This window comes from Ambystoma mexicanum, chromosome 1p, assembly GCF_040938575.1.
Source record: "Ambystoma mexicanum isolate Mex_15411 chromosome 1p, UKY_AmexF1_1, whole genome shotgun sequence".
Taxonomy (NCBI): Eukaryota; Metazoa; Chordata; class Amphibia; order Caudata; family Ambystomatidae; genus Ambystoma; species Ambystoma mexicanum.
This window is the reverse complement of record NC_090921.1, coordinates 1,396,902,027-1,396,974,115: the sequence shown is the minus strand read 5'-3', so window position 1 is coordinate 1,396,974,115 and position 72,089 is coordinate 1,396,902,027.

Below are 72,089 nucleotides of genomic sequence, written 5' to 3'. Positions count from 1 at the left end.
AAATAGGGTTTATAGCTTATCAAAGCATATACTGAATGCTTGCAGCCTTTTGTTCTCTTTTGCTTTAACAATTGATGTTCCATGTTCCATGGTAAACAGGTACAAGTTTGCACAGGAAATTCAAGCTGACCCTGGGCACTGATAAAGACGCATTCCAGCAACAGCTAGTCTGAAATGAGGAAATGAGGGGGGGATGGGAAGACAGGTGTCTACCAGTACTTTTTCCCTAGACAACAAGTTAGCGAACCTTTAGGAAGAGTTTGCGTCATGCCTGATTAACAAGCACACCTAATAAAAGATGTGCACCTACTGGGGGTGGGGGGATTCGCCAGCGGATTTGCATTGTGAACGTGCAATGTGTACGGAGTCCTGTCCAGACCATAGAGGCCAGTCCACTGCTTGACCAGAGAGAGAGAGGGTTTGGCCGATCATGATCACAGCTCAAACGCAAAGGGTCCCTGGCTTTGGTAGCTGATATCTGAGGAACATAATATTGTTTTCTTTGTAACTTGTTACTTGCATTTCTTTTCTCCAATTGCTGACTAATCTGAAATTCATGTGAAATTTGCAGTGCTTTTCCGTCATGTTATCTAATCATTGCTAAATAAATGGCAAGTATAAAATGTTTGCTTTACTTTGCGGAGGGCGTTCATTGCTTCCGCAAAAGTTGAACCTGTAGAGAAGTGTGGGTGTTTATTTTGGGCTGGTTCGAAGAGCAAGCACACATGGGCATAGTACTCTGGCATGCACGAAAGTCCATTTCCATTCAGGCTGTCTATTCTAACGCACACAGTTCTCCAGTACGAATGCAGACCTAAAAGTTATCTAACTGGCAGCATTCATCCTTAGTGTCTTCAGCTCCATGCCGGGCAAAGAAACCTACTGAGGTCAGGCCATTGTCATTATATAAAATAACATGGTTGCTCGATATTACATAGTATGCTTACGATGGCTGGAGAGCAAAAAGGACACCAAGAAGATCAGGATTATGACAAATGGAGCAATGAGGAAAACGCTGAGAGACTCTCTGAGCATCAGAATGTTTACCCAGAGGCAGACAACAATTTAACTCTTGAGTTTAAAATGAGTACTGGGGAACTCAATGAAGGATGCAGTGGCAGAAGGGGGGAATCCCCTTGGAACAACCCCTAGAACGTCTGGAGTCCCTATTAGGAGAGTTTGAAGAAAATCAATTAAAGTCTCAGCCCCGATCAGTGTACTTTAACTAGACACCTCAGCACAGAGGATGGTTCAGAGGGGTTTTCAAACACCTGGAAGAGAAGATCTTCTTGTACCCACCTGCCCCCATGTCATTCATTTAAATACAAGGATTCCTTTCCAGTGGCTTAAAGCACCTTAGGTAAACTAAATTAAGTGTTTCTAAGGTGCAAGACAGTGCCCATCCTCCAAATAAAGAACCCTGGGAGAGAACCAACCTGGGATCTCAGATGCCAAGACTTCAGCCGAGAGAGGCTGAGACGTCCTCTTCAGAGGAAGCAGACACAGGGTGTATAAAGCAGCAGAGAGTATCTAAAAAGGAAATCATGTATGAGGGGGATGTGGTCAAAGAGGATTCAGAGGAGAATGTCGATCTACATAATATTCGACACCCTAGGTGATCAGGCTGGCAGGGCTACCTTAAACCTTCCCCGGAGTAGCACAATGTATGAAGCCAGGTTGGGAAACCTTTGGAGAAGGAGGTGATACAGACTGTCCCAGATCGGAATTGACCAGCAAGGTGGTGGAGACGCTCATGTTTGATCCCAATGTGATTACATTCATGACCAAAAATACAAAGAATAACAGAAAGGGCATAGGAGGTGCCTGGCGTGTATACCAGGATAAGGTGCTGAATCTGGCAGGTCCCCTCATCAATATCATGGACTTTGCCTAGAAGGCCAAGGACACCTGGGTGCCCGAAGAAACCACTCTGCAATCCAAGTGGACTCAAAGAGGAGTCTGCCTGCTCGACAACGCAAATTGCACATTGTCCTCAGAGAGAATGGGAAGTTTGCTCCTTAAAATGACAGCAAATTAGGCATTTTAAGATCTGACCAAGGAAGAGAAATCGGCCAGAAGCTAATGTTCGACGATACAGCAGAAAAAGCAATAGACAAATTAGTGGGCACATATGCAGTCACAGACAAAGCCCTCAGCTCGGTTAAGAACATCTTGGAGTCCCAGATTTTCAAGTGACAGGCCAAGGCAGGGGCCGCCTGGCCATTCAGTCTGTAGAAAAAAAGAGGTTTCAAAGTAATACAGCATATTATTGGAAAAACAGGCAGCCAAATACCTTTTTTCACTCCGAGGGAAGAAGTGTCATGAGCCTTAGAGGAAAGGCAATTATAGACAGTCAGACGTTGCCTCAGGGGAGAAAGTGCGAGGAGCCCTCCCCACCTTGAATTTAATTTAAGAGGCAAGACTGCATTTTTTGTAGACCATTTGACATGTTTTCAAGGGACACGTGTGCTGTAGTCGGTAACAGGGTTTCATCTAGAATTTTGGCAATTCCCTGCACAAGGCTGTTCACCATTCAGATTTTCGACGGAGGAGCCGCAACTCATAACAAGAGAGTTTGTAGAACTAGAATACAAAATGTGATAGAGCACAGCAAAACGAATGCAAGCAGATTCCTCAGAAACATCTTCCTAGTACACAGGAGCGTCAAGGCCCGGCCAGACACCAATTTGAGAGAGCTGAACAGGTGGCTGACATATCCACACCTCAAGATTAAAGGGGGACCTACTGTGAGATATTCATGGGAAAGTAGACTGGATGGTAAGACTGGATCTCCAGGTTGCCCATCTTACTATTCAGAGGATGTGCTTTTTGTTTTTGGAAGTTCTAGAAATGAGCAGGTCATCTCATTCTCAAAGTTTACCTTTGCACATCAATGAGGCTGGACAGTAGCATACAAGTGCCTGGTGCATGCTCCTGACACTAACATATGGCTGACACCCAGTACCCAAATGGGTGCTAAGAACATAATTCAGTGTGATTGGGCCTTAAAAGGGCATGTCACTGTGAAATGTGAAACAAATAAAAGTAAAGCTGCAACATGTTAGGGGATGTTTGTGGTCTTGTGCAGAAGGGATGTGACCAAGCAGTTCGGGCTAGACTGCCCTTTTTGGGGTGGGACCAAGCCTCATTTGCATATAGACTTTCCCCTTTTGTAATGGCTTTGCAGGCAAAGAACGATGGTCTGGAAGGTTGACCAGAGCAACGGCAGATGTTAAGATTAATTCTAAACATTCCACTCATCATGCCTTTTGTTTTACTATAAACACCCCGAGTGGGATGGGTATGCCCGTGCCTACTGGGCCTAGAGACCCAAGCTACTCCACACGGGTGAGGCACGAACAAAGCCGAAACGTGTTTGAGGATGTGTGTGGTCTTGTGCAGAAGGGATGTGACCAAGCAGTTCAGGCTGGACTGCCACTTTTGTGGTGGGACCAAGCCTGATTTGCATATGGTCTTTCCCGTTTTGTAAGGCTTGGTAGGCAAAGAATGATGGTCTGGAGGGTTGCCCAGAGCACTGCCAGAGGTTAAGATTAATTCTAAACATTCCAGCCATCACACCTTTTCTTTTGCTACAGTCAAGAAAAATAAACAGTTCGATCTTCCTTCAAGTGGTGGAGTCATAACTCTTGCCAAAGTGGAGACTTGCTTCTTTATCATGAAAAGGCCATACTGCCGGTGATCCCATGGAGGATTTTCAAGCCAATATCACGTACACAAGTTCAAAGAAAATTTGGAAAGGGATGGGATGTGTCGATTTTCGGATGCTACGCTACACAACCTCCCTTCTGCAACATCTGCTTGCTTCTGTAAAATATCAGTTCTCCCCAAAACCTCCACCATTTGTAAATGATGAGTGTCTCATGTATCTTCCAATTCCTTGTCCTTCTCTTCATTATTGTCAACTCCGTCTGAGACTCTCTGCAGATTGCGCACAATAAAGGACCTATCCACTGCAACTTTGTCATTGTTCCTTTCCAGGTTTTCCTTGGAGTTGTTTATGGCTTGGAGAATCTCTGCTTCTGTTTGCTCCTGTCATCTTTGCTTAGAATAAATCTCTGTTTCACAGAGCAGTTGGTTGATATGGATTGGAAGTGTTGTTATGATATTCATTAAGCACACTAACAGTGGCCTCTATAGATACATAAAAAGCAAGCACTAATAACAAATAACAAAATCATCAATGTACCATGCAGCACAAAAAATAACAATAGCAAAAGAAATATTACACTGCACAAAAGAGTAAAACATGTAAGTTACAAAGCAGCAGAGGAAAACAAAATACTCTTAAAAGCAACATTTCAAGTGTCTCCTGAACTTAAACAGTTCTACTTGTTTCTACAAAATGGCTGCCTCTATAACAGAGCTTTCTTAATGATGCACTTGCTCTATATCATGGAGCTGCTTGGCACCAATGCTCTTGCAACATGTTTCTTCAAAGCTCTGTCAGAGAGCAAAAGATATCTTTGGGCAGAATGAATAAGAGATTGCAAGTCTGTTAACATGGCATACCTTTACAGGTGTGACTAATTCCACTGGTCGTCTCTCACGGAAGGTAGCATGTATGTCACTGTCACCTCTCTCCTTGTGTTTCTCTTCAGTTGGATATTCTGGAGCAGGTAAATCAATAGTCTGGAAAATATAACAGGATAAACATTCATGTACAGTCAACCTTAATGCTTCTGTGTATGCATCTACAGTTGAATAATATCTTGGTTTTTGTACAGAATCCACAAATGATGGAGAAGTTGAACGTAACAGTACTAATCATTGTCCAAGAAATGGCCTCACATTCTTTCATTAACAGACTACAGTGACACTTTTTATTCAGCAATACATTCCAACGTCTTAAAAAAGGAGGACTGTGACCAGTGCCATTGACTTGACCTACTTCTGACCACAATACATGGCCCACAAATACGTATTTGTTTGTAGGGTAACTGTTAAAGGAAGGGGTTGAAAATAGAAATGCTAAATGATAAGGATCTGTGTTGTTCAGACGTGGCAGAATTATTCGCAGCGGAACTGCCCATAGTCAATTTTGCAGCAGATACAATTTCACCATGGCCAAACTCTGCAAATCTATGTCCCGCCACATCCCTCAACGCATCCCCCCGGTACCTTTACTCATCCACTGCCTCTTCTGACCCTGCACCGTCAGTTCTGTCCCTCTAACGTGGGTCGAATCTGATGCCGCAGGGTCCCCTTTTCTTTTTCTTTTTTCTTTTTTTTAGTCCCTCAACTCCAATCTTCAGGAAGCGCGGGACACCCCTGCAACTCCCCAAGGTGAAATATACCAAACATTGGGAGCGAGGGACTCCCCTGCCCCCCATGTTCAATATTGATTACCCAATTTGCTTGAATAAAATCGATCAAATGGTACTGGACGAATTCGGTCAGATGTACTATTCTATCAATAACATTTGATCAAATTGGGTAGTAACAATGATAATGAGCGTATCCAGACAATACTGTGAACCCTGGTTTAATAATCAGTGTCTTAACTGAATGAGGGAGTGCAAATGTATGTAAAATCATTCATGCATGATTGGTGAGTATGCTGAATTTGCAAGTTAAGTAATTTTACCAAAGTAACATGAGTACGATGTATGAATGTTGTACGTGCATGTGCTTTTGATACATCAGTAAGGCCTGGTAAAGTTAATGCACATAGGTTTTATCGGCGCTACATTTGAAAAACCTTTTTTTTTGGGGGTGTGAAACGTTATTGGCCCTCATTACAACACCTGCGCTAAACCATGGCGCTATTAGCACCATGGTTGGTGCCGGTGTTGTAACGGGTCCGCCATGTTTCAATGGGGAATTACCACCCCATTCCAAGGTTGGCGGGGCGGTAATTCCCCATTGAACCATGGCCCTTCCCCATTCCCATTTTCACCCCATAGGGCTCTATGGGAATGGGGAAGGCGCTAAGTACGGCACCGCAAATTGCGGTACCGTACTTAGCACCAAGGTCCCTTTGCGGGTCCCTACTTTAACGGCTGGTGTAGACCAGCCGTTAAGGTTGGGTCCCGCAAAGGGACCTCGTAATCAGGCGCTAATGGGTTAACGGCGCCGCAGCCTTTTACGGCGCCGTTCACCCATTAGCGCCAGGGTCGTAATGAGGCCCATTGTCTTTTGTCGATAATTGTAACAATCACATTATCAGCTGTGTAGGTGCTATACAATTACTTGCTTATATAATTAGGTTGTCTGACCAAACCGTAGAACTTACTAACACAATACCCGCAACTTTCCCACCCCATCCCTCCCTCTTCTCCCTATTAAACTGAGTTTGCTTTCCGCTCTAGAGCTGTGACTGTGTAAGATCCTCCTAAGGTGCTTGCGTATCTATATTTGCAAGGGTGCTACCACAGATGGGCTTATTGGTTCAGGGTGGGTGTCTTAAGGGTCAAACAAGGTCTGCGTCAGTGCATTCCAAGATGCAATATCCTCTTTGGTTCCTGGCCAACTAGTGTGCACCGCCCGTTTCCATACTGCTCTTTTGGCTAAAGCCCATTCATGTAGATCGCGCCGCCAGTCGTCTATTCTGGGGCCTATTAGGGATTTCCAGGACATGGCAAATCTGCGCTTAGCTAATATGTTGGCTAGATCTTTCATCTTATGTATGTAGTGGGAATTTTTGGGGCGTGTACATTTTCCCAATAAGCCTACGGCTGGGGATATGGTATCCAGAGTAATTCCACCCCTGCTCATTCTGGTCGTAATTACGTATCGTGGGGCATGTCCAGAATGTGTGTAGCATTCCTGCCTCTCTAGCATTGCATCTGGGGCAACCCTGATCAGATTAGCCCGGGAAGTTGGAAATGTTTTAACCCTGTCAGATACGCCCTGTGTGTTATAAATAATTGGATCAGCTGCCGTTTAGCATTCATAGATACACGCTTATGATAATAGAGTACCTTTGACCACTGAGAGTCCATAAAGGGTGCACCTAGGTCTGTTTCCCACTTGCCTCCCAAGAGACCCCCAGCCAAGAGCATTTCATATATTCTAGACACTGTGTGTCCACTCTCTGCCACTTCCCACATGCAGTCCGCCATTGAGTTTGTATCAACCATTTCACCGTAGTTGAGCCATCTGCATGCTATTGCACCGTGACAGCGTTGTACCGTATCAACTGACCTTGGTTTAGGCCCGTGCTATCTCTAAGCTCCTGGAAAGGTATGAAGGAGTTACTCTGTACTAGGTCTCCTATCATGGCTATACCACATGTTTACCAGTATGCACATCTATTAAGCCTTGTCTGTGGTTTGTCTGGGACTGCAGAGACCAGGGGAATGTAGGCTGAGAACGGGTCAGCTCTTTGAAGTAGTTTGAATGCCCTATGCCAGAACTGAATTCCCAGTGTCCCGAGATATGGGCATGGGCTAACTCGGGGCGGTTTCATCCACAGTAGTTCTCGCAAGTAAAAATGTGGTATTGATGGTTGGAGCAGTTGAGTGTCCAAAGGGGGTTAATCCACCAGCCAGCCCATCACAAACTGTTATTACCCGGCAAGGAAGTACAGTTCGAATCTCGGTACTCTTATACTGCCCTCTTCATGTTGTCTCTGGAGTGTGGTCAGAGCGATTCTGTTCCTCTTATTTTGCAGAGAAACTCCCTGCACAAGGTATCTAGTTCTTTAAAAAAGGATTTAGAAATGCTATAATGGATATTCACGAATAAATAAAAAATGTCCTGGGGAGGGCCACCATCTTTGGTAGTGCCGTTCTGCCCATCGACAAGAGCGGTAACCGTGTCCAGAACCTCATGGAGTTCTGTATACCCTCTAGGGTTTTCAATGTGTTGTTCTTGTGTTCTAGCATAGGTTTATATATGTACCCCTAGGTATTTAAATGTTTCTATATTCCATTGTAGTGTCAGGACCGGCAATCTATCTCTCTTTAGCCCGGCCAGTTTTGCCAACGGGAATAAGCATGATTTGTCAACACTAATCGCGATATCTGAAAGTGCTGTGAACCGTGCAAGGACATCTAGGGTGAATTGCAAATTGTGTTTTGGATTCTGTATATATAATAACGTATCATCTTCGTATATAGATATCAGATGGCATGTTGCATCTATGTTGATACCCGCTTCCTTGTATTCGTTCCTAAGATAGACCGCTATTGGTTCCATGGCCAGGATGTAAAGTAGTGGGGAGAGCGAGCAGCCCTGCCTTGTGCCCTTTTCTAGTTCCCAGGGCTCTGAGAAGTGCCTGTCTGTTTTAACCCTAGCAACCGGTTTAGTGTATACTAGTTGTATCCATCTTATATATGTCTGTCCTAGGCGAATTGTTTGAGCCCTTTGTAAATAAACAATACCATGCCATACCAATACCATATGGCCATTCCCATTTGATGGAGTCAAATGCTTTGATAACATCTACGGCAGCTATCGCACAGTGTGTGTCCTGGGATTTGGTGCTATCGAGAACATGATGTAGGCGACGTAGGTTCCATGTTATGTTCCTTCCTGACACGTAGCCTGTCCGATCAAAATGTATTAACTTCTGAATAACTATTTTGAGCTTGTTAGCTTGTAATGCCGTTAGTATTTTTCCATCCTGATTGAAATTGGACAGGGGTCTATATGACCCGCAGTCTGTTGACGGTTTATTTGGTTTTAAAAGGAGTATAATTATTGATTCTCTCAAGCTACGGGGCAGAACCCCTATGTCAAACGCCTCAGTGAGCATGGCAAGTAGAGCTGGGGCGAGATCTGCAGCAAATTCTTTGTAAAAATCACTTGGTAGGCCATCTGAGCCTGGAGTTTTGCCCATGGGTGGCAAGCATATTGTTTGTATTATTTATTCTAAGGTGTTTGTATTATTTATTCTAAGGTGATGGGAGCTTCTAAACTTTCCGATGCCGCACTATCTAGATTGGGAAGGCTAATTTGGTCAAGCGCTTCTTCTATGTCCTCATGAGGGACAATGGTATTGTCTAGGTATAGGGAGCGATAGAATTCGAAGAAAGTCTTATTATTTATTTATTTATTTATTTAGGATTTGTAGAGCGCACTACAGCCCATGGACATCGAGGCACTATAAAGATATTTACGAGTGCTTGCTTGAGGGTTACAGGAAGCAGCCCAAGGACAGATGCTTAATACAATCTGCTTGGTTACAGTCGGTTTGGTTACATGCTCAGAGGTTACATTGCATAATACTGTGGATAGGCAAATTGATGGTAACATATATATTGCATAGCGTAGTAGGACAGGCCCATTCAAGATATAGTAGCAGAGCGCATGGATGGTTATATATATATAAAGACAAACAGCCTAGTTTTTATGACCTTGCGGAAGGCTGCATGAGAGTCAATCGTCCTGATCTCTGATTGATATCTGCCTGTGAATTATTAATTATTGAATTATGAATGTTTCCAAAGCTACTATGGATAGAGCATATGGGATCACGCTTTACATAGTTTTTGTATAGCCAGGATAGATGCTACTGGGTTTGCCCCCTTCTGCATGTTGTTTCTCTATGTATTTGGTGTAGCTATGCCTGCCTAATCTTTCCTAACATCTCAAGCATTTCTGCTTCAGAGCAGTCTGTTTTGAAGAAATGTCCTGTTGATTCATGCCATTCTGTTCTGTTCTATGTCTTCCAGTTCTTTCTCGGCTGATGTTCCCTACAGATCTCTGCTCGTATACCTCCCGATTTAGCCATTGCTACTCACTTATGACTACCTTAAATGCCTCCCATAGTGTTTCTGTCTTGGGGACGCTGTCCTTATTTTGCGTGAAGTATTCTGTGATGTTCTCTCTAATGTGCTCTTTAAATATGACATCCTGTAGCGCTTCACTTCTGAGTTTTCATGTCGGGACTGGAGGCCTGGCAGGAGCATATTGCCATGTCAGATGGATCGGGGCATGGTCTGAAAGGACTCTACTTTTGTATTCTGCCTCTATAAACTCCCTGGCTGTTTCTTCTGCAGTAAAAAGATAGTCTAGCCTAGTTTGCAGAGCATGCGGGGCAGAGAAATGTGAACAGTGCATGGTATGTGGGTGGAGCTCTCTCCAGACATCTGACAAGCTGAATGAGTTCAGGAATCCCTCTGGCTGGGGGAGCTGGCTTCTTAAGTTTGTTATCTGACCTGTCCAGTTACAGGTTAAGTATGCAATTGAAATCACCCCCCCCCCAAATCAGGGTGCCATTTCTAAAGGGGCTAAGTTTGGGGTATAGCGACTGGAAAAAAGAGGCTGTATTGTAGTTAGGGGCATATGTGTTAATAATTCAGATTTCACTATTTTCTAATTACCAGTATATAAATGCCATTCTGCCTTTGTTGTCCACTTTAATTTGAACTATTCTGAGGGGTACTGCGGGTGCTATCCAGATCAAAACCCCTCTGGCATGGGCAGAATATGTGGAGCCTATTAATTGTCCTCCCCATTTCTTGCTAATCGTGTTTTGCCGATCCGCCGTGAGATGCGTTTCTTGCAGTAGGGCTATATTTATGTTGTATCTGCATAAGTATGTATGTATCCTGTTCCTTTTGATGTAGCTAATGAGGCCCCGAACATTTCAGGTCAACAATTTGAGATTGGCCGCCATAAATTATTTCGTTTAGCGATGGAGCTGGGCTTACCATGCCTTATATTAATTGCTCAGTTAACCTCTATCAGTGGCTGCTCGTCTGTGGTGCTGCTATATGCCTTGCTTCCAACCTCGGGAGACTCGTTATTTTGTTACCTGGCTCTTAGAGATTAATTTAGGTAAACTTTGGTTCCTCAACTCCCTCCCAACTTCCCCAACTTGAAACATATGCCCAGCTATAAAGTTCTTACTCAGGCGTGTCCACCTCACGCCCTTTCCTCCAGCACTGAGGCTGTGAGGCTGGTATGCAGTGGGTGGGCCGATGAACTAGTGCCCTAGAGAGAAAGAAAATAGGAAGGCGTGGTAACAGCTGCCGGGGGGCAGCCGTCCTCTGTCAGATGCAATATTCCGGAATGCAAGCTCGGTCCTGCCATACAAATAATCAGTGCATGACTTAATAGTTAGGTAATTAATTAAATGATGAGCTTGCCATAAAATATTTCACAAATTTCTGCTGGCTATCTTAAGTCTTGTCGGTCTTGTCTATTTGCACTCAGCGTCAGGGTCCCATTGGACTCTACTTTCTCGTACATCAATTAATGGGGTTGACCGTTGGGTCAATCCATGGGTGACCCCACTCTTTCCATGTCCATCCATGTGGGTACCTGATCTGGTAGTTAAAAAAACAATCATCTTTTCTTGTACCGGATCTTTAAGCTGGCCGGATAGGTAAGCATGTATTTCAAGCCTTCCTTAGGGAGACGCTCCTTAGCGGATGGAAAATGAGCTCTGCGCTTCTGCACTTGTATGGTGTAGTCCGAATAAATTGCCAGGTGCGTGGATGCCCTTTGTAGCGTGCCATCCGTTCTTGAGAAGGCCAGGATTTTCTCTCAGTCTTTGTAATTTAATATTTTTTCTATTATCGACCTTGGCAGGACTCCAGGGGGTGGTTTCTTGGTCAAGGCTCTATGTGCCCTCTCTACCGTGAAGCCTTGTGTTAAATTTCCAGGTCCTATTTCCTGCAAAAACATGTTCTCGATGTAGGATGTAGGGTTGGTGCCTTCTTCTCCTTCTGGTAGTCCCAAAATGCATATGTTGTTTCTCTGAGCTCGACCTTCGGCCTCTTCTGCTCTGTTTTCTAGCAATTGGACTTTCTGTTGTAGAATGTGTACATCCGAGTGAGTGACACGGATATCTGAGGCGTTCTTGCTTATCTGCATTTCTATTCTTGTGGTTCTTTCTGCTAAGGACCTGACGTCTATTATTACTGCGTCTATTTTGAACTCCAGGGAGGATTTCAACTCCACTATAGCAGCAAGGATCTGCATTTCAGCTCCTACAATACTTCCATCTTTACCTTGTGTCAGGGATCCTTATTTTCTATGGGTACTTGTGACAGGTTTTTAGTGTAGTTGTCCATGGTTGTTTGGCTGCTTCTCAATTTTGATGCCTTTGAAAGCATTTGGATCCAAGTACTCAGCACAGAAGTCAGCAGCTCTCTCTTTGGTTAAAGTTTTTGGTAGTTGCTGCCACTTATCGTGGAATGTCCATGCGTGCACTAGCGGGGTGTTGGGCTTAGAACCTCAGATTCCTGTAAAGGCAATGTTGTGGCAAGGTCCTATTTATCTTGCTCATGGGCTTGTGTGTGTGACTGCAGGCAGTGTATCTGCGTTTCAGTACAAGCAGTTTTTCAGAAGCATTTGGGCGTTATCAGACAGGTGGGTGCTTCTGGTTGGGGGTCCAGCTTCTGAGTCCCTACAGGCAATGTTAGTCCCTTCCCTGTTTCAGGGGGTGGCGGCTTGTTGGTTCCACCGCAATGGTGCTCCTATTCAATTGGGAGGGCCCATGCTGTGTTGTAGAACACACTGCTGGTTTACGGTTGGTGGCAGTAGTTCTACCCTCAAAAGAGGCTCAAAGTGTTATTTCCTGTGTGTGTACGGGGCTCAGGTTTTTATTGTGCCTCCCGCCGGTCGTGGTTTGCGCAGTTACCGCATGTAGCTGGTCTCTGGCTCTGTCCTCTTTACTGATGCCGGATTTCTGCTTTCGATTTCTCTGTGGGCGCACCAGTGCAAGGCTTTGCTGTCCTCAAGCGTTGCGGTGTGCAGCTGACTTGGAGGGTTACAGTCTGTTTATGCACTGCCAGGTGTACACGCGCTTTGTTGTTCCCAGGGGTGGGGGGGGGGCAGTACGTCCGATGCCCTTACCTGCCGTGTATGCAGGTGCTCTCACCTCTCCGGCGACCTCATTGTTGTTCTTTCTCGCTCCTCAAGCTTGTGCATCAGAGGGTTCATGTGGAGTGGTCCGGTCAGCGTGTGTTTTGCTTGTCACTCACATACGCGGATTTATGCAGCTCTGTCCCATTACAAAGTTGTGAGTGCCATCTTGATTTATCGCCAGACTGTGATTCCTTGGGTTGCTGGTACTTAATGTGTATCAGCCCGCAGAAGCCGTAGCCGCAGAAGCCGTAGACCAAATCCCAACACACTCACTTTGTTTCGCTGACGTTCTGGGTAGCTGGCTGGGGCTATTTATTGTTGTTTGAGGCAGATCTTTGATGGATTAGGCAGGAGCTGGGAGGGATGCCGTCCCACTCCATGGTAGAGAACAAATGGGGGCTCCAACCACACATCAATTTCTAGACATTACATTCCTATTTGTATTCCTGCTAGGTTCTGTTCGCTTAATTACGTATTCATGCTTCAAAAGTAAGCCAAGTATCCCTTAAAGGAATACTTTTTTTCTGTGGAATTAATCCATGCACATATCGTAGAGCGATAGTTTGACTCAGGTTGCTGCTTTATTGTATTAGCAGACCATTTTTTAAAATTTAGTTTTTTGCTTCATATACATTTGATGAAAAGTGCAAACAACATAAAGATAGGTACAGTACGGTATATGACATCCAACATCTAAATCATGGGTGAGTTAGTACTGTCCTTTTGCTGAATATTACATCATATTGAACCAAATAACAAAAATTAAGAATACAAATAAAAGTAGAACAATTAAACAGAATCACCAGTTGTCTAAAAGGGGATACAGTGAAAATGCAACTTATTTGTTAAGCACGTGTTTCCTCAAAATAGTTAAAAAACAGAAACACCCTTAAGGTCTGTGTCTGGGAGATATAAAAGCTGGTCTGCTGTTTTTGGACTAGCTTTGACGCTAGGGCTCACTAAAGGGACCAGCTGAAAAAGTGGATAAGATATTCCAACAGAAGACCAAACCGTTGGTCTACGCCAGCGGGGGGAAAGCCCCCTTATAGGTTTGTGTGGACTGATCGAGCAGGCTCTAAGCTCTAGCCACAGGTGTTTTCGGCTCCTTGCTGACAAGCCCTCATCTGGACCTCTGGGTTTGTCTCTCTGAAGGGGGAGGTTGGGAGGGAGCCCAACATCTTTCCACATTAGGGGCCATCCCTCCCGTTTCATATTGTCCTATTCCGTGGCTGCTGGGTACGCCTCCTTCTGCATTTGAAAAACCTTTACAACTACTAGTATAGCTAAGTGATACTCCTATTCAAAAGCAGAGGATGGAATCAATACAGCTTTGTGATCTGCTTGCCTGGTCCAATTAAGAAAATATAAAGTTCAATTCCCAATAGGATCTAATGCATTTACAGTAACTGAAGAGGCCAGTTCAACTTCTCCTGTATGGTGTGTTTAACTGTGGTGCTTAGGTCTTGTTAATGTTTTCTCATGCCTGAAGTGACCATTCTAGCCCTACTTTATCCTAGTTATCCCATCGCTTAAAGGGGGAATACCGTCTTTGAAGAGATTGCTGAGGAAACTATGAAGAGATCTCGAAGTTCTACTGAAGTGCATTCTTCAACGCTGAGAAGTATGAAATACTGGCATAAAAGGAAAAGTTACTTACGTGTAATCTGAGACCTCCATCGAGTGTGTTGTCATACTAAAAGTCTCTGCTCCTTTTCAGGATCACATATTTAGATAATAAAGAGAGCACTCGCTTTCTTAAACAATAATTCATTTCATAATAAAAAATGTAAATAATAAAATTTGGCCTGTCTGTTTTTTTGTTTTCCCAAATGTTTCTCAGTACAATGCAATTGTGAACCCCTAAAATGTATTCCAGCACAGCTACCCTGATAAAAAAGAGACAAGTAGATAGACTCCCACTGTATGTACGTCCCCCATAGGGGATGGGATCAGAGCCTTCTGGACTTCAAGAGTGCTTTCCCCTTTACATTTCAAAAGCTTTCATGTGTGTGTCTACGGGTCATAGGTCCGACGTGCAAGACTTGCTCTCGTGCACCAAACTCTCACTCCTCCTTTTTCTGGATGTCTGGTCTGTAGGCCTAAGCTAACGGATTTGAGTGGGCTGGATGATGGGGCGTATGAAAGAAAGGGAACTCTGGATTCAGAGAATATAATTGACTACAGTGAGTACCTTTTTCATGCTCCAACGTTGCGTCTCCTTTTCTCCAAACTGTATGAGCAATTACACAGCACATAAACATAAAGGGAAGAGAAAACTGACCTGCACTAAGAGAACAGATTTCTCAGGACGGCCTGACGAACAGATGCATCCGAGCGTAAAATAACAACTATGCACTAATACTTACAGAAAGCTGAAGGCGTAGTCCATGTGGCTGCTTTATTAATGATATCCCAAGACATCTTTTTTGTAAAGCTACTCACAGATGAGCTTGGAAGCTGCTGGTAGGAGGGATTTTTTGGATCGTACACGCTTTGATAATAGCTGCACCCATCCATTGATCAATTGATGCTTTAGATGCCTGATGGCCCAAGATGAACCTCCAAATCTCACAAAAACGGCTTCTGACTTTCAAAATGACCTGTTACGTGCAAGATAATATTTAAGATCCCTTCTGATATAAAGGCAGTGAAGGGATTCCTCTGCTCTTGAAGAAGAAGTAAATTAGGCGGGGGCACACCACCTGATTAATATGGAAAGAAGACACAATCTTAGCTTGAAAGGGTGGATGCATCCACACAACCACCTTATCTTTGTGCAATTAAGTGAAAGGTTCTGAGAAAGAAAAAGCCAGAAATTTGGTAATCCTTCTAGTGTAACGAGGGCTACAACAAGAGTAGTTTCCACAGAAGCCATTGGTTCAAACCAATGTTGAGATCCCACGCTGGGTGACTTTTTGTTTACTGGTGGAAACACCTTGACTAGCCCACCCAAGTGATGCTTAACTATCAGATTACAAGAGAAGGCCATATCATCTGTATTCCTGTTAGATCCAATAGCCTTTAAGTAAGTCCTGCAGGTGTCGACCTGCACTCCTCTCTCTTCAAGATGGAAGGAAAAAGATAGGACACCATCAATCTCTTACGTAAGATAACACCGGAGTGTCCCCACACACTGCCAGCATCAACTTTCTCCATTAAGCCTCATGAGGAGCCTGGCCGCGCTACGATGGCCGCCCCCGTCTCCCTAGTAACTGGGAAACACAACTGCAGCCGGAGCATCACTGCTGCAGCCTCGGGTCTCAATTGTTCCGCAGCTCCTTGCGGTCCCTCCCCTGCCACCTTAAAGGTGGAGGGAGGCAACCGCCAAGCAAAGCCGCAGGGCAAAGGCCCAGAAACAAGGGCACTGCTCTCATCCGCTCTGCTGCAAGAGCGAACGAGGAGCGGAACCCGATCATCACCAATGGAGAAGACACCAGAGTGTCCCCACACACTGGCGGCATTAACTTCCTCCATTATGTCTCACGAGGAGCCTGGCCACGCTAAGATGGCTGCCCCCGTCTCCCTAGTAACAGGGAAACACAACAAATGCAGCCGGAGCATCACCGCCGTGGCCTCGGGTCTCAATTGGTCCACGACGCCTTGCAGTCCCTCCCCCGCCACCTAAAAGGTGGAGGGAGGTGACAGCCAGGCAAAGCCACAGGGCAAAGGCCCAGGAACAAGGCCACTGCTCTCATCCGCTCTTTGTTGCTCGAGGATGCTCCTCCTTCATCTACCATAGCAAGGTAAGAGCTCATCTCTGCAGTGTCTTGCCATCATGTTCTCAGAATGAACGGGCCGTCTCTGCGCCCGCACCGTAGCCCCACCTACCCACTCTGTACCTCCCTCGCGGCGTTCCAGGAATGACCGCCTCGGCTCGAGGTTCGTCCTCCCATCCAGTGCTCCTCAAGTCCAGGTCACAATCCCATTTATTGCAGCCCTATCCTCGCCTTGCCATCACTGCGCCTCCTCATACCTCTGGACCCACCTCCACCGCAAGGCACCCGGTCCCTGCATCCAGAATTACCAGCAAAGATACCTCAGCCCTGAGCACTAGAACGTGCACGCTCCACTGCAGCCTGCAACCCCATGTCTACTAGGTTTATCTTGGCCGTTGCCCCCATGGTTGATGCTGCCTATACTGCTAATATTGTTGCCCCCATGGTTGATGCCGCCTATACTGCTAATATTGTTTCCCCCATGGTTGATGCTGCCTATACTGCTAATATTGTTGCCCCCATGGTTGATGCTGCCTATACTGCTAATATTGTTGTCCGCATGGTTGATGCTGCCTATACTGATGCCCCCATGGTTGATGCTGCCTATACTGCTAATATTGTTTCCCCCATGGTTGATGCTGCCTATACTGCCTATACTGATGCTCCCATGGTTGATGCTGCCTATACTGCTAATATTGTTGCCCCCATGGTTGATGCGGCCTATACTGCTAATATTACTGCCCCCATGGTTGGTGCTGCCTATACTGCTAATTTCGTTGCCCCCATGGTTGATGCTGCCCACACTGTTGCCCCCATGATTGATGCTGCCAAAACTGTCAATATTGCAGCACCCACGGCCGATGATGCCACCCCAAACCCATCAACTATGCTCATGTGTGCTCTCATCAATGCACGGTCACTCCCAGCCCGCGCTCTCGACACTGATGACCTTCTTTGTAACTCCAACATCGACCTACTATTCTCTAGTGAGACCTGGCTTCATGAAGCCTCAGGCCAAACCCTTGCCCTTGCACTGCCTGAAGGATACTGTGACCACAAAAGTGATGGGTGGAAGGTTTTGAATGAATCTGTACCACTGGCAATGCTCTGGGCAACCTTCCACACCACCATTTTTTAGCCCGTCTGCGCCATTGCAAAAGGGGTCCAGCCATATGCAAATCAGTCAGGTACTGCCACCAATGGTAGCAGCCCAGCCCGAACTTCAAGGCCAGGTCCCCTCTGCACGGAAACACAAGCAACCCCAGACATGTCTCGGCCTTGTCTGGCCTCCTCAGTGAGGTGCAGCTTGGTTCCCTATGGCGCAGCAAGCAAGGGACCCCCGTCTGGGCATACCCTCTCTCACATAGTGAGACAAACTGTGACCACAAAATTGATGGGTGGAAGGTTTTGAATGAATCTGTACCACTGGCAACGCTCTGGGCAACTTCCACCCCACCGTTTTTTAGCCCGTCTGCCTGAAGGATACACCATTTTCAGACAAGACCGAGGGGCACAGAAAGGAGTAGCACTGATCTCCAAGCAGTCAATCCCCACCAGAAGAATCCAAGGAGACCTATCCTATAACTGTGACTACATGCTCATCAAAATCAACCCATTACCCAACTGCACTATCACCATCCACGCCACATATTGCCCGCCTGGGCCGGTCACAGAATTCCAAGAAGCACTCCTCTACGCCCTTGGGGACAATTTAAAGAAATCTACCATGTCCCTCCTCCTGGGAGACATGAACCTCGGCCTCAATGACCGTGCTGATGGGAATGCAGCTTCCCTCAACAATGCCCTCTCCATACTGGGCTTCAAACAAGCAGTGACAGAACCCACCCATAACAAAGGATGCACTTTGGATTGGATCTCCCACCACAATTGTCTTCCCTCTATCTCAGCCATCATCCTCATTCCATGGTCAGATCACTCGGCCATCCATTTTGACCTCAACTTTGCCAAAACAGTCTCCACCACCCCTAGAGCACTGCCGTCGCCCTCACCAGAAGCTCCAAGCAACTCACAAAGGAAAGACTACTACCGCATCTCCAGGATCCTGAACTCAAGCCTCCGTTTACCAACAACCCGGACACACTCGCCGCCACCTACAAGTCTATCATCACCTAAGCCGTAGACATCATTGCTCCACACACCCAAAGAAAAGCTAAGACCACCAAACAAACCAACTCTTACTTCACCCTGGAACTCTTCAAGCTGCGCACAAAAAAAGGTCAGCCCTCTCAGCATGGAGATCCAATCCTAGCGACACCACTAAACGTGCCTTCAAAAACTTAGCCAAACACTAGAAAACCGCCATCATCACAGCTAAAGCCAACTCCTTCAATTCCAGGATAGCCAACGCTAAATCAGCATCCAGGGAAGTCTTTGCGATCTTCAGAGTACTGGAAACACCGGCCCCACCGCCCACCCCCCCCCATCTCCCAGATTCCCTTATCAAAGACAAAGAATGGTGTAAAAAATACAAGAAGCTATGCTCAACAAATTGAATACCCTGCAAGAAAAAATCATCAGCCACCAAAAGGCTTTAAAACAACAACTATCCAACCTACACCTGAACGCCACAGCTGAAATCCCAGCATTTTCATTCCAAGAAATGAAAGAACAGGATGTCCTAGCTATCCTAAACTCTATCAAGCCGTCAAACTGTAAGGGTGACTCCTGTCCGGCTCAGCTCATCAAGGATTGCGCCCTCACCCTGGCACCTTTCTTCACAGCATTCATCAACGCTTCCTTCCAATCCAACCAAGTGCCCTCCTGTCTCAAAGAAGCTGGGTGCGTCCATTGCTGAAAAAACCCACACTGGATCCTAAAACACCAGGAAACTACAGGCCCATTACCATGGTACCTTTCCTACTGAAGATTTTGGATAAAGCAGCATACCTTCAAGTCCAGAAATACTTAGAGACTCATCACCTACTAGGTCTACGACTGTCAGGCTTTTATCCCAACCATGGTCTACGACAGTCGGGCTTTCATCCCAACCATGGAACAGAGACTGCCCTACTGGACCTTAAGAACCAAACAGATGACCTCAGGGACGTAGGCAAACCTGCCCTCTTACTACTCCTTGACTTATCCGCGGCCTTCGACCTGGTTGACCATGACAACTTATGCCACCACCTTTCCACAGCCGGCAGCTTCTTACCCAATGCCACTGCTTGGATCTCGATCTCCTCCTTCCTCAGTGGTAGGACAATGAAGGTCTTCTCAGACCAAGCCTGCTCTCAACCCGACCTAATTAAATGTGGAGTTCCACAAGGATCCTGTATCTCGCCCACTCTGTACAACCTATTCACGAGGTCACTATTCAACTATCTGGACTCCATGGGCATCACATACACCAACTATGCTGATGATACTCAGGTCCTCATCCCTCTCTCAGGAGAATACGAGGCTGATCAGAAAACCCTCAACACCATCTACGCCACCACCCAGACCTGGATGGCTGAAAACTAGCTTTGTCTTAACAGTGAAAAGACAGAACTCCTACTCATCGGATCACTGGAAACAATCAGAAAAATTGGGTTAAAATATGACTCCTTCCTCATCGACAACACTCTCATTCCTGTATCTCAGTCAGTCAAAACCCTGGGAGTGTATCTAGATTCTAACCTCACCATGATTAGACAGATGAATGCAGTATCATCGGCAGCAGTCTATCACTCAAAACTCATCATGGCAGCCAGGCCATTCTTAACGCAACAAAATTGCCTCACCATTTGTAGATCAATTATCAGATCTTGCCTCGACTACTGTAACGCGCTCCTGCTAGGCACTTCAGCAAGGAACATCAGGAAACTGCAGACGCTGCAAAACAATGCTCTCAGAGCAGCCACAGGCATCTCCAGGAGAGACCACATCTCAGCCACAAGGAAATCAGTCCACTGGCTACCCGTTAAGGAACGTATCCTCTTTAAGTCCCTGGCACTAACCCACAAATGTCTACATGACGCAGCACCCCGCTACCTCTCTCCAAGACTTTCTGAACCTCCCTCTAACAGACCCACCAGATCAATCTACACTAACCGCTTAACCATTCCCAAAATCCAAGAGGTCTGTGCAGGTGGCTCAAGCTTCCCAGTCATTGCAGCCACAAACTGGAGCATGCTCCCCCCCACACTCAGAAGCATTGAGTCCCACGCAGCCTTCAGAAAAGCAATCAAAACAATGCTGTTTGTGTAAACTCTATGGTGCCATTCTACCAGCACTTCATCTGCACTGTGAATGTCTAATGTACCACTGTACAGTGCAATAATCCAAGTATCTCCTGTATGTTTTCCATGATTTAATTTCTACCTTGTAAGGCACATGCCACTTGTAACCTATGCATTGCCTCTCATTTCATGTAACTAAGACACCTTCTTGAAACAGCGCCTCGATGCCTCTGGCCTGTTAGGTGCTAAACAAATACAAAATAAATAAAAAAATAAAGAAATAATGTTTTGTTATTTACACACTGCTTTTGTCAAACTGCTTTACATAGAACATTTACATAAAATTACCACCCAACCGAAGTTGGTACTCATTTATCAATCTCAGAAAGATGAAAAGCTGAGTAGGTCTTTCTGGGATTCGAACCTGCAATGTGCAAATCACACACAGGTTGCAGCATCACGCTCTGAACCTGCTGAGGTATCTTACCAGCTTAAGAAGATTCAACTTCTTGAGAAGTGCCCAATAACAAATCATACCCACTTACTTTGGTATTGGGAGAGAATGGACGGTTTCCTGGCAGCATGGATGGCTCTCATGTTCTCCAGAGAATTGTCCAGATGTCCTAGAGGTAATTCATAAGGTAGAAGGATGCTAAGGCCAAAGATAGAGGGCAAGGATGAAGATCTGCCCCCTTCTGCTGAAAGAGGAGATTATTGACTGGTTGTAGCTGGAGAGGAACCTCTACAGTGATCTGGTGGAGATCTGAGAAACAAATTCTCGCTGGGCACCTGGGAGCCTACAAAATCCTTGCGCAATACTAAGACATTTTGAATTCATTGATCACCCCCTGGAGTAGAGGGACATGAGGAAAAACATAAAAGGCCTGCTGCTCCACTCTATCTCTAATGCACTGCCGACTGACCCCCCAGACCAAGGCCCATCTGAGAGGCAAACAAAGGGCATTTCAAGTTCTTCTCCATTGCAAAGAGATAGACGGCCAGGGAGCCCTAATGGTTACAAAGCTCTGGCTATTGGAAGAATTGAGCTCTCACTCATGGTTCCCCACGTTATGCCTGCTGAGCCTATGTGCTTCTGTGTTCTGATCTCCTGAAAGGTGAGAAGCTATAAGAAATATATTGTGTGCGATGGCCCACTCCCTTAGTTGAATTGCCAGAAGACATAGCTCTGGGAACCTTGTACCCTCCCTACTTGTTCAGGGTAGTTCTGTCTGTCCAAACCAGCTCTAAATGTGTGCAAGAAAGGCCCCTTGTCTCTTAAATTTGTTTATGGTTCATTTGGGAGATTTATTGGATGCAGCAACCTTTCTAGTTGGGAACCCAGCGCTGTAGTTGGTTCTCTTATGCAGATGACTTTACGTTGTTTGACGTTACTGGTATTGGTCTGATGAGGGTGAGACAAGCGTTTGGGGATTACGCTATAGTTAATGGCCTGCTCATAAATCCTTCTAAAACTTAAGTCATAGGGCCTCATTACGAGTTGGCGGTATTCCGGTTGTAAATCCGTTACCACCGAATGGTCTAGCAGATTTAATGCTGGATTACAAGTGGTGGTGGCGGTGTTAGTCCCCATGAATTTGAAATCCAGAGCACTCAATTGGGGATCGACAAAATCATCAGAATAACCATCAGCAGTAATTCTGCCAGCGGTAATTCTGACGATTTTCCTGATTTTTTCAGCAGAAAGTGGGAGGATTTACATACAGCATGATACTGGAGGTAAATCACCCACTCCAGGGCCAAACTTGTAGTAAGGCCGAGCAGAGCTGGAAAAGTGACAGCCAAGGGATAAAATAAACAGTATCGCATAGCAATTTGCTATGCAATTCTATCTGTTTGCTAATTAAATTGACACTTGTGTTACAAATCTAGATATTTAATTCACCCTGTTCAATGAAAGCACAGTTCGCCCTGTATTCCTCTCTTGCTCTCAGGGATCTCTCTACCCTCCTTTCTCTGTTCAATGCAAGTTCAAAGCGGGTAATGGAGAGAGAGCACAGCAGTAATCATCACCTCCACTCGAGTGACAAAGGCCTATGTGGGAGTGATAAGCAAGAATTATTTTTCTTTTTTCAAATAATTGCAAACCGTAATTGGGATGATACTATCATGCCTGGAAAAAAAACATTATGTGTTAACTTTCCTTTTTTTAAAAAAAAAATACAGTCATGTTATTCCATTCCTAAAATGTTAAGTTGTTACATAATGCATAATTATAATATTGCTACTGTAAAACACTGCATTGTCTCCATGCTTTACAGGAAAGTTTAGGTTAGTGTATCTAAATCTCATTGTGCCAACTATATTACATTTTGTTTGAGAAGATGCCTCATATTTTAGTGCAAACAGTTTTGAAAATGCACATGATTACACAGCCAAATGCTTTTCATGGCAAAGCGGGTTCTCTAACCGGCTGATTGCATAAGAGCAACTGGTGCTCATTCCATGAGTTGATCCCATACTCGTTGACATTCTATCTTATAACCTTGTTGCTTTATACCAAATACCCATAAAGGGGGATCGCTGCAAACTACAGCATTCCACCTAGTTTGCCCAGTTTTCTGCCTGCTAAGCCATCCACTATGCTTAGACCCTGGCTTTATTTCCTCTACCATAATGAATACTAAGCCAGCTAGATGTGGATGCAAAGTAGTTATCAATAGTTCCATCTAGTCTGTACATTTACAGATCTACTTCAATACCATAAACTGTAGTTAGCCTCCAAAGCGTGCTTTGCTCTATGATTATGATTTCATTATATATTAGCACCAGTGCGAGAGAGCTGGCCAAACTGTTTTCAGAGCCCATATCGATTTGTATCAATTCAAGCAGCTAATCGTTTATATTTTACAGGCACTCAACCAGGGCTTGCAAAGTCTTTTCACCCACTCACATAGTCGAGTAGATGTTATGAAGGGTGAGTAACATTTGCAGGGGATGGTTGAAAAACATTTACATTGTTTGCAGTAAATGTCAAATAAAAGTTTCACTGTGCATGGCTGACCTCTGTGTGGCCATAGTGTGCAAACATAAAGTGGGTTTGTGGTGACATGCACCATTTTCTAGAAAGTGCATTTACATTTAATGGCAGTTGCCATGGGTCCAGTGCATTTCTTTAAAGTCGTGTAGGTAAACTAAGTTACTTGACCATCAGGACTTGCAAAACTTTCACAAATTTTCAAGGACTGACTCATCTCACTAATGTCTTTCTTCAGAGGTACACAAAACTGCTGTATTGTTGCTCATTTTATGTCTTTGGCAAAAATAACTTCGGGTAACATTAAAAATATTAGTACAACATTGCTAGTAAAAGGAGTTTGCTAATGAAGAAAAGTTTAATCAGCAAACTCTGCTAATCAATTTTTGAAAACTAGTTCATGCCTCGGCGGTATTTCTGTTTCTGCTACTTTTTCCCTCACCGCCATATTCTGTTTAGACTTCGTGCAAATATCCTGGTGATTAGAGCACTTTTGACAAGAAGAGGACTGATTCACAAAGATTATGCTTCTTGTCGTCTCTATGGCAGTAGAAATTTGCAGGAATTATGGAAGCACATGTATTTACATTGCCCTGCCCTCCTGTTTTATCAAATGCTTTACTTTAGGCAATTCATTCATAATGCACATTATGTGGATAAGGATTGTTTATGGAAAAGTATTGTGGGGTTGTCATGTACTTCAATTAGTGTGGCTGATTGGGGCTTCATAAGCATCCTGGAAGTGTATAGAGTTTGAAGTAAGATTTAATGTGGTTCCACTAGGAATACACTGCAGTTAAATCTGATTTTTATTCTATGAAATGTAATATCTAATTGTTGTTGGTCCTATTGGTTTGACCTATTTTGTTGATGAAGAGGTCTAACTGCCAGTCATTCAAGATTGGTGTGCCGCCAATGATCTTTGTCTGAATGACAGCAAGACGGAGATCCTCCTCATAGGCACACCTTCAACATCCTTTCCCCTCACTCTCTGGCCGGCTTCCCTTGGCCCTCATCCTACCCCCATCTGCGAGGCTAATAACCTCGCGGTCATCTTCGACTCCACCCTTTCCTTCTCCGCCCACATCTTTGATGTCTCTAAAAAGTCAAACTTCCTACTGCACCTCCTCAGAGGTACTCTGCCTTTCCTCTCCTTCCCCCAGAAGCTCATGGTATCCCAAGCTCTGGTTCTCCCTAGGTTGAAATAGTGTAACAGCATATTACTAAATCTACCACCCTCTGCAACTAATCCAGAACAGGACTGCAAGACTTGTCCTTGGCCTCAAGCCATGGGTTCGTATCTCTCCAGCTCTGAAATCTCTCCATTGGCTCCCAGTGGTTGCAAGGATTACATTCAGACCCTCTGCATTGTCCACAAGGCTTTCTGGGGCCTGGGTCCAAAATACCTTCAGCTATCCCTCCGCAAATACCTCCCCTCTCGAGCTCTTCGCTCATCTACGTCTAACTCCCTCAGGGTCAGTCGTTTTCAAAGAAACAAGCTGGGAGTAGATATCTGTCTTCGGCTGGGGCCTCCCTCTGGAACAGCCTCCCTGCCACTCTAAAACTTGAGGAGAACCATCTCCGGTTCCGGAAGCACCTCAAGACCTTCCTCTTTTCTTCTGCCTTCGCTCCCCCTCACCCCTGCTGATCTGTTCTCTCTTGTCACCGTACACCTGGCCACCCTCTGTCCTCTGGAACCAGGTACCTGCTCACCGTGCCACCCTTCCGCACTGCCTGCGGGCCACCCCTTGCTCTGGGGTCTGCATCTGGACCCATACAGCCCTCCCCTTTTTTCCCTGCACTTATCAAAACCAACCCTGTCTGCTGCCTTAAACCTAGCACTTGCAAATTGCGGACTGCACTACCACTGTTTGTTGCCTTTATTATTTATGTATTATTTATTATTTATCTGTTTCTCCTCTGCTTCTCACTTTCCACTTCTCCCCCCTTCCATGCACTTTTCCCCTCCCCTTCTCCCATGCACTTGCACGTTCTCAATGTCACTGGGCCTAGTAAGATCGCTGTTTTGTTCTCCCCTGTGCCCCTCCCTTGCCTTGTTGCGCTCTGAAACACTTGTGTACGAGCACGATAGAAATAAAATATCAATATCAAGAGGTAATATTGTTGGAACATGTATAAGAATATGGCTTTCTCATTTTATATTATTACTATTTTTTCTTCTGTGGATTTATTTTTCTTTTTGTTTTCTCTTTTAGCATTGTTGTTCTTTATTACTTTTGGTGTTATTAATAATTGCCTGATGTGTGATGCATATGCTGGTATTTAATTTTGTATCAATTAATTAATAAATGTTGTAAAGGGTAAAGCTTTTTTTAACCAAATACAATTAAAAGTAATAAATAAATAAAGGCCTTGACTGCATTTTAGTTTCCAGAATGTTGTTGTGTACAGACCGGTCCTTGCCTGACCATAAACCATGGACTGGAAGGTCCCCCAATGTGGCTCCGCTCCCCCACCGGTGGGGTTCACCTCTGAGTTATGCAGTGACCTTCAGGTAGCACCCCTGATAAAATGCTGAGATTAATGCTACCCTAGAAGGTTACCTTTCAAATGGGGAAGAATAAGGATAGAATCCCGCTGACTGCCATTCTGGTTCGTTTGGAGTCTTCTCATCCTGAGTCTGGCAAAAAGCACAGAGAGAATGCAAGATGAGAGAAGATCTAATTAACAGTATATGAAACCATCAAGCCAAGGTGCTTGTCCTGCATAAGAAATGAGAGGCCACAGTATTTTCTGCTGCTATCCTCCCTGGGGTGGGGACCACCCTTGCTGGCACTCTGCCATACCTGAACCCAATATAGGTCAGAGTCTGAGCTGGATGAATCTATGACAAAAAGAGAGTGATGGAAAATCCCAGGTTGAACAACAGCTCGAGAAGGATCAAGTGGGTTCTGGATGCTTCCTCTGGGGAAGAGCCCATCACCAACCAGTCGTCCAAATACGGGTACATGTGCCTGCCCCTTGATCTGAGCATTCCTGAAATGGCATTTATGAGCTCAGTGAAAACTTGCAGACTGAGTTGAGGCTGAAGGGCAGGACAGGGTATTGGAAATGGTGGTTCAATACCGGGAAACGTTGGAAATTGTGGTGCTGGTTCCAAATTAGTACATACAAGCATCCTTTAGGTCCACCAAAAATATCCAGCCTCCTGTGCATATAGACTGTGTAATGTGCACTGGTGTCACCATCTCGAATTTAACCTTGGGGAAGAAATAGATTAAGAAAAGAAAGGTCCTGCACTCCCCTCTGGCTTGTCTGATTCTTTTTGGGCACTGATAATATCCAACTCTGAACCCGATCTCGGCAAGAACTCGCTCCACAGCGTTAATCAGAACAAGTTTTGTAATCTCCAGTAGAAGTGCTGTTGAAACTATCTGAAGAATTGGGACAGGAGATGGAAGGTAGGGAGAATGGGGAAGATGAAGCGCCAAAATGATGGACAGAATCCAGGGACCTACAAGATCGAGATGCCAGCCTGGTTCCACAATGTCAGTCTGCCACTGACTGAATTCCGGTGGACCTGGATGCATATCTCATTGTTTTGTAGCCTCCCAGGAAGCTGCTGAGGAGGGCAGTGCATAAAAGCCTTTTGTGGCCGTCCTGGGCTGCTAACACAGATGAATGCTCAGGGATAGATCTGGATGGTTAGTTTGCCTATCCTGTTAGCCTGGAAAACCTCCAAAGGCTCTGGACCTGTAGTATTGCCTGGAGTGAGACTGCTAGAAGGAATTGTCCTATTGCTTGAACAATGCTGCAAATGACTTCGACGTAAGAAACAATTTCTTTTTCTTGTTCAACTCCTTATCTGTAGTAGACTGAAACCGATCTGTGGTGTTGAAGGGGAGATGCAAAATCTGGTCGTGAACAGTTTGTGAAAACTGGGTTGATTTAATCCAGGCTAATGGTCTCATGTCTAAGCCAACATAAATCCACAAACTGTGCACCATATCAACTGGCAGTGATGATATATGGTGGTTGATATCGTGGACATTGGATGTTAGAAGGTCTTGAGCCAGTTGCTAGTTTTAGCTAGACCTTTCTTGGAAGGTACATGCATTTCAGGAAAAGAATCTGTCAGAAAGTCACCTATTTCCTGTCGAAGCCGCTGATTGGCAGCTGCTAATGAAGCATAAGGATTAGCCTGTGTTAAGTGCAGTGCTGCATTGGCATACGTTTTCCTGCCACACGCTGCCCAAATCTTGTCCTATTTCGACAGAAGAGAGGTAGATGTTGAGAATGCGAGAGGTGGAAGAAGACTTTCTGTAAAGGGAGGTAGCTACCCTCACAGAAGAAAGAGGCTGGGAATGAACTGAAAGTTGAAGAGAATCTGTGGATACTTGCTGATATCTGGCTCCAATCTTATCATTAGTTGCAAGACAAGAATGGTGTTTTTGCCATGTTTTGGAGGGTAATGCAAGTACTTCTTTTTTGGGTAGGGATACCCATAAAGCCTTGAAGAGGGGGACCTAAACATAGCTCTCGTTGCACACATCCCGCTCTCAGCTCGTCAACAGAGAAACGAGAGATGTACATCGCTCGTGGCCCCCTCTTCTCCTTCATCGTTGTTGGGTTGCAGGTGTGAGAGACATTATTCACTCAAACAGCCATTCAAACCATACCCAGATGACATCACAGAAGAGACATGCCTGCAATCAATGGAGCAAGTCAGCTGACTGCAACCAGAGAGCGCAGATGACGTCACGACTGACATCATGACACAGTAACATTAGACATGAAGCACATATGAATCCCAGCATGAAGCTATGCAACCATTTTAGTTTATTGCTGATAGATAGGAAGGATATGCTTATGATTCACATAGCTAGAGGATTGACACACGTATACCTTTTTGCTGAGCAGAAAACCGCAAAATGCAGAATAATACATATGCACAGCTTGGTGGCGTTTAACGCAACTAACAGGGACAGCCATGCAAATAAAGATGGAGACCACAGGTACACCGGAGTGGATGGGAGAAGCTTCGAGAGTTCTAGACACAGAGAAAGCCAACAGGCTGATCCAGTCAAAGGTGGCAGGACAGGCTTCCTGTAACGCTCACCTGATTCCCACGGAGGCGCTGGTCTTGGCAGGATGGTATCTGTGACTCGAAAAGTGAAGTGCAGGACTCGATTGGCTTCTGGGGCTGAACTTCTTCGCACTGTGTGTCGAACTCGAAGCGTGAGATTTCTGCAGGTGAAAGAATATGGGGGGTAATGATCTGGGTTGTCGGGTGTCTCTCTCTCTCTCCCTTCCTAGCTTCTCCGTAGAGCCCCCAGGTCAACGTGCTCACCTTAGATAGGTGAATGCTGGACTCTCCATCTGCGTCTGGTGCAGGGTGCCGTTGCCAGTTCCTTCACTGGGTGAAACGTAGGCCTCTTGACATCAGAGGATTGCTACCGTCGTTAACTGCACGAGCGGTGAGTTTCCGGACACCTTTTTAGTCCTTACAGTCTTTAGGTGCGTGGGCACGTTAATATAGATCAGGGCTCTGTATAATGCTTTTTCCTATTTGTCTTGCAGGGCTCTTGAGATAGAAGATGGTGTGAAGAGAGCCGAAGTTGGAACCAGAGCCTTGGAATGAAGCGCTTGGAAATGCGTAAGTAAATGCAAGCGCTCTAACTGTCTCTTTTCCCATGCAGCTGTGAGTTCGTGCTGAAGAGACGCTGGAAAACGCCGGAGTAGTTGCAGGCGTTCTATTGTGGCGAGCGCGATGGGCGTAAGTAAATACATGTCTAATGTCTCTTCTTTTGTCTTTCAGATGCAGGGTTGCAGCGTTGAAGAAAACCGGAATTCGCTGAGTGCCGGTAAGTAGCTCCACCCAGGAATAACTATGCTTTCGTCTTCACAGGTGGAGGAGCAGCGTGAAGAAATGGACGCTGCCGATGGATCAGGTGAGGAAAGCGCTGCGTGTGAAGGTTGCGTGCTAACCTGTTGTTTCTTGTCTTTACAGGTGCTACTGAAGACTGGATACAGGATGGTGAGTATTGTTCTTGCAGGTTCAGGATCGGAAAGAAGAAAAGCTGGAACAGACTCGGTGAGCGTTCTGCTGCAGATGCAGAATAACGCGAAGCACGTTTCATCAATCGGGTGTGGTTTAAATAGCCTTGGAGTGATGAGGCATCTTCCTCCACGGCCCCGTCTAGGTAAGAAAAGAGTTCCAGTTCCAGAAGAGTTCCAGTGTTGTATCCAGGGAGTGGAGCTTGCCCCACCCAGGTAAGAAAGTAGTTCCGGCTCACAGAGGATTCCTATGTGGCTGGTAAGTAAGCAGCATGGTCTGCTGCAGGTAAGTCCACCCAAGCATCTTCATACATATTATGAGCCCGGCGCTTCCAGTGCCGGGACCGATGGCTTTGATGAGCCTGGTGCCACCGGCGCCAGGACAAGGTCCAAAAGGTCCCAGTGGGGACCGGCTGGTGCCTAGGATAAAGGTTAGGGGCCTGCTTCCAAGGGCGTTGGGCTGGTCCTGGCTCCTTGGAAGCAGTGATCATGACAGCACCCCCCCTCAAGGCCCCTCCCAAGCGTGTCTTCTCCGGGGGTTTTGGCTTGTCGGGGTGATTCAGATGGAATTTCTTGACCAGACGAGGTGCGTGGACATGTTCGGAGGGTTCCCAAGACCTTTCCTGGGGGCCGTATCCTTTCCAATCAACCAGGTAATATAATTTAGATTTGGAGATTTTGGAGTCTAGGATGTTCTTTACTTCGAACTCAAGTTCTCCATCTACTAAAACAGGTTCTGGGAGTTCGGTCAATCGGGTTCCTGGTTGCACTGGTTTTAGTAAGGAGACATGGAATACTGGATGTATTTTCATATGCGAAGGCAATTCCAATTTGACAGCCACCGGATTAATTATGGCAGAGATGAGATAGGGTCCAAGGTATCTCGGGATGAAGGTGCGGGGTCCTTTTAGAGGCAGGTGCTTAGTGGATAACCAGACCTGATCTCCCACTGCGTAGTGAGGGGCCTCCCTACGGTGCTGATCTGCTCCTTTCTTGAATTGAGCTTTAGCTCTTTGCAGATGGGCAGCGGCTTCCTTAAAAGCACGAGTGATCTCCGAGTGCAAGTGATCCACAGCAGGTGTTTCGAATTCTTGGGGAGGATCCAGGTTAGAGGTTCTAGGATGGTGTCCGTATAATAGGAAGAAGGGAGTCTTCCCGGTTCCAGAATGAGTCAAATTGTTATAAGCGTATTCAGCGATCCAAAGAATATCCTTCCAAGGGTTTTCAGTTTGTTGGAGCATGCAACGTAAATATTGCTCCAGAGTTTGATTTGTCCTCTCGGTTTGTCCGTCAGTTTGGGGATGGTGACTGGTTGAAAGTCTCACATCAATTTGGGCTAAACGGCAGCAACTTCGCCAAAAGTGGGAGATTAATTGACTTCCCCTATCGGAGACCAAAACCGAGGGAAAACCGTGTAACCGAACAATGTTTTCTAAGAATTCTCGGGCTAATACTGAAGCTGAAAGTAGGCCCTTCAGGGGAATGAAGTGAGCCATCTTGGAGAATAGATCCACGACTACTAATATGGTATTATACCCTGAGCATGGAGGTAAGTCCGTGATGAAATCCATGGACAGGGTATGCCATGGACAGGGAGGGATGTCTAGTGGGTGTAAGAGGCCGGCTGGTTTCTCCTTCTGACTTTTATTCTGGGCACACACACCACAGGAGATTACAAAGTCTCTAATATCCTTCTTCCATGATGGCCACCAGAAATGTCTTTTGACCTTTTCCATGGTTTTGGTAATGCCAGGGTGACCCTCCATTAGTGAGTCGTGATAACAGGAGATTACCTGTTTTTGTATTTTCTCATTGGGCAAGTACAATCGTCCTCGGAAATATGGAAGGTCTTGATCCACTGAGAAATCTTTCCCCTTTAATTGCCAATCCTGTAAATCGGCCGGAGTTAGGAGTGATTTGACTGTAGTCTTGATGTCTTCAAAGGATTGAGCGCTGACCAAGCCCAAAATCCTTTGTTCTGGGATTATGGATATTGGTTCAGGATTGGCCAAGTGTTCATCTATTCCCATCCGGGAGAGGGCATCTGCTTTTCCGTTTTTACTGCCTGGTCGGTAAGTAATTATAAAGTCAAACTCAGCCAAAAACAGAGCCCAGCGAAGCTGCCTGGAAGACTGAGCTTTGGCCGTCTTCAGATATTGTAAATTGCGGTGATCTGTCATTACGGTGACTGTGTGTCTGGCTCCCAAAAGATAATGCCGCCAGGCTTTAAAGGCCGATCTGATAGCTAAAAGTTCCTTGTCTGTAATCGAATAGTTGATCTCGGGAGCCGAGAATTTGCGGGACCAAAAGGCTACAGGATGTAATTGGTGTGTGACCGGATCTCTTTGTGATAAAACTGCCCCCATAGCAAGACTAGAAGCATCTGTTTCTACGATGTAGGGGAGTTCTGGGCGAGGATGTTTTAGAACAAGTGCAGAAATGAATTTAGCTTTTAAGTCCTGAAAAGCTTGTTCCGCCTCGGTAGACCATTCAAAACGTTTGTTTTTCTTTAACGGAGCGGTGATGGGCTGGACTATTCGAGAGAATTCTGGAATGAATCTGCGGTAAAAGTTAGCGAAGCCTAACATGCTTTGAACTCCTTTTATAGAGGTTGGTGAAGGCCACTTGATGATTGCATCGACTTTCTTTGAATCCATATGGACTCCGTTAGGTGACAATATGAATCCCAGGAACTCAACTTCAGTTACGTTGAAAACGCATTTTTCAAGCTCAGCAAAAAGGTTATGTTGACGTAATCTCTCGAGGACTTCTTTAACGTGTTTCTGATGTTCCTCTTCAGATGATGAATAGACGAGGATGTCATCAATGTAGACAACAACACACACATCTATGAGTTCTCTAAGGACATCATTCATAAAATACTGGAAGGGGGCAGGAGCGTTGCAAAGTCCAAAGGGCATAACTTGATATTCAAACAGCCCATACTTGGTGCAGAAGGCCGTCTTCCATTCATCGGCCTCTTTTATTCGTACCAAGTGGTAGGCTCCTCTGAGATCCAACTTTGTATATATACATGCGTCTTTGACTTGGTCCAGGAGTTCAGGGATCAAAGGTAACGGGTATCTGTTTTTAACGGTGATTTGATTCAGGGCGCGGTAATCTATACAAGTCCTAAGGTCTCCTTCCTTTTTCGGAATGAAGAACAAAGCCGAGGAAGCTGGAGATTTTGAAGGACGGATAAACCCGTTAGCTAGGTATTGGTCCAGATATTGTCTGAGGTGAAGATTCTCTGGCTCGGTGAGGGCATAAATCCTACTGCAAGGAGGAGTTGTTCCGGGTATCAGATCTATTTGACAGTCGTAAGACCTATGAGGAGGCAAGGTGTTAGCTTGGTCCTTCCGAAAGACGTCTTGGAATTCCTGGTATTCGGGAGGTAATTTGGGAACCTCAGAAGAGATTGCCGCCAGTGAAACATCAGGCCGAGGATAACAAGTGGTAATACATTCTGGAAACTGAACCGTCTTTGCTCGCCAATCGATCTGAGGATTGTGCTTCTCTAACCAAGGAATTCCCAGAATGATCTGGAACTGAGGGGCCTTGATTACATCGAACACAATTTTCTCCCGGTGTCCATCTTGGCTCACTAACGTCACTTCTTGGGTGGCGTGAGTTACTGGTCCGGAGGCTATCTCCGTGCCATCCACTGTAGTAATGACGTCTTTTACTGCCTTAGGGACAAGAGGTAGATTCATCCTTGATACCATTTCACGGTCCACATAATTACCGATTGCTCCGCTGTCGATGTAAGCTTCAATTGCATGCAAACGATCCGGACGCTCAGGGCTAATGAGGACCATAGGCACCACGAAATGCGAGGTCAAGGGACAGATTTTAACGCTCGGCAAGAGGACCTCTACACTTGTCGGGCTAGGCCGTTTCCCTGCTCAGAATTTGTGGTACAGGTATCTGCGGCTCCTACAGCCTTCTTAGCTGGTTTCACTGGACAGTCTCGAAGAAAGTGCCCCGAGTTTCCGCAATAGAGGCATAATTGCAGCTGTCTCCTCCTTTCTCGCTCTTTTTGGGTTAAAGGTCCTTTCATGCCCCCTATTTGCATGGGTTCCACGGTGTCAGCTCCCCTAGTAGAGGTCTGCGGTTTAGAAAACACTCGGGTATCAAATTTGGAACGATCAGCCTTCCTGTTCTGTAATCTGTGGTCCAATTGAACGACTAAGTCAATATAGTCAGAGCATTCTTGTGGAGGATTCACAACTTGAGCTAACACATCCTTGAGCTCTCCACGCAGGCCTCTGTAGAAAAGCGTTATTCTTTTATCCTCAGGCCATTGGGTTTCCACTATAAGTCTGTTGAATGAGGCAATATAAGTCAAGAGGTCTTGATTACCCTGTCGTAACGAAAGGAGTTCATTGTCCAAGGCCTGCCCTTGTGCATGTCTTGCGAACAGTTTCTCCATGCTGGACTGGAAGGCCTGGAAATCATGAAGAACCGGATCATCTTGAGTGACTAAAGGGATCGACCAATCTGCGGCACTGCCACTGAGATAAGAAAGCACGAAAGCCACCTTGGTCTGATCTGTTGGGAAGGCAGCTGGTCGACATAAGAGGTGTAGGCGGCACTGGTTAATGAACACTGCAAATTTCTTTGGGTCCCCAGAAAAGCGTTCGGGCGGAGCCAAGGGCACGTTACCGGGTAGATTGATTTGCACTGGATTTAAGGAGGATGCTGAAGAATAACCTCCTCCTGGAGCGGGCAAAGGTGTCTGTCCTGCCTGCGTTTGTAGCAATTGCCTAGCGAGGTCCTCTGTTCGCTCCTTGGATATTATCAGCTCTCTTTTTAGAGCGTTTGTTTCCTGACGAGCTGCATGTACTTCTGCTCTTAGTTCCCCAAGCAACTGGGCCAATTGATCAGTATCCGAGGATTCCATTGCGCCTGGGTAGGAGTTTTGCGGTGGGCTTCGTGTTCTGTAACGCTCACCTGATTCCCACGGAGGCGCTGGTCTTGGCAGGATGGTATCTGTGACTCGAAAAGTGAAGTGCAGGACTCGATTGGCTTCTGGAGCTGAACCTCTTCGCACTGTGTGTCGAACTCGAAGAGTGAGATTTCTGCAGGTGAAAGAATATGGGGGTTAATGATCTGGGTTGTCGGGTGTCTCTCTCTCTCTCTCTCCCTTCCTAGCTTCTCCGTAGAGCCCCCAGGTCAACGTGCTCACCTTAGATAGGTGAATGCTGGACTCTCCATCTGCGTCTGGTGCAGGGTGCCGTTGCCAGTTCCTTCACTGGGTGAAACGTAGGCCTCTTGACATCAGAGGATTGCTACCGTCGTTAACTGCACGAGCGGTGAGTTTCCGGACACCTTTTTAGTCCTTACAGTCTTTAGGTGCGTGGGCACGTTAATATAGATCAGGGCTCTGTATAATGCTTTTTCCTATTTGTCTTGCAGGGCTCTTCAGATGGAAGATGGTGTGAAGAGAGCCGAAGTTGGAGCCAGAGCCTTGGAATGAAGCGCTTGGAAATGCGTAAGTAAATGCAAGCGCTCTAACTGTCTCTTTTCCCATGCAGCTGTGAGTTCGTGCTGAAGAGACGCTGGAAAACGCCGGAGTATTTGCAGGCGTTCTATTGTGGCGAGCGCGATGGGCGTAAGTAAATACCTGTCTAATGTCTCTTCTTTTGTCTTTCAGATGCAGGGTTGCAGCGTTGAAGAAAACCGGAATTCGCTGAGTGCCGGTAAGTAATTCCACCCAGGAATAACTATGCTTTCGTCTTCACAGGTGGAGAAGCAGCGTGAAGAAATGGAGGCTGCCGATGGATCAGGTGAGGAAAGCGCTGCGTGTGAAGGTTGCCGTGCTAACCTGTTGTTTCTTGTCTTTACAGGTGCTACTGAAGACTGGATACAGGATGGTGAGTATTGTTCTTGCAGGTTCAGGATCGGAAAGAAGAAAAGCTGGAACAGACTCGGTGAGCGTTCTGCTGCAGATGCAGAATAACGCAAAGCACGTTTCATCAATCGGGTGTGGTTTAAATAGCCTTGGAGTGATGAGGCATCTTCCTCCACGGCCCCGCCTAGGTAAGAAAAGAGTTCCAGTTCCAGAAGAGTTCCAGTGTTGTATCCAGGGAGTGGAGCTTGCCCCACCCAGGTAAGAAAGTAGTTCCGGCTCACAGAGGATTCCTATGTGGCTGGTAAGTAAGCAGCATGGTCTGCTGCAGGTAAGTCCACCCAAGCATCTTCATACATATTATGAGCCCGGCGCTTCCAGTGCCGGGACCGATGGCTTTGATGAGCCTGGTGCCACCGGCGCCAGGACAAGGTCCAAAATATCCCAGTGGGGACCGGCTGGTGCCTAGGATAAAGGTTAGGGGCCTGCTTCCAAGGACGTTGGGCTGGTCCTGGCTCCTGGGAAGCAGTGATCATGACACTTCCAGTGTGATTTCCATGCACGTATAGCCAAGGACACAGAGAGAAGAAATGTTTCCAGATAAGAGGAAAGGACAGGGCACCTGCAAGGAACCCAAACTGCAAATCCTCCTAATTACAGGCAAGAGAGATCCACTTTGTGATCCCTACACATGTGACCTGACCCTCCCAGACAGTGGGCATTCATTCAAAAAAGATAGAGATTGCTGTGCCCAACGAACTAAAGGCAGTGGGATACAAATGTAACACAGGTTCAAAGGTGAATGGCCTAGGATATCGTAGAAGATAACTTATTGGGAACATTCTGAACCTTCAGGGTCGTTCCCACTACAGTAAGTTGTTGCACTTGACCTGGTATATGTCCAAGGCTCCAAGGCTGAGAAGACCATTTCTGTACAATCTCGGTTTACCATCCATGATAAGCTCACACTATGTTGCATTGGCCAACCACATTTCACTAACCTGTAGCTCTGCTTTTGATACTTTTGGGGGTGGCCTCTGGAGGATCCACCAGATATGATTTACTCAATGAATATGCTAATCCCTTATAGAAAACATATAGCTGCATTGAAGCCAAGATTTTGGTTTATAAGACTTCAATTGTTCCTTCCATGATGTATGCTTTAGAGGTATTCCTGTGGAGGTTGGTGTTCCATCTGGGTAAGTTAGAGTGAAAGATTATACGGTCATTGTTGAACCTGCCTCTGTGTATACCAATTCAGACCATTGGCCTGCCCTTATTTTGTACAACTTGGTCCCTTGAGTCTTGTAACTTCTGGTCTAGAATAAAATATGATCTGGGGGAGGAAGGATTCTCTGCTGGTGCACACAAATCAACATGCCCTGAGATTCCTGAATAGTGAATGGTTCAAGAATCTAGACTCAAGGGTGACACAATATCTGGTTGACATTGGGTTTTCTCCAATGACGGATTCCTGGTTTGGATCTAATCTGGCCAGGATTCCTGAGAGAGCCTGGACTTTTGATGCAGATCAGGCACGAACCCACCTTGGAACCCTACCAAAATTTTGGGTGTATGCTCATCAGGCGTTTGTTTTGGGGGTGACCAAGACCTATTTAACTAAAGGGCGTAATTCAGTCTTGATTATGTTTATTCTTTCAGTGAGGCGGCAGACTCTGTCGGTATTGGAAAACACTGGGGCATGGGCAGGCATACCCTATGAAGAATCTATAGACTCAGCGGTAAAAACATTGAATCTGCACAACATATTCTAACTCAATGTGGAGTACTGGATGGTGTGTATGAGCGAGCTTATGTTAAATTCGCTATGCCTACGTCCAATCAATTCTGGAGCAGTGTGTTTGGGTGGAATACTTGGTAATTTTGGCGGCTGCCTTATGGGAAATAGCTGTTAGTAAACATCGGTTGATAGAGGGATCCCTAGGCAATGGAGATATTAAATCCCACAATTTTACTGTGTAATGCTTGAGGTTAAATTGATTTTATCTGTAAAGTGAGATAGTATTGTATAGTAGACAAGAAAGGTTGATATGTAATGTTTTTATTTTGTTTTTATCATGTGTTTTGTAATAGTGTGAAATGGTTACTAAGCAACCAAATGCACTTTAAATAAATAAAAATATTAGAGTTAATTCAGGCCTTTTGCAGAAAGACTGTGCAGAGGGGGGTGCCAGCGAACCCAGAGTTATTTCAATATGGAGTGGAAGTACTATTAGCATGGCTTCCAGGGATACCTGGTAAATTGCTTTGCATACCTAATGAGTTTCTGTTCAGACCAGAGATCCCCTTAGATGAGAAGGAGGGACAAGTGTTCCCACCAGAACTACAGATGGCTATAGTGAGAGAAGAGAGAGCAGTACTACACAGGACCATGACTCAGGACGGACATGGAGAACAGTAATTGCGGTAGGAGAAGGGCACAGACTGACTGACTTGACAGACAAAGAATTGTTCCGAGGCGACTATTCAGACCTTGAGACAGTGTTGTACATGAGCATTACCTACCGGGTGAGAGTTCATTATAGGGAGGTGCCACAGAGTATGGTCCTATCGAAAAAGGCGCAGCACCATTTCTTGTGGAAGATTTAGACCGAGTCCCAAGTGTTTTATGGACCAAGAGCCCATATGATGGGGGCATGTAGAACGGAGTGGCAGCTGTTAAAATCAAGCTCAAGCCAGGGGCAAGCTTAGCAAAAACTATATTGTCAAGGCAGAATTCCTGCTAGTTTCCAACCCAGCGACAATACTATGTAGCATTCCTCCAGAAGTTACCCACTTCATGGTGATAGATTTGAAGAACGTTTTCTTTTCTATCCCACTTTGTGAAGAGTCACAGGACCTGACATTGTTTCTATATGGAAACACCAAGTGGAAACACACAAGACTTCCTCAAGGGTACTATGAATCACCCTCCATATTTAACAAGGTACTCCAAATGGACCTAGTGAACATACATTTGGACAGCACGATTATTGAGTAAATAGACAACATCTTGATTTGCAGCAACTCCAAAGAACAATGCAGGGAAGACTCCATACAATTACTAACTGTGTTAGCAGTAAAGGGTTACAAGGTGGACAAGGCGAAGCTAAAATATTGCCAGAGCAAGGTTTTGTACATCGGACAGTTAATATCACAGGAAGGCAGGAGGGTAACCCAAGTAAGAGCAGAGGTGATCTTCAGAAAGCAACCACCGTGGACTGTAAAGGAAATTCAGCAATTCTTGGGCCTCTGTAATTATTGCAGAGCCTGGGTGTTCCACTACAGCACATACACAAGACCCATTTTAAGAGGGATCCGGGGAGCTCAGAGGGAGGATGGCAACCTGACATAGACACAAGAGATGACAGAAGCATTTGAGGAACTTAAAGAGGCAGTACACCCCCAGTGTTAGGGATTATCGCAAGGAGTTCTATTTGGTTTCACACTCCAATGGAGCATTGATGACTGCAGTGCTCACACAGAAAACGACCTTAGGGCACAAATCATTAGCTTATTATAGTGGCTTATTAGACCCATTAGTGAGAGGCACTATCTGTGCGAACAAGCATTAGCTGCTGCTACATTTGCAGTAGAGAAGTCAGCAAGCATCACAATAGCTGTAGTACCATGCTTTACGTGGAGCATGACCTTTTCACCAGTCTTCGAAAAACCCATCAGCACACTGGCCACACAGAGAGCGTCAGGATACAAGGTAATTATCTTGAATCCGCTGATGAAGGTAGTAAGGTGCAGAATTGTAAACCCAGTGACATTTATAGCAGAACCAGTAGGAGGGAGACTATGTACAGGACTGTGCTACGTATACAGTATCCTATGACGACATCCCTAGGGTAGGAGAAAATGTAGTTAAAGGGGGAGAGGTTATTTTTATTAACGGGTCGTCACCAATAGACCAGTCGACAGGGGAAAGACATAATGGGACAGCAGTGGTAAAAGTAAAACCAAATGGAACGTTCAAAGTAGTAGCGAGCGCAAGACTGCCCTCACATTTTTCAGCGCAAGTGGCAGAACAGGTGGCTTCCATCATGGCATCAGAAGCACACAAGGAGGAGGAGATCACAGTGTACTCTAAACTCCACCTATGTGACATTGATCTTGCATTCAGGACTGTCATGTTGGAAGAAGAGGGGCTATTGATGTCCTGACGGTACACCAGTGCAGCACTCGCCCTTATTGGCCAGACTCATAGACGCACTACAACTCCCATCAGCCATATCAGTCACAATCCCCCATTGCAACGAAGCCGCAGACACAGAAGAAAAGCATGCAACATATTTTAGAGAAATAACAGAGTTTGACACCCCATCCAACACACAAATGCATGTGCATAACCTGATATTGAGAGAAGGATATAGTTCATTGCCCATTTCCCAAATAGTAGAGTTCCAATGGTGATCACCGGTAGAAGATAAGGAACTGTGGATGAAGAAATGGTGTTCGATATCCCTTACTGATACACTGTGGAGACAGGAAACCATGGGAAAGCCAGTGATTCCTGCAGCATTGTTGCAGATTTCGCTAACGCAGCTGCATTACCCCACTCACCTTAGTGAAGATGTTCTTGCTGCACACATTGGGGAAGACTGGTTCTGTCCCAACCTGGTAGAACTTATCAACACTTTCATGGATTCTTGCATAGTATGCCAGAAGTATAATGCGGTTCACACATTGTGCGTAGTGCGAGGAGCCATACTATGCCCTGATAGGCCTTTCCAACATCTCCACATAGATTATGTGGACATAATCCAAGTCTGCCAAGGGTACCACTACATGATCGTGGTCGTATGCCCTTTTTCTCACTGTATCAAAGCCGATCCATGCTCACAACACGATGCCCTGACTGCAGCAGTTAGAGAGGTGTTCTCACGATGGGGTTGAGACATAGGACCTTAGTTTGTAAATGAAATCTACGAGCACATCCCAGCCCTGCTTGGGTATTACACACAATTTTCCTGTGCTTATCACCTACAGACAAACAGGATTGTGAATGCCTCAATGGCTTGCTCAAAGAGAAAATAGCAAAAATAAATGCAGCATTGAAGAAGGGATGGCTTCATTGCCTGCCTTAGCTTTGTTTGCATTGCACAATTCACCTGGATCCGACCACTATGTAAACCCTCATGAGATGGTGACAGGACAATGCATGCGACTGCTGCTTGCTCCTCCCGCTAGAGCGCTGAAAGACACCCAAAGTACTGTCTTAGGTGATGAAATGCACAACTATGCTGCTTTAATGATGGCTAGTGCTTCTTTTATCTCTCAACAGCTTCAACCGTCCCGGTGGGGGAGGTCAAAGAAGGATGAGGAAGATAATGCCCAAGTAACAGACTCTGAACTGCTCAAGCAACCACTATTTTATCCTGGGGACCAGGTCTACTTACAGAACTTCATCCGCTCCTGGTATAAGCCCAGATTCGGGGGTCCCTTCTCAGTAGAGCAAGCAGGGTAGAGCAAGCAACAGACAAGGCTGTAAAGCTTGTGGGTAAAAAAGAAGCCTGAAATTATATTGGATACGTCAAGCCCTGCAGAGGTGAGACCTCCTTGGCCCAATTCTTAGACGATCGGACGCTTGAAGAACAACAACAAGAGGAAGAAACACTGCAACATATGCAAATGAGGTTGCCAGCTAAATTTAGGCAAGAGCAAAATGAAAAGTTAGGATAGGCACACTGTTATTTCCTTACACTAAGTATTCATCATAAAGATTGGACTGATTCATGGCAAATAATTGTACACCTGCACACGTTTGAAGGCACACTTTTCTAAACTTGTCAAACATTTGAACTAAGGTATACTTTTATGTTTTCCTTCTTTACGTGGCACACACTTACCCAGCACTTACCCCAGGTAATACACCTGTCATAGCACTGCTTAATAGTGCCAAGATTCGATTTTTTTGAGAACAACTGTTTTTTGCAGCATTTCCTTAGTACTACCGCAGGAGATCCTGAGTAACATAACACAGCAATAATAATATATGTCAAAACCTTTTTAAATTGTTTCATGGACTCTATGGACAGGGTACAGGGTCCAGCCGTACAAAACATGGAAGCTGCTGCAAGGTTTATTGTGTTGATATTTTTTGCCTTCTGCTGTCTCTACCTCTTTGCCCTCAGTGCACTACAAAATATTGTGTTATCTGATGAATATGCTTTGATACCTGCTAATACAACCCCCATGCCTGCACTTACGGAAACCATATCTGGTCAAAAGAGTAGCGCTACCAGAGAAGTAAAAATACTCAGGCAAAGCACAGATATGGATTTTGAACACGTAAACGCATTCCTTGCTGATTCAGTCCATGTATCTAACAATGCATGGTATCAGCACATGACCAAGGTGGGGAGAGAGACAGCAAGGGAGCACTTCTATGTGTGCTCTTTCATCCCATATGCCATGGGTGCCTCGAGAGCATTCATAGCCATGGCAATTCCAGCAGCCAGAGCACAATGCTTTATGCACTCAGCACTCTGCACCACAAGGGGCCGATTTCAAGGAAGATGGGCCACACTACGATAGATGTCACAGAAGACGTTCCCGTATGAAGACAGTTACATCAAGATTCAGGAAATGATAGACGATTACTGGAGCACTGACAAGACAATAGAATACATTCCTGACGGACCAAACAAGGGGGAAGCTAGAATAGTGACACAAAAGGAATTACAATGCCCAAATATAGGACAAAGAGAGATAGGAGGGATGTTGGGATGCTGGGGGGGCCCTCAACTGTTACATGGACAAATATTCACAGGAGAAGGATGGAAAGAGGGAATGATAAGGAGAAAAGCACACGCACTCCTGACCATTCCAGTTTAAGTGGTACAGAAGGAAAATTACTATTGCCTCAAACAATGGGCAGTACGTGCAAAACTGTTCACCTGGGTGGAGAATGAACAAGGTCCTATGCCAATCATACTACTTGAGAGTGCTTCCTCATGTTTCCAGAACGATGGTCCAGTGAAGGTTGTAGAGAACAAAGGATGCAAGCAAATATCAAACATACCAGGCATGAAGGTTGGTACTGCAGTACTAATGGATCACTATTGGGCCTGTGGATCCAGAGCATACAGGCAACTACCGCCAAACTGGGGAGGGATATGCTCTCTATTACACCAGCATTAGTAGTGACTTGGAAAGACATACAAATGGACGGATTCCCTAAAATGGAAGCACACCAGAGGAGGAAAAGGTCTGCAGAGCTTACAAGAGTGAAGAGAGGAAACTACATTTTGACCAAGATGGAAGAAACATTACATTTGATACCTGCAGAGCATAGACTGTTCAGCAGGACTGAAATGTTTTTTGCATCAGTGATCCCAGGATTTCAGGCCAGCTCGAATGCGGAATGGCTCCAGATCACCAGATGGGAACTGTTGCAGAAAAAACACTCGACTGTCAAGGGGTTCAGTGCTATCAATAAAGAGTTGAAAGCTGTTAGGTTGATGACCTTACAGAACAGATATGTCAGGGACCTTCTAATAGCAATGGAAGGAGGTGTTTGCACCAAGATAGGTCCTTCCTGTAACAGGTACGTGTCTTCCCATGATGGAGAAAATGGAACACTTACTGAGGTGATCATGCAATTATCAGAACTACACGCAAAGATGGAGGCAGTGACAAATCCAATAGAAGAAGATGGAGATTGGCTGTCATACATCTTTTCCTGGATACCATCATGGATGGCTAGTGGACCTGCACGCGAAGATGGAGGCAGTAACAAACCCAATAGAAGAAGATGCAGATTGGCTGTCATACATCTTTTCTGGATACCATCATGGATGGCTAGTGGACTGACAGTGCTGATAGCAGCTAGCTTTAGTATTAGTTTTATTCACGTTCTGTTTTATCAGAGTAGCAATAGCACAATGCAAAAAGACCACTAAAAAGACAATAGGGATGAAACTCTTATTGGGCAAAGAGAGGAAAGCCGACAGAGAAACACAGACCCTCGACGTATTGCAATCACACTTGAAGCAGTGTCCTCTGTTGCCGCCAGGTACAAGGTTCTCCTTGCCCCCAGATCCACGCAACTAATGGGGAAAATGGGTGTGGTGTAAACCTGATGGAGATTGCTGCTATATGACATGGAGTTTAAACAAACAAGTAAGGCATGTCGAGCACTTGGAAGGAGTGCCGAAGGTATGGATTCCAAAGCCATACTTGACCAGAGAGAATAGTTTGGGGAGTGTGGTCGGGCTGTTGACCAGAGGGGGGATTGAAGAGGGGGACCTAAACATAGTACTTGTTGCACCCTTCCCACTCTCAGCCCGTCGACAGAGAAACAAGAGATGTACATCGCTCGTGGACCCCTCCTCTCTTTCATCGTTGATGTATCACATGTGTGAGAGAAGTTTTTCACTCAGACAGGCATTCAGACCATACCCAGATGACGTCACAGAAGAGACGAGCCTGCAACCAATAGAGCAAGTCAACTGACTGCAGTCACAGAGAGCACGTGACATCACGACTGACATCTTGCCATGGATACATTAGACATTGAGCACATATGTATATCTGCACGAAGCTACGCAGACATTTTTGTTTATTGCTGATAGACATGAAGGATGTGCTTATGATTCACATAGCTAGAGGACTGACACACGCATATCTTTTTGCTGAGCAGAAAACCACGAGACGCATAAGAATACATTTGAACGGCTTTCTGATGCTTAACGGAACTAAAAGGGACAGCCATGCGGATAAGGATGGAGGCCACAGGTACACTGAAGTGGAGGGGAGAAGAGAAGCTTCAAGAGTTCGAGACACAGAAAAAAGCCAACAGGCTGATCCAGTCGAAGCTGGCAGGACAGGCTTCCAGTACGATTACCATGCGCAGATAGCCAAGGACACAGAGAGAAGGAACATTTCCAGATAAGCAGAAAGGACAGGGCACCTTCAAGGAACCCAAGCTGAAAATCTTCCTAATTACAGGCAAGAGAGATCCATTTTGTGGTCCGTACACAGGTGATCTGACCCTACCAGACAGTGCCTATTCATTAAAATCAGATAAAAATTGCTTTCCCCACAGAACTAAAGGCAGAGGGCTACAAATTTAACGCAGGTTCAAAGGTGAATGTTCTATCTCACAACGTAGGAGATCGGAGAAGGTAACTTATTGGGAACATGCAGCACCTTCAGGGTCGTTCCCACTACCTTGAGTTGTTGCACTTGGCCTGATATCTGTCCAAGGCTCCAAGGTTGAGAAGACCCTTTCTGTCCAATCTCGGTTTACCATCCATGATAAGCTCACACTATGTTGCATTGGCCAACCACCTTTCACTAACCTGTAACTCTGCATTTGATACTTTTGGGGGTGGTCTCAGGAGAATCCACTAGAAATGGTTTACCCAATGAATATACTAATCCCTTATAGACACTAACCCCTTCCTCTGTTAGGATTTTGGGATGTAACCACATTTTGTGATGTAATGCACTAACAAAAGCGGCTGGCAATCGCCTACACACAGAGAGAAAGTGTGGAGAATGTTAACTTGTTCATGCTGCAATCCCTATCATTCGAATGTGCAATAAAGACAGTTGAACTTTGTCCTATGGCATTCTTGGTGCAGGAGATTCCAGGGTCCAGTTCCTCTTGCATGTATATTGGGAGGCTGTTAATAGTCCCCTGGCCACTATTACAGCCTGCCGATTTCATAGCTAAGACTTCAGACAGAACTGCCCCTTCAGATTCAGTATCTGGAGGTGCAGTGGATGAATACAAAAAAATTAAGAAATTCCTGTGAAGCGGTCATTGAAAGATCTTGCTGAGGGGGGTATTCTGCATCATTATCTGTGTCATCTTGCTTTGTCTACTAGGCTACTCATATGACAGGAGAGGCCTCCGCTTGATCTGGAACATCCGGGAGCTTGGCTGGCACGGGATCTGCAGGAGTAGATGCTGGGACCTTAGGAGGTTGCCCAGAGATTGGAGCAGGAGGAGGAGTCTAAGTAGGTAGAAGTAGAGGAATGTAAGGAGGCATTTGAAAGGCCCAGGTGTTGCTGATGTTGTCACCAGAGGGGCTGCTAGAGGCAATACCTCTTTCATAAATGACTTAAGGTCAGTCATCTGATTGGTCCTCTTAAAACCTGTGAACCTGGTGAAAAATCTATCCTCACCAGACTAACTTTGACCTTGAGGAGGAGGACGTGAAGCTGATGGGGAAAGGTTAGATGTCAGCACAAGGTGGAGTTGATGCAACAGAGCAGACTATGCAGCCGAATACCTCAGAGATGAAGAAGACATGGATATGTTATACAAACTGTAGTCTGCACAGAGGACAATTGCACATTAGAAGTGAAATTGTGCCTGGAGACTGTTGGTGGAAATCTTATATTATAGGTGTACAAGGGAACTGTAGTCCACTGGGACCTGCTGCAATCTATGTAGGTGAAGATTCACATGGGGATAGACAAGAGTCCATCTTCTTGTGGCATTTTATAGCTGTTTTGTGGAGGGTGCAAAGACGTTGTGTTTCTTGGGTGCGTGAGATATGTTTGTCCAGAGTCCTTGTGCGTAGGTTCAGCAGAACCCTGTGGGAAACCTCTGGTGGAAGAACTGTGGACCTTGAGCTGGTGCCTGGTAGGCCTGGGTCCTCAGAGTACTGAAGTTCTGTAGTCCTGGTTTGTAAAGGCATCCCCTCAGGCCTAGGGCTGGCAGAACAGCTGTTAACACCCTCTGCAGATTCGTCAGTAGTAAAAGAAACCCTGTGCAGCTTGAGCCTGCGCTCAGTACCAGAGCTTTTGTGAGTGCCCTGGTCGATAAAGTATCACGGGCCTCAGGGAGATCCCTGGTGTGCTAGATGACTTCACCAACGAATCAGAGGACCAACACCTCTCATCTGAGAAAACCTCCTGAATGGCCGTTGAGGTGACCTAGAAGATCAAGATGCACCTACATTTTCTGTTTGAACCATTTTGGCATTGAAGGTCTTTAAGTGTTCTTGTGGGGATCTGAACAAAATATCTTCCTCCAGCATCTGAGACTTTTTTAAGCACCCTGGGAGTAAGTGCGTCCAAGCGACACACCCATCCCACCAGTGTTGTGAATCGAGTCACACCAGACAAAGAGCGTGCGGGTCAGGCGCCAGAAGGAATTCACGCACACCTAGAGAACCCTGCAAAGACTGACATATGCCGCAGGACCTGGGGGCGGGGGGCAGAAGGCAGGGACCCCAGCAGGATGGGTATTGAGAGTCAGAACCACCCCAAGAGCCGCGCCCATACTCACCTTGCTGTGCCAAAGGCTCCTTTTTCTTCCCCTATTGGGCATGCCCGTGCAGTATGGACAAAAGGGGACTTAGCGTTGGAGTAAAATATGACACTACACTTTAAGGCAGCTAGCAGCTCCTGACTCCCATCATACTTTGTAGTGGCAAGTGAAGACAGTTATTTTTTCCTACCACGTGACGATGATAATGGAATGCTTTCTCTGCTTTCCAAGCAGTTTTGAAGTATGAGGCACAAACTTGCCAATGTTTTAAAGAACAACATTATTCTCTCAACAGCAGTGTGATTTCATCCTGCCAGCTCCTACAACTGTCCCTAACAGCATTTTATTTATTCATTTTAAATTTGTCAAGTGAACGAAACCCAAAGGCCTCTACGTGCTTGTTACAGTACAAAGATACAGCAGTTAAAGGGAATAAGACATTAGATGTTCAAGTAGTAAATAGGAAAGGTTCCAGTTAGTTGAAAAGACAAGTTTTTAATTGTCTTCAGTAAGGTTAGTAAGATTGTTACGAGTGCAGGGAGAAAGGCAGTGAGTTCCAGAGTGAGAAAGCAGCGTCTGGGAAGCTGAGGCCTACTGCTCTACTAAGTTTGAATCTTGGAATGGTGAGGTGTTATTGGAGGAGCGTGTGGGTCTGGTGGAGATAGGTTTAATGAATCTTTGAGTCAGGTATAATGGGGCTGTATTGGAGAGGCAGGGGTGAGTGATGGCGAGAGCTTAACATTTCATGCGCTCCCGGATTGGATGCCAGTGATCCTATTTACTGGATGCCGTGATGTGTTAGAGTTTGGAGAGATCAAGGGCAGCAAGGAGGTTGTTGTTCTGGATGACTGTAATTCATTAAGGTTCTTTTCAGCCCGTGAAGAGAGCATTACAGTCATCTAGTTTTGAGGCGATAATGGCACCTGAGATGGTGATGCAGTTGTGTGAGGAGAGGAATGGTTTGCTTGCATTAATGAGCTTCATGGTATGGGTAGCAGATGATGCGATGGCGTTCACTTGTTTAACTTGTCATGTCATGATAAGGGTGGTGTCAAGGTAGACTTCCAAGGTTTTGACTGAAGGCGAAACTGGGATTATAAATCAGTCTATAGTAAAGGCTTGATAGGAAGGATCAATTTTGGAGAGTAGAGTTTGGGTCCCGACAATGAGGAGTTCCGTCTTGTCATCATTGAGGCAGAGCTGATGGGATACCATCCATGCTTGGATGGTTTCATAGAGTTGAGTGTGGTGGATTCCAGAGGATAAATGCCAGTGAGGGGGAGGATAATTTGTGTATCATCTGCATAATTTGCGTAAGTGATGCCAAGGGAATCCATATGATCAAAGAGGGGTGGAATGTATACATTGTAGAGAGTAGGTGAGATGCAGGAACCGTGTGGGACTCCACACAAGACTGGTGTGGGATGGGCAGCTGGGTTGCTGGAAAAGGCTTGGGCAGACCTGCTTGCAAGAAATGAGGTGAGAGAAGTTGGCTGCGGTGGTAAAATGGTGACAGTGTTACACTACGGTCTGCATTTAGGGGGGCTCCCGTGTCTGTGTCTTGACCCAATAAGGTCAAACCCAGGTTTTGCAGGCGTCGCATTGCACTTCACCGCGGCATAAGGAATGTCGCGGCTCCATTCCTGAACCACTGGCGGTTTTCCTGGAGGAAAAGACTTAGTTCACTTTTGCGGACTACAACTCCCATGATCCCTAGACACTAGGTGTAGTCCTGTGTAGGCAGACACCTGAGCCTCGTTTTCGCCAAGTCACTCCCCCTTCCTGATATAGTGAATAGCAGCTCAGTGAACGCTGCTTCTGTTTGTAGTTGCTACCGGCGCTATTTTGACCTCCGTGTCAATTTCCTTTTCAAAGTGACTTTTGTGTACCAAACCCTGCTTTTCACGTATGGACTGCTTTTGGATTCAATTCTGTTCAACTTTGCTTCGTGTGTACCAAACTCTGCCTTTCACATACGGACTGCTTTTGGATTCGATTCTGTTCAACTTTGCTTCGTGTGTACCAAACCCTGCCTTTCACGTACGGACTGCTTTTGGATTCGATTCTGTTCAACTTTGCTCCATGTGTACCAGACCCTGCTCATTGTACGGACTGCTTTTGGATTTTCAGATTCTCAACTCCTTGCTTCCTGTGTTCTAACCCCTGCACCACGACCCTGAACTGTTCTTGGATTCCAAGCATCAACCCCTCGAGCTGATTGCCTCCAGCGATCCTTTGCCCTGTTTATTCCTCTTCATTACCTGGACTTCCTACCTTTCAGTGCACATTGGGACGCTCTGCTGAAGTGCACCATCCCGTCCCTAGTGCGCCCCTCGTGTCGCCCGGGCAAAAGCTACCCTACTAACATTCCCTTTTTTATATTTTATACTTTCGTTGTTTTCCTCTTGGATTTTCGTCATTATTATACTCCAACAGTGGTAAGAGAAAAACATCATCTTACTTATCTCCAGTTCTTTAAAGGGTTCATTATCTGGTTCTGATCTCTGTTCCTAGGGGGGTGGCTGTGATCCAGTTCCTGTTCTTTCAGTATAGGATAGTGGGGAGAGACTTAAAGGTAATTGTAGCAGATTATTAATAATTAGGAAAGTGCTCTAAATCCTTGGTGACTCACCACTATTCCTTTCTTTACAGCTGGGTCCGTGGCGGTGCAGTTCTCCCCGCTCTTTTATTTGATCAGTTTCTCTGTTAGTAATACAGTACTACAGAGGGTCATATCGCAGAAAAGGTCTTTCTTTCCCTCGCAGAGAGGAGGCTTGGTTGGAGGCCCCAACCAGGCTCCTTCAAGCAAGTCCCTGAGAAATCCAGGCATCCTATCTTTTGGCACTCTCCGTCCGGTGAGTAACAGACAGAGGGTTTGGTGGTTGATGAGGTTAAAGGCAATACAGAGAGGTCCAGTAGGGGAAATATGGTGGATTTGCCAGAATCTCTTATGTCGTCTAGTTGGTTCTTCAGGTCTAACAGGACATATTCTGGGTGGAAGCCGGATTGGTGATGGGTGAGGATGTTGTGTTGCTCCAGATAGTATTGTATCTGGATATAGGCTGCACAGTCCAGGATTTTTCGAAGGAACAGGACCGTGATGGAGAATATCTTTCCCTGAAGCTGGTAGGGTTCTCAAATTGGAGCAAGGTGAGATAGGAAAGTTCCCTCTGCAAAGATCTGTAGAGATACAACAATTTTCCTTTTGTGGTATTGTCAACTCGCGCCTCCCGTGGCAGCTTCGGAAGAGGTTGGTGTTTAGCTACCATTGATGGGGGTCCTTGTGGTAGCCGTGTCCGTAACCTGCGGTCAAATAGATCCGTAGGTCATTTGCCCGTGGTGCTATGTGGAGTGTGCTGATAATCGCGCAGGATCTGGTACTGTGTTTGTTTGAAAGGTTTATGGGACAGCTGAGCCACTTGTAGCGCCCTCTTGAGGTTCCCCATGAAGTGCTCAACCATGCCGTTGGCTTGGGGCCAGAGAGGTGTGATATCCTGGTGCTTGAACCTCATGTATTGGGCAAAAATCCATGCTGGTAAAGGGTGGGCTATTGTCAGACTTGATTGCCTGGGGGACGCCATAGGCTGTGAGTATACAGTTCAGGACTGGAATGACTGCTGTCGCTGCTGTGGACGGCACTATTTATACCTCCGGTTACCTCAAGTATTCGTCAATCACGACAAGGGCATACGTGCCATCCCGCAGGGGTCCAGCAAGTCAACCGCCAGTTCTTCCAATACAAGGCCAGGGAGAGGGGACATCAGAAGCGGGTTTGGGTGGGGGGTTGGAGCTATTGTGCTGCAGATGGCACAGTTCTTCAAGGTTTCCTCCACTTGTTTGTCTAATCCTGGAAACCAAATTTTCTGCCGCAGTAGCTTCTTCATAGATACTACTCCTCGGAGTCCCTCGTGAGCCAGGTCAACCACTTGTTGGCGTAGCGACTTGGGCAGAACAATCCGGCAGCCCTTCATGATGATTTGATTCACAGTGGTTGTGAGTTCGTCCTGAACCAGTAACATTGCTTTCATTACACCCTGCTGCCTCTCATGTAGGTGTTTGGCTCTTTCCCTTGCATGTCTCATTTTCCCTTGACTGATGCACTGCGAGACGATGACTAGTACTGGGTCGCTTGCTGACTCCTGTTGAAGCGTCTTCCATATTATTGGGAACAGTTTCAGTTGGTGAATGACATATTGTAAATATGCACCAGCGATCGTGTGTTCTCGATGTGAAGGTCCCGTGGGGTGGCATGAGAGGTAGTCGGACGGATTCTTGTCCTTGCCCAGTCTACGACAGACAGAGAATTTGTACCCCTGGAGACAGAGTCCCCATCTTTCTATCTGTGGTGGCATCCGGGCTTGAGGGTTGCCATAGATTGTGAGCAGAGCTTGGTGGTTTGTGACCACTGTGAATGCTTTTCCAAACAGAAACAGATGGAAGTGCTTGCAGGCCCAGATGACTGCCAGGCTTTCCATTTTTCTGCCTGCGAATACTTCTGCTCGGTGGTGGAGAGGCTGCAGCTTGCATATGCATGGCTTTTTTGATGTATGGGGTCCTGGGGTCATATTGTGCGAGTATCCAATCCTCGTCACCAATGTTGAGAAGTGACTAGTAGTAATTGGGAGCTGAGTCAGAAAGGCATTTATGGGTGAATGCTAATGTTTTAAATGCAATTCTAAGTGTAGTACTCCTTCACTGTTTATACCTCATTGACTCTAGGCATTACTTGTTCCAACTTTCCCCATATTGACATCTCGTATATATGGAGACTTGTTCATGTTCTGTCTGTTAACGTCTTCACTGGTATTCATTTGCTTGTGATAATGTTTGTTCCAATTTCCCCAACGTGACATCTTATATATGGAGACTTGTATAGATTTTGCCTTTTAACTTCATTAGTGTTCATTTGCTGGTGATAATATTTACTTCAGCTTTTCCCATATTGACTTCTGTTATATGAGGACTTGTGTAAATGTTGTCTATCTCATTTACTTGGTTGGTATTCAAAATAAGTTTTAAACTGTTCGTCAGCCTTTCTGCATGCCCCAGGGTTCCCAACACCTATGGGCGGACTCATCAGTGTTTAATGGCGTTTCCGAATCGTGGCACATTGATGTGACAAAGTTTTTACTCTGGGAAGGCTCCCCCTGCTTTGCAGTCCCTCATTCGGTTCTCTCGCCGGCTCTGCGTTCTTTCACCAGTAGAACTGCTGCAGCTCATCAAGACCATGCCTCCAATAGCCTTGCTGCTGTTGCCGGTCTTTCAGCGGTTCCTCCGAAGCTTTTGCTGTGCTTCTCCTGGTCTCACGTCTCTCTGGTAAATTGTGCTCACGTGTGTTTTTTTGGAAGCACCTGCTTCTCTTCGCTTCTGTGCATCTGCTTCTGCCTTCGGTTTCGTCTCCCACTTTGCCTGCTTTGCCCACTCTGCATCTCTCTTCTCCACCTGCACTTTTCCATTGAAGGTGTTCAACCTGTTTAAATGTCCTACACAGTTGATTGCTATTGCAACAACTAGTCCACACATTCAACTTGGTGTTTCCTTAAATCCACATTGACTTCTTCCTCCTCTTCATCATCTCAGTACTTGAAACTTTCTGGGATTAGTTTTATTGTTTAAAATTCTTGTCTAAGTCAAAACCATAAAAGACATGAGACGTTACATGTGTATTATGTGTACATGAAGCATGAATGGCATTCTGCCCAGATTGATTTGCAAGAAGGGGGTTTTGGGTCTTACAATGAGTGGACATTTTCGGGTGACAACAAGCCATCAGGAATCTGGGAATCATAGGGTGTTCTTCATTTGGGCAGGTTGAATATTGCATCTATCCTGATGGGGGTCACCGCTTCTCCCCGACAGCCGCCTCCTCCCATCTGATCCACCCTCACAATAACACCCCCAGGGTCAGTTCCCTGGCCCCATGTGAGGAGATTTTAGGCTGGGTATCAGTGATGACTCCACAGGATGCATCACACGTCCTTGAATGCAAAACTGACTTTGGGATTACAGAAAAAGAGAGAATTCAGTACTGCCATATAAAAGGAAGGTCGCGCCTTGAGTTTCTGGAACTGCAGACTCACTCTGTTCCTAGAAATGCAACATAGTCCTGAAAAAATTGACTAGTACAAAATCCATCCAAATTATGCAATATACAAAATTACTTTAATGTGTCAAATATATAAAAAAGATAGTACACAATAAAAAAATCACAAAATCACAGACACTTTGATGTGAAAACAACAATCATACCTAAACCACAAGAGTAATTACATACAAATCTTCTTGGGACAACACACACCGTTAAATAGTAATACATCAATCTGTGTTTAAACATAGCCCAAAACACAGATTGATGTACATTTTTTCAGGACTATGTTGAACTACTAACAGAGTGAGTCTTCAGGTCCAGAGACTCAAGACGCAACCTTCCTTTTATATATTCTCACGGTTACTGAGTCCCAGGCAGTAGGTAGGATTTGCTAACCCTGTTTATGCCCTGGGGTACCGTTGGGATATTGTTAGATTTCATTACTTACAGCCGAGAAACTGGGCACCGCAACATCAGAATGTGGGGGCTCTTGACATCTAATTAGTTTTGAGAAATCCGTGCAGGACGGAACCTCAGCCAAAGTCCTTATTCTATGGTTCATTACATCATTGTTACCTATATATCGTGCAGTCTAGATGCATATATATGCTGTCCTGGAAAATGGATTTGGATTGGATGTGCAACAAGAGGACTAGTTTTGGATGTGGAGGAACATCCAAAGTCAACTATCACTGTTCAGGACTAATGCGGTCAAGTGCAATTCACCTACAAATAGTATTATCTTCCAATGATGCTGCATAAACAATACCCCAGCAGGTCGGATCACTGCTGGAAGGGACACATATGTCACATATGATGGCTTTGCACTGCTCCCGGTTTACGATCGACAATGGTAGAGGTTTCAAGCCATCACATCCCTAGTACTCCAGGTTTTCTTCTTCTAAGCCTTGAAGACTTTGAGGTTACCCTCTCCCATGATCTGAGGCTGATTTTCAAATTGCTCATAGGTTTGCAGCAGTGTTTTCTTTGGGGTAAGGCTGATCCCCGACAAAAGTGTTATGGCTTCAAAAGGTGTTGAAAATCTAACAATAGAAATAATTGCCCATGCAATTCATGATACTGCACTTCATCTTTATACTTTATGGTGCCCCTTTTTGCAATATGATTGTGTTGGCGTTTTTTGTCCCTAAGGGATGAGAGCATGGGGTTGGTTTAATTTATAATGGAATTTCACTGTGAGGGATTACCTTTAACTTTCAGAAATGCTAAAAGGACAATGTTGGAAACGTTGGCTCGGGCGGGGTAGGATTGGATGGGTGGTTTGTTTTAAATGGCAGATTGGTAGCATTACTGTTCTGTCTACTGCTTTCAGTTTTGCTTTAGATAATAATAAACATGGACTGCATAAAAAAGTAAAATCACTGGGTTTTGTGCTTGACATCAGGCTTCATTTAGACCTTTGTTATGGGCTAGTGATGGGGTGCGGGATCCTTTAAGGGAGAAGCCCGCTTGACAAGAAGACTAGGGGCGAACATGAACAAAGTTATTGGATGAATAAAATAATTTGAATCCAGACGTGTCTCTGTGTCTTCTCTTCCCAGAAACCGGTTAACAACTGGTGACGAGGGGACAAGTCATACCGTGAATGGTCCCCCTACTCTCTGCAGCGTCCGTTATTTCACCACAATCTTTTGCATCGTGAGTCCTTCCTTGCAAGTAGCTGGCAGCGGCCAGCCGCTGCACGACCGCTGCGTGCAGCGTCTTCCATCCGCCACACTCTGGGGCGTCCAGTAGTTTAATTCAGCCGCAATCTGGGCCATTTTATACCCTGCGGCATGTAGGGAATCCCTCCAGTATCTGTTCTCCACTGCCACGGGCTGCCATCCACTGTGGCATTCCTGCCGGTGGCACCTGGCTACATTTACTACGATAGGCCTGGGAGAATGCCCCTGCAATTCTGAAATTGGCCACACTGGTCACGTGGCACAGGCCAATGTTCCTGCTGCTACACATAGACTGCAGCTCAAGGAGGCTATGTGACTGAGACATTCCAGTGACATTACAAGAAAGAACCATTTATTTTCATTAGAATACTCTGTGTGCCAAAAACGCTTGTGCTGCTCCACGAGTAAGGAACAGTAGCACATACAAGAGTCGCACAAATTCCATGCACAGGACTACCTAGGGGTAATTGAGGGCCCAGAAAGAGCGCTGGGGTGCTGGAGGTTGCAAAGGACGGCTGAGATTGAGGGGACCAGTCAGGACAGCGTGATAGCATGGAGGATCAGGCCGGGGGGAGCCAACCTTACAGTACATCAATGCACAGGCCACATTTCTCAGGAGGCATGCTCTGTTTATGCTGCAACCCCAGCATGACAAGGAACCCCGGTGGGTCGAGTGGGTTGAGGACTTTGCCAACGTCATAAAGGCTGTGGGGAAGATAAATCATCTGCCATCAGTGACATTTTCACCAACTTGGCAGGGAAAGAGATCAAAGGTATCATAAAAACCATTCTGGATGCCGAAAAGGCATCATATAAGGCCCTTGTTGCAGCTTTGAACAAGAAACAAGTGATACAGCCCAATAGAGACTATGAAAGATACATATTTAATCAGTGGTCACAGCTGACACATGAAACAGTCAATGAATTCATCACCCGGCTAAGGCAAAAATTGGTACATTGCAATTTCCCAAGATTCTCAGATTATGAAGCCATATGGTTGCACGAGATTGAAGGGTGCACATCATCGGCTTTTCAGAAGCAACTAATAAAAAATACACTTAAAAAAGATAAAATGATCGAACTGGCCAGGGTCCACTAAAGAGTGGCGATACAAGCGACCTCAATGGAAACACCAAATGAGGAACCAAAGACGGTCGTGGCCATTTGGTCTGAAAGCGAGACAGCCAATGGGTTTTCAAACTCTCTGACCATGACGAGACGACCACGAGAGAGGAGTACCAACAGCCAAGGCAATCTTTCAGGCCTCAGAGAATGGCCCTCATTAGGACCCTGGCGGTAAGGGGTTTACGCTAGCGTTAGCTGCGCCGACCCCTTACCGCCAATTCCGAGTTCCCAGAGCGCCATGGTCATTTTTCCGCCCGCTTTTTGCGGGCGTAAAAATCCATGGCGCTATGGGACCTCGGTGTTAATTACGCCACCGTAGTGTACGGTGGCGTAATTAACACCTTCCCCACTCCCATTGAGCCCTATGGGGCCGAAATGGGAATGGGGAAGGGTAAATGGGTCAATGGGGACTTACCGCCCCGCCGACCTCGGAATGGGGCGGTAAGTCCGCCATCCGCCATGGCGTAAAGGGACTTTGTGCCATGGCGGAAAAGTCCGCCGATGGCGGAATAAATCCGCCAGGGTCGTAATGAGGGCCAATATGTTTTCGATGTAGCTCTGCTTTCCCACATTCAGGGGTGTGCCCAGCGGTCAACCAGAGATGCTCCAAGTGCGGAAGAGAGAGCCGTTTCCACACTGTATGCAGGGCAGGGAAGCCATCTCCCATCAAGGGTAACGCCATGCAAACGACCTGGAGGCACCCAACCAGACTGCTGATGCTGTGGAGACCCCTGCTGATGCATCTCCAAATGCCACGAAGAATGGTAAGAACTATGGATCAAGGCCCGGAATACTCTGAGGCACTGTATGATGACCAGATGGCCCAATACATGGGTACCCGGAGCAGCACTTTTACCCGCCAGCCTGCTATCATGACTACGAGGAGACGGGACACGATCTATACCCTTAATACACAGATGAGTTTGTCAACTTGATGCATGGGGAACAGGAGGCAATGGAGGCCCCCAAGGTCATGATCGAGAGACGCATTGTTTTTTTTTTTTATTGACAGAGGTGCCACCATTAACATCAAGGGGAGCAGGAATTTGTACAAAAAGGAGAACAAAGAAGCCTGTCAGCATCAACGGTATGCATTTTTCAGTGGGGCACCCACACAACACTACCATCAATTGTGCAATTTCAGTGTGCCCTGTCACACAGAGGGACGATATCAGATATCACTATACATGTCCTCAGACACCCTGTCAGTGGTGGGTGCTTACTGAACCATCAGATTGCAAAGCAACTGGGTCTAATTGGCATGCACCATCAGAATGGTGAGGTGGTGAGCTGTAGAGACACCTCGACTAACAAGGGACTCATCTCCCAAATCACAGAAGCACCGTTGTCAAAAGAAAACAGATATCAAATGTTCCCTGAACTGTTCCGGGGCCTTTGAAGACTAAGAGGAACAGTGGTGCAACTGCACATCAATGAGAAGGTGCAACAAGTGCCACAACACCCCAGGAGGGTTGGGTTCCACCTCCAGCAGGTGGTGTCACAGGAGTTACAGCAATTGCTGGACAATGAAATAACTGAGAGGGTGGTGGTGCCCCAGGATGAAGGCAAGATCAGGCTCTGTATTGAGTTGAGGGTTGCGAACTCAGCAATACAGAGAGAACGGTGCCCAGGTCCCAAGATAGAGGACATCATTTTGCAACTGAAACGAGAAGTCAGATTCTCCAAGCTCAACCTAAACCAGGGGTGCCACCAGCTGGAGTTACACCCTAAATAGAGGCTTGTCACAATGTTTACGAAGCATAAGGGTTTATTTAGGTATAAACGCCTCAACTTCGGAATTTCATCAGCCATAGACATTTTTCAGGAGGCAATTTGCCAACTGCTGATACCCATCAAATCAGCATTCACTACAGTGACGATATATTGGTTTACGGCACTACTCTAGAAGAACACGACCAGGAGCTAATGGTGTTGTGTGAGATCTTAACCAATACAGGCCTCACCCTGCACTTCGACAAATTCAATGTCAATAAGCGCAAACTCAGGTACTATGGCCACATCTTCTCATCGAAGGGATGCAACTGGACCCTGAAAAGGTGCGTACCATCAATGACTTACCTGTGCCTATGCAGGTGGCAGAAGTGAGATATTTTCTGGGGATGGCTGGATATTGTGCACGTTACCTCCTGAGATATGCCATCATGACAGAGCCCCTGAGACAGCTGCTGAAGGAGGATCCATTCCGATGGTCTCCTGAGTGCCACCACGATTTTGCTAGGATAAAGGAGGACCTAACGAATGCCCAACACCCGGCATAGTTCAACCCCTTGTGGCACACAGAGATAGTGGTAGACACCAGCCCTGTGGGCCTTGGGGCAATCGTAGCCCAGAGAGAGAGAAGATGGAATCTCCACTGAGCCATACAGTGGCATACGTAAGTGTAACGCTCACCTGGTATCCATGGGGACGTCACCCAGTCTGGACTGCTGCACTCTTGGACCCTTTCCCTTTGACCCTCGTGTGGCTGAAGACCAGGTCTGAAATACAGGAGTAAATTAGCTTATTGTCTCTGGTGGCCCAGGACCCGCCTCCCTTCCAGACCCTAGATCTCCCTTGGCGTCTTTCTCACCTTGCTTCTTGATTTGGATCGCTCTCCGTCCTGCCTCTCCGAGCAGGGGTGCATTGGGTTAGTTGTCGCCGCCTAGTTACTTCACTGCGGCAACATTACGGGTCCAGGCCAGCTGAGACCCCTTTTCTTCAGGTCAGTCTGTTTGAATACGTTCTTGTTTTGTAATTGTTCCTTCTTTCCTTTCCTTAATGGTAGGTGTGAATGCTGTTCTTGTTGTTAAAATTGTTCCCTTCTCTCTCTTCCATGTAGGTGTGGATGCTGTTCTTATGATGTTGCGCAGGTTTGTGCACAAGATGGTAAATTAGTGCGAAGCGCGGCGCTATGAGCTTCTTAGTTTTAACCTTTGTCTTTCTGCAGGTAGCAATGCTGTCCAGAATGCGTGTGCCGAGCTGACGAAGAGCGGTAAGTAGAGAAGAGTCGACCGCTCGCTGGTACTCTGGATTCGGGCCCGGGCCTTGCACTCAATGCAGGTAAAATATGTTTTCAGAATGTCCAAGTAAACGCTTACTAAGCTGCTTTCTCTGTCTTTTCCTTTCTAGATGATGGACGAAGGCCGCAGAGATGAAGTCTGTTCCGGGTCCTGGAGCGGAATGGTGAGGCTGCTCCCAGGAGGTAAGCGAACTCTAATGATGTCTCCTTTTGTTCTTGCAGGTGCTCGGGGCCGGCGAGTGGATGAAGATGCTAGTGGACCGCGGTGAACGTCACGCTGCAATAGGCAGAGCAATGCGAAGCGTGTGCTGGAGTCTGGGCGTGGCTTATATAGCCTGCAGGTATCCCAGGTATCTCTGGGCCTCCAATCCCAAAAGGCTAGACCACATGGTTCAGTTCAAGAACTGAGCCATGTGGAAGCTTCCATGTTGTTGCGCAATGCCCTATGGGCCCAGATTACTGCCTTAGCACATGAGCCTGGTGCCAAAGGCGCCAGGACTGACTCCAAGTGAGGCTGGGAACGAATGTTAAGGCCCCTGAGGCCTTGATGGGGGTTTTGGATGCAGCCGCTCTAGTCCATAGCCCTGGCCGGGACAATAGTCCCGGCCAGGGGCTGTGGTCGTGGCAGCAAGCAGGGCTCCAACACAGACCGAAGGTGCCTATTCCCAGGCAGAGAAAGAAAGCATGGAATCCATCTAGCCATGTGAGCACTTTCACCACTTTATAATCTGCAAGAATTTGACGCTGGTGATGGATCACCAGGCCTTCATATCGCTATTTGCCAATCAGCGGATGAACTTCCACCATGCATCGAAAGATGGGGCATCCGCCTACACGAATATGACTACAACATCGTGCACAGACCAGGTGGGGTGGAACAACCCGGCCGACTATATGTCACGACACCCTGACCTTCGACAACAGGCGACAAGAGAAGGGGATGCAGAGTATCTACACTAAGTCACAGCCAATGCGCTCCCGCGGGCACTGATGCTGCATGAACTGTCCCACTCTATCTACTAAAGGGTGTTCCCTACTGTTAGAAGCGGGGATATATATGTATGTAGTATTACCAGAGATTGCCTTTATTCCTCTTCTACTATCTGCCTACACATAAATGGAACATTCTTATTCGATATTCTACACCTGTAGGTCTTTTACTTTAATCAACCGTATTGTATAATTCACAATTTCTTTTTTTTGGTATCAAGTATTATTTTATTTTTATTTCTTGTATCGAATGTTGTCAGTATTCATGCAATCCAATTTAAATTGAAAATTCATTTGAAAAAGTTCATCTTTTTTCTCCTTTTTTTGTGATAGTCTTCTCCCCCTTAAAACCTTGCATTGCTATTCAAAAACAAATGGACATGTATTTGATGTTCACAAGAAAACATTAACATAAACATTGATTCAAATACAAAAAACATACAAATACTTTATTACAAATACATTTAACGTATATATTAGATTGTGAGTCCACCCTAGTTAATGCATGTGAAACTAGAGAAATCTGGTAATATTTCAGGACTACCTTGGAGGTGTCTGTACTTATTTTCTACTCACCTCCTATTGACTTTTAACTGTAATTTCGTGCTATGGACAGTAAAGGCACTTAATAAGAAGTAAAGTCCCTAACTTATTCTATTCCTTTCTCTTTCTCTACACCTTTTCTAATGTGGTGACCTCATCACCTCAGGGTCTCAAGGCCAAGAACTGGCCCAAACATCACAGGAAGATCCTTCAATTGGCTTGGCGTTTGAGATGACCAGAGAGAACACATTGAGAGATTACAAACACTGATTTCTCCACCAGAGGAATGCAAACAAGAAATAGCAGGATAGACTAGGCAAAATTCACACCGAACTAGCAGCCACTGACCAGGGGATCTAACTCGGGGGATCATCCCAGCCATGCTCAGGAGATGAATGGTGCAGACAGTGCATGAGGGACACAGGGGACTAAACTCTTGCGTCACAATGTGTGGTTCTGACAACATGGTGGCGAGGTGATAAGGAAATGCATCCCCTGCCAGTGCACTGCAAGAAGGGACCCCCTACCATTAAAAGAGACGTCAATCCCTGAGAAGGTCTGGCACAGGGACGCCATGGATTTCTACAAGCCCACGGAAACAGGGGACTACCTGCTGGTGATGATGGACGAGTTCTCGATATTTCCGCTCACCAAGAGAACACCGACCTTGGCGTTCACCCAGGTGGCACGTGTGATTGAAGAAGTCTTCAGTGAATGGGGCATCCTCAAAACAGTAAAGACATACAATGGGGCCCATTCAACAGCCATGAATTTCACAGATTTGCGTAGCACCTGGGGTTTATACATCAAAAGGTTACATCACTAGGACCCCAAGCAGATCGGATGGCAGAGCAGTTCATAACGAGAACCATACAAAAGGCCATGATCGAGGGAAGGCCGGTACAGCAAGTGCTGTCTGAGATGCTGCAGCACTACTGCAACACATCCCGCAATGTGACATGGAAGACCACTGGGGAATTGATGATTGCATACCAAACAAGAACAAGGATACCCCACGAGGTGCCAGATCCACAGAGAGAGTTGCACAATGCAGAGACACAAGGGATTTGAGAACGAGATGCCATGGGGAAAGAATGTTCCAAAGAGTAGACGGACTGGAAAACGCGAGCAAGTATGAAAATAAAAGAGCACAATGAAGGAGACAAAGTATTGGTAAAGCAGAGGATGCAGATGAAGACAGACTCCAGATATGAAGCAGTGCTGCTACGATTGACAGAGGTAAGGGCAACAATGTTGATGGCCCAGAATAAGGAAAAGGAGGTGACTAGAAATACTTCATTATTTAAACAACTCCTCAGAGACGAGATGAAGAGGTGGACAAAGGGGAGAACAGGAGAGAGGCCAAGAACACACAACTTGGACGCCTGTGAGCGAAGAAAGGAAAATGGACAGTCCTGGAGAGCAAGAGCCACTGCACAGGGAGAAGGAGCGTGAGGGGAGACCCAAGAGGTTAATCAAGAGGACCACCAGACTCATGGAGAGCAATGTGACGTGGACGTGAGGAGATATGTGAGGGGAGGTGTTATGGGCTAGTGATTTGGTACCGGAGCCTTTAAGGGAGAAGCACGCGTGACTGGAAGAGGAGGGGCAACCGAGAGCAAAGTTATTGGATGATTAAAATAAGTTGAATCCTGACGTGTCTCTGTGTGTTCTCTTCCATGAAACCAGGTAACCATCTTCACATCAAAACTGTGACAACAGTGATTCAATAATGTCCAGTTGCCAAATAACTTTGGGACCCTCAGCGGCACAGTCAGGGGTGTTGCGAATGTTTCCATACAAACTCCTAAAGTGTTCCATCCATACGCTTTCCTCTATTTGGTTTCGCTGTATTTCAGTTTGTTTGGCCTCCAAGGCATTTACGGCCTTTCAAAAACGTTGGTCTGTTTTTTTATTATGATATCTAACATAAACTCTCCATCTCTTTGTAGCAGAGAGTGTGTATGCTGCTTATACCAATTACGCCATAATAGACCCTTACTTCTCAGAGTCAACATGTCATGCTTCCTCAGATTTTACAATTAGGGTTTAGTATACCTTCAATTTTGGAGATTAAATAATCAGGGTGACAGTTCAGGAGACACCCTCAAAGGACAAAAACGCTGTACACACGCTTATTGTGAGGATTTCTTTAGTGGCTCAAAGGCTCCTCAGGCCCATAGTCACCACTACCAATGGACAGTAACACGGTGCACACATTTATTGTGAGGATTCCTTAAGTGGCTCAAAGGCTCTCATAATTTAATATGGGCCTGAGGGGGTCCTTAGCAACTTCCCCTATGCTGTCAGTCAGCAGTCTTATAACACGCAACATATTGCTTTCTATATTACTTTCACTCTGGGGCTTTATATATGCGCTTTGCAGCGCATGCATTACAAGCTGTGTTTGCTGGAGCCCTTCGGCCTTCACTTCCCTAGGGGTACACAGAAGTGCTATCACCTTGTTGCCTTTTAACACACGTTCCTCCACATCAGCCACCTGCTGACAAAGAAAGACAGAAAGTGCTTCTCCTCTCTGCAGGCTGCTGTATTTCTTTGTCTAAATTATAATGTATGCACCCCATGGGTGCCTCAGACTGTTATAATGGATGCACCCCACGGGTGCCTCATACTGTTTGCCGCTCTAAGCAAGGAGGCCTCACAAACATCATGTTGAATGGGCCCCTGTCAAACTTGCTAACATAATGAAGCGCCTGGAAGGGAGGTTTTCTCACAGAATACAGAAGAATGCAACTCTCCTATTGGATTTAGAATTATTTTAGAAGAAGGTAAAAAATAGCAACATTTTAATAAAAAATCGGGAGTCTCCCACTTAAATGAGGAAGGTTGGTATGTATAATGCACACATCTTCAGCTGGTCCTGGCTCCCACTCTTTACTGCATTCCTTTATCCCCATTATAATCCAAGCACCCAACCAATGCCTCCTGTTTTTCCTAAGTGTGGGTAGGGGTCCACCAAACATCATGCTGAAATGAGCCACCACGAATTCGTACACATCTCCGGCCGGCCCTGCCCGGCTTCACATGGCCTCAACACTGTAGACAGTGCTGCAATGGTCATTAGACAGATCGGGTAAACCACACTGTAAAACATTTCATTTTTAGCACCTGCATTCGTATGCATACATGTTTAGGCAATTGAAATCGTGATAGGGTTACTTGCATGTCAGGGAGTGACTGGATAGCGGTGCAGGAGTCTGACAGCTCATTCTCAGAGCAGTGTGTGGTTTCAGACGTTAGAGAGTTAACTGCTTATAACTTTGAAGCTGCACTAGCCTAGTCTCATTAGAATATGTAGACTAGACACATTAGAATGTGTAACAAAGTCAGATGTCCCACGAAGTTATCGGCTCTACCAACATTTGAAGGGTTAGCCTAGGTGCACTCCTGACAGTAGATTGAGTGGCTCGAGAACATGGTGGGCACTAGGCGTTGATAGATAGCGCGCCAGGCCTTCTGAGGCTCTATTGGAGCAGAGTGGCAGCGTGCTGAGGAGGGGAATCAGAGATCAGCGCAGCTGTAGGCCTCGCGTGCTCAAGGCAAGTCTCAAACCGTCCGGAAAACAAACAGTAAATAGCAAGCGCCGCCAAAAGAAGTTCCAGGGACTCTACTGAAACGAAGCAGAAGTAAGAGAGAGGAGGCCAGGGGGTTCAAAGACATTGCGCAATGTGTGCAGATATCTTTCTACTGCAAATTGGATCATTCGCTGCCGCTTTATGTTAAAGTTGGCGGCAACTAACGGCTATGACGTTTTTGGGGAAAACCGCCATTGTTCCCTTTATGTGACACAGAACACTGTTCTGGCACTGCCGAGATGGGGGCATTTGTGTTACCTCTCTTACTGGGGATTTGTACCTGGGCCTTGCAGTCAACACACCAGTGCCCCCACCATACTGTGCTATCTCGCAGGTCTGTTTATTGGTAAAGACTGCTTGATCTGTGTTCGTCTTCTGAAATTAAACATGGATGTAGACACAGTAAGTGTCTGTCTAGGTAATGGGGTGGGTTTTGGGGGGTATTTGTGGTTGTAATCCTGGGAATGGTCCTCAAGAGGTGTGACTGATGGGTTATTAGAAGAGGGAGGCTGCTTAAAGCTGGATGCAATGACACTCATGGCATATCTCTCAACTCACGCTTTCACCCGCCAAAAGCAAAATCAGGTGTTTTCACCCACCATGAGGTGACAAAACGTTGAGAGCTATAACTCATGGTCATCATTTAAATGCATTTTTTCATTGTGTTTTCTCAGTATTAATGGTACTGTTGTTAAATGGTGTGCAGTGGAGGAAAGGAAGGACTCAGGTATGGGGTCTGAAATGGAGGGGGTGAGTATGGGGTTGGTGGGGAGAGTTGTGCTGGCGAAAAGAACGGGGCGAAGAACGTCATCAACTACTTTTTTATACACTTCGACCCCTGGCTGCCCCCCGCCCCCATTGCATCAAGTACCGGTGGGTAGGGTGACAGCCAATATCGAGATGGCAGGGATGGAGATGTTTTAGAAAAAGGGAGAATTTAATTTTCCTCTTGTATGCAATGGGATTAGAGATATTTTAGGAGAGAGAAAGTAAACAATAGCAGCATTTTTTTTACAGACAAATAGGGAGTCTTCCCCCCTAAATCGGGGGGGGGGGGGGTTTGCATCTATGAGGCTGGTGTTTAATTCAGTGCACCACATATCAAAATTTGGAAGAAAAAGCACTTGCAGCGGAATATGGAAACTGAAACATTCTGGCTGAGTACATGTTCTGCTCTGTCCGGCGGGTTCTACTTGACTGACGCCCTCACGCGTAGGAGATCCCGGTATAGGGGGCAGAGATGTCCTGTCCTGTGGCAGGCACACGAGGGAAGGGATGGTCTGCTTAGCTAGACTTGAGGTGGGGTACTTCACGTTCAGGTGAATAACTGTGACTAGGGAAGGGCAGAATCTAGGGGTGGCATCAGAACCTTTGCAGTTGAAATGCGGCCAGGCCTTGGGGACCCGAGCATCTGGCAGTTTTACTATAATCCAACATATATCTTTAATTCATGAAATTTAAATATGCACTTTGCCGCACGCATATTACTGGTTGCTTTTGCTGCCTGTTCTCACATTAATTCAAGACTTTAAATAGGTGCTTCGCAGCACATTACAGGCGGCCTTTGCTGGCATCCTGCAGCGTTGTTATGACATTGTTGCCTCTTACTCTGGTTTCATCTAAATGAACACTTCGCTAACAAAGAGCAGTAACTAGCTTTTCACTGGAGTTTCAGTGTTTCAGCTCCCTGCTGGCTGACTTCCCAGTGATAATCTGAAGAGACGCCCCCCCCTCCTCGCTGTATTCGTTTGTATCCATTCATATTTAAGCACCCAATGGGTGCCTTCGAAAGTTTTTCCAAACTGTAGACAAGAGGACTCCCAAACATCATATGGAAATAGGATCTTCAGCCAGCCCTGGCCAAACTGCTATCAGTAGTTGAGCAAGAAAGACAGTTGAGTACAGAGCTGAGATGGAGCCCATCAGAAAAGCCTATGAAAAGTATCCCGCTTTGTGGAGCCAGAAGCATCGTTGATAAAGTTGTAACAAATGGGGCCTGCGAATGCGGCAAAAGGGAAAGGATTTGAAAGGCCCATTGGGCTCCCAAAAAAGGGGCCAAGCAAACATTGACCAAATTAGGGCAACAGGGTAATGAACCAAGAGTGGAGACTAGTGGCTAAGCCCATACAAATGGGTCTGTGTTGTGGTGACAGGAGCAACTCGGGTCGCTGAGGAAGCAGTAATAAATGGGGTATCAGGACTTGACACAAGGGAAAGGATGCGGAAAGCCCTGTGGGTCTCCCCAGAAAAGTGGCCCAGCAAGAACGGACTAATATATGGCAGAAAAGGAAAAAGACCAATCAAGAAGGAGGTGGTGAGAAGCTTAGAGGAGCATATGTGGGCACCATAAACAGGCTGAAAGAAGGTTTCATATGGCTAGCAAGTGTTGCCTCTGTTCACCCCCTGGCTTCTCTGTTGGTGTCATGGACTGTTGGGCATGCAGGGGTTGGATGGGGTCCCATCGGCTAGAGGATGTACTGCAATCTGATCACATGTCCGGTCGCAGGGGAAACATACCCCTCGAGAGCTGCTGCTACCATGTTGGCGACAGCTGTGGTCCCTGTATGCTGTCTCATCTGCAACCTCATTTACGTTCGAGCGGTGCACTGCATGGCATCCAGTGTTACTCCCAATACCTCACTTGTTGGCCAAACATCTGGTGACTTTTGCTTTTTGTGCTATTGAATTGCAGCAGCCTGCAAGCTCCCTTGTCACTTCAACGAGGCTGTATATCAATGTTAGTTGCGTGCATAATAATGTAAGGGTCCAGATCCAGCACTGTCAAGGACGGCACACGTACCAGTTAAGCAAGTAACATGGCAACGTATAAGTCACATGGTGGGTGACATCAGGAGTGGTGACGCCACTGAGCGCAGCGCAGGTAGCATATATATAGTTTGTTAAGACACAGACTGGAGCCGGCACAGCGCAATAAGTCCCGTGGGGAACGGGAAGGAGTTTGTGTAACTCGCTTAGTGATAGGGTAGCTAGTGCAGCGCCTGTATAGGGGTGGGCTATAAGGTGTTTTATGGAGTAATATGGTAACGGCTTTTGAGCAATATATGAACCTTAGAGAAGCCATGTAGGCCCACGCTAGGAAAGCATTTTTGTAGACAGCTCATAATAGAGAGCTGCATGCTTGTGTGACAGCAATGCTCATTTTTGAATATTCAGCAGAAACAGTGCAAAGTAATGTTTCAAGACTGACATTTCCCAGGAGAACGCAGTCCTATCGAAGTCTCTCCATGATATACGTTTGAGGCAACAGAGCTAGGCACCTCGGTATCAGAGAAGAATTGGCAGGGATAAAGGAATCAAATACAGTTAATTCAAATATATTCAAGGTGTTGGTTGAGTTTTCAGAAGCATGCCTGGCAGCAAGGCGTTAGAAGGGAGCTGAGGGGCTAGAGCAATGGGGTTGGGGGTCTGGGGCATGCAATGGAGCCTATCAGCCGGGAGAGGTTTCGCTGTTCTTAGGGTGAAACATTGTAAAGTGTCCTTGCTGATGTCCGCAGCGTACATCATTGGTCAGACTCGGTGAGAAGGTCTTGCGCTGTGCCATCTCAAGATGCCATCAGTATGCTGCAGGTTATCCATTTGTATATTGGGCAGTGCCAACCAATGGCAATCAAGTGTTTTTCGACTGATCAGCACAATACCGTAATTGCGGGGCAGTATGGGAAGGCATGTGACATCATAAGGGGTGACAATGTGATTTTGTTCCAAATTTGTGTTATCCACTAAGCTAAGGTAAAGCATACCATGGGGGCCTGAAGTAGTTCCACCAATCAGGTCCTTCGACCTGCCCCAGAAATGTAACTAAAATGTTATATGGTGATTTTGAAATTTGTTTGAACCATATCTCCCAGCTGTTTGGGTCCAATAAATCTGTGTTACTTCTTGCTTGATGTATGCTCCTTTTTGATTACTTTTTCTTTCCTGGGATTACCGTTGACAGAGGACCCCAGGTACATTGTGGCACCCTCTGCAAGATCCTCAGTTCCCTCAGTGAGCTGAGGGTATTCTTCCCGCACTCCTGGAGAGAGCTCGGCAGGCGGGCTGAGACCAGTTTGAAGTGCACTGATGGGGAAGTCCCACAGACGCTGAGTTTGAAAAGGTATGCCTGGTCCCAAGTGCCGCCTACGATCAAAGGGAGGTGCAGCAAGTGGTAGAAGACTCAGCATCGAGAGGACTCAAGCAGTTCTCCAGATAGGATTTTGGCATGAGAGCATTTTACTCCCAGTTTTTAGAATTGGAGAGTAAATGCAATTTAAAGAGAGTAAAAATTAGTTTCTTCCTTTGCAAGAGAGCAAAAAGGTGCCTGACAACTATCCAAATTGTGCATAAAATTAAAACTGTGTTAGAAAGCATTAGTGACAAAGAGCTTGTCGATACGTACTACACAGCTTCATCTTCACTATACTTGGACACTAAAACTATGTTAGGAGCTACTACAGATGCCAGCTAGTTACATCATAAATCAAGTCCCTCACTCTACCAGCATCACTTCTTTGCCTCTCGTGCCTACTGTTGCTGCCCGGCAATACCTGCTTGACAGCCACTCTATGTTTCTGCTCCATCTCTCCTTCTCTTTGCTACTCTGTTTCCCTGGTCTCTCACTTTCTGATGGTCTGCCCCTCACTCTTGCTAGGCCACGTTTTGAGGTCTGTTGCTCTGTCACTCTTCCTCTCCCATCTCTGCATTCTACTATTGCTGTTTCCCTCCTACATTGTTCTGTATCGGTTGATATAACTCCTCTTCCTCTCTCATGTCATTACTCTGGCTATATTTGTTTTTTTATTTTCTCTGTTGTGGTTGCTACTTTTGATTATCTTTCTTGCACTGCCTCCTATGTTATTGGCCTGCCCTTCTCTAATCTGGATTTTCTATTTCCAGATCTCCCTGTCTGCTGTTCTTCCGGGTTTTCTTATTTTACTGTCTCTATATGTCTCTTTTGCTCTGCTTCTATCAATCACTTCTATTGTGTGTGTGTCCTATTATTTACCTCTGTTTCCCTTCTCACTTTCTTTTTTGCCCTGTTATGTAGCTCATTGGTCTCTCTCTTCCTGTTGCTCAAATTTCTGTTTTGGATTGTATAATGCATTTTCTGTCCTCGCAGCCTCCCCCCTTCCACCCCCCCACTCCTCAATTTGTTCTCGTGTATTGCTTAGGTTCAGAGTTGCTCTTTCTCTCCTTTTTGTCTTTTGACATAGCACTAATAAATATTTAAAAAGCTGAAAATACCTTTTCCATTTACAAATCCAGTGCAGCTTTACCATTGGGTGCTCCTTTTTTAGATGTGTGCAACCCTTCTTTTGGCCATTAGGCTGGGAATCATAGAGCACTGTATGTCATTAAAACTATAAGAGCCGAGATGAGATGTGTGTTCTGAGCTATTACAAGTATAGCAGCCCTCATGGGATGTGATTATTCAGAGCAATTACAGGTATAGCATCCCTGATGAGATGTGTGTGTGTGTGGTCTGAGCCATTACAAGTTTAGCAGCCCTCATAGGATGTGCTTGTTCTGAGCCATTACAGGTATAGCATCCCTGATGAGGGGGGGGGGTGTTTGTGTGTGTGTGTGTGTGTGTGGGAGAGCTGGGGGACGGGGTGTGTGTGATTCTTTGAGGGACATTTTTTGTTTTCCATGCAAGGTTTCCATATCACAGTAATGGCATTTGGGAATTTTGTAGTGAAACCGGTGGGAAGAGCTCACACACTGTTCTTGCTCAGTACTTTTGCTTGCTGCAGAAAATGCCAACACATGTTTGTGCTTTTTCATTACAGCAGCTCTTTTAAGATTATTCAGGTACTGTCACAAAACATAGCAGTCCTTCTAAGAAATGTGGACATGATGCAATCAGCTCTGCTGTGAATAATTTTCACTGTGCAATGACATGCATATAGCAGCTCTGCTTATAAATTAGGCTACTTTGCCTGAATATATAGCAGTCCTGTTAAGAGGTACCTGTTCAATCTGTGCCACTGAAAATTTATACAGCACTGCTTCTACCTGCATCCATTATAACCGCTTGCGCTGGGCGGGTGGTCAGAAAGGGAGTTAAAGTAAATTTCAGACTACATGTCCATCTATTTCTTGCTCTCCAAGACAACAAACTATGTACAGTGTCCTTTCATGCATGCACATGGACACATACAATCTTAAGACTAAACAAAACACATCTTCATATAGAACACCAAAAGCTTGTCCTTCTCACAAATGCCAAACAACTGCGTGCTAGGAGGCTCTTCTAAAACTTTGAGACATCAGACGCAATTGATTTTTTTTTTTTTTTAAATAATTTTATTATTTTGATCAAACAATACATTAAACAGCAAATAAACATAAAACCAGAAACAACATAAACACTGCACTCCCCCCCCCGCCTCCCCCCATATGAGCCGGTTTATTCCTTGCTTTCGATATCTGTTTCATGTGTCAGGGTCTCACTGCTTTCAGATCCTGCTGGGGCCACTGCGGCTCCAAACATTTCGGCTATCAGCAGTTTCCATGCCATTAGAGAACCCGTTTCCTCTTCACCCCCAGCGCCACTGGCTTCTTGCCACACAATTGTTTCTGCCTCCGCCCATTTTTGCAGGTCTTTCCACCACACCTCCACTCGCGGCCCGTGACACTTCTTCCACCCCATGGCGATCCTGCATTTCGCAAGCACGTATGCTAGGTCTTTTAATTTTTCAATATGTCTGTACTTCCGCGTTCTGGGATACCCCCCCAACAGGCAGGCCCAGGCCGAGTCTATTGCTAGTGTGATCCCTTTTCCCGCTAACTTCAGAGCCACTTCCCCCCAATAGGCTCCAATTACCGGGCATGCCCAGAACATATGTATCATGTCTGCATCCTCCTCGTCGCACTTAGGGCAAGCCTGGCGCCCAACATTTCTAAACCTTGATATTCTTCGAGGGGTCATGTAGGCCCTGTGCGTCATGTACAGCTGTAGTTGCTTGAACCTGGCATTTCTCGACACCTTCTTATGATATCCCATAGCCCGTTTCCACATCCCATCCTCCATCGGGGCTCCCATCTCTGTTTCCCATTCTGTTCTCAAGTGTCCCAGGTCCTTCCCGATACCAATCATCAGCATCTCGTACAACCTGGACACTTCATGTCCCCCCTCTGCAGTGTCGTATATCACCTCAACGGTGGTGTTCGGTTCCTCCGCCAACCTGGCTTCGGGCCACCTACTCAGGATCTCCTGTACTATCCTGTGGTAAGTTACATACTGCCCACTATGCAGTCCCGACATCATCCCAAGCTCCCCCAACTCCACGATAGCCCCTTCCTGCCAGATGTCTCCCAAGGTGACTAGTCCCACCGACTCCCAATAAGTCCTAATGATTACCCTCAATTGCCCATCTCCCTTCGTCAGTGCAACCAGCGGCACCTGCGGGACACAAGGGAAAGGGTCCCCCATCATTCGGCAGGCTCGGCGCCACATGCTCCATCCCAACCACAGCATCCTAGGGCGCCCCCTCACCTCAGAGCTAGCCACCCAAATTATTTCCCGCAAGTAAAAAGGAGCACAATCTCTCGCGAGCAATCTGTGTTCCGGGGTCTCCTCATCAGAGAGCCGCCTGGCTACGTACTGCAGTTGTGCCGCTACATAATAAGCCTCGAAGTTAGGCAGTTTGATACCGCCTTTCTCATAAAAGTTCTGCAGTTTCCATAATGCAACTCTGTGTCGGGTGCCATGCCACAAAAAGTCCCTGCACAGGCTGTGTAATTTAGCAAAAAACTTCCTAGGGATCATATAAGGGATATTGTTGAAATAATGTAAAAGTCGGGGCAGGACCACCATTTTAAGCATAGCCCCCCTGCCCATCATCGTAAGGGGCAACCTTTCCCAAAATCTCATACACTTCCCAATTTTTCCTATAGCAATTTCAGTGTTGCGCCTGTGTTCCTCCTCAACGGAGTGATATACGTCTATCCCCAAATAGCGGAAGGAGCCCACCACCCACGGGATCTGCAACACAGGTAGCCTCTCCACAGGCTTTCCCACGTACCTCCCCAGCGGGAATAGACTAGATTTTTGGGGGTTCACTGCTATACCGGACAGTCTGGCGTACCGCTCCATCACCTCCAAAACATACTGAAGATTCTCTTCCGGATACATTAAATATAACAACAGATCATCCGCGTACAAGGAGATGAGATGCCTTTCCTCTCCTATCTCAATGCCAATCGGCTCGTATTGTTGCCTGAGGTATATCGCTAGGGGCTCCAGGGCCAGGATGTATAA